General features: G+C 39.4%; 1 protein-coding gene and 1 pseudogene across 1 annotated transcript; both read right to left on the reverse strand.

Moving 5' to 3' along the window:
* Positions 1-25753: 25753 nt before the first annotated feature.
* On the reverse strand, positions 25754-57046 carry LOC149151099 (myosin-binding protein 7-like). The gene is made up of 2 exons (XM_089440113.1): positions 56434-57046; positions 25754-26186 (listed from the first exon to the last, which is right to left on the reverse strand). Exons 1-2 carry the CDS (start codon positions 56848-56850, stop codon positions 26160-26162), a joined length of 444 nt encoding a protein of 147 aa, XP_089296239.1. The 5' UTR covers positions 56851-57046; the 3' UTR covers positions 25754-26159.
* LOC149151100 (uncharacterized) lies at positions 44175-44998 on the reverse strand (annotated as a pseudogene).
* Positions 57047-72089: the final 15043 nt, after the last annotated feature.

Here is a 72089-nt window from a genome sequence, read left to right on the forward strand (position 1 = left end):
ATTTTGATCCTCCTTGATGTAAATGATTTAATTTTATGATACTTTGACACTTATTTATCTCTTCTAGAAGATTCATTCATGAAATAGGCAAAAATTTAATGAATGAATTGGTTTCCTAGCTTATAGAGGCAAGTTGTTTTGACTTCCTAGATTTTAGTGCTCAGTTTGGAATTGGTTGAAACAGCTCCTAGGATAGTGAGCTCGACCCCTAGAGGCAAGGAAATATGTTAGATTGCCTATATTATGTACTTTCTTGGTCATTTTCATGGTTGGACTCTTGAGGGAGAAAGCTTCTATTGTATTACTCATTGTATCCCTGCATTTTTGGCAAAGGAAGAAAGACCAGGGTTTTGCAGTCCTTTTTGGGATTCCTGTGGTTATTTGTGTTGATGGTGTGCTTCTCTCATGTACTTGTAAGTGTGTTATGTGTATCATTTTCCCACTTTTCTTTTCTGCACATTAAGTAAATGAAGTGTTAAGGTAGAATTCATAATTTATATGCTCTGCCTTTAAGTTTGCTTAATATCTATGTTTTCCTCTGTCTAAAGAGAACTCTCGAAAGTTTCTTGCTCTCTTTAGCTCCTCACCAGTCATTCCTATCCATTCACTTAAATCAAAGGCATCAAGACAATCTCCTACCTTGCCCCAAAAAGACCTCTGCAAAAGTTGTGTCCCATCCCCGCACCCAAAATTGCTCTCCTCCTGTTTTCCACCAAAACCCTAAAAATCTGAAATCAAACCTTCTCAATCAGTTTACTAGCCTAAAATCAGTGTTCTTTATTGGTCATCTCCGCCCTTTGAAGACCTTTTTCCGAGATAGACCCGGAGAGAGCCCTCTCCTGTCCCCGTAGAGCTAGCTACGAGGCTAAGTGGTTTGATGTTGCCTTGGATTTTGTCCTTTTCAGCCTGAGGCCAAATTCAAGCGTTAACATATTGGCGACCATACTGGGGAGAACAATTTGTTTGTGGGTTGATGTGTTTATTTCATAAGTCTTAGACGGAGCCTGAAGTTATGCCAGGTAGCCTTCAAAACGCTTTTGCTTTGCATTAGTGGAAGTAGATAAACGCTGCTTCAGTCCATCTCCGTGAGCTTGTGAAATATAGCACTTCATTTGCATTCTACCCCAGTACATTTGTAAACTCTGAAACTTTTGATGATAAGTTGAGAGTTTTCAAAGGCTGAAATCATTCACTGGCGACTCCTTCACTGAAAACTCCAGAGATCAATGCTTCATGGTGACTTCACTGCAGAGAGATCAGTAGCTGTGAGATTTTCAAGATGGACCGAATCACAAGAAGATATGCTCCCTTAAGCCGAGATCACATTCCAGGTTTTCCGAATAAAATTCCGAAGGTAGATTGGTCAAGGAATCTGCCTACATTTAAAGATGATGGTAAGAAGGATGCTGCTCTACATCTGGTTAGATTTCACATGCATATTCGCAAGTTGAAGGTTGATTTTCCTAAAGATTGCTTGATGAAGATATTCCTGGCCACTCTGGAAGGTGAAGCCCAATCCTGGTATGAAAGTTTGCCGCCTGCTTGTATTTACTGTCTAAAGGATTTTCATGCTATGTTCATTGAACGATATAAGGACTCTTATCCATCATTAAATTTAGTTCAAGACTATTGCAAGCATGCTTATAGTTTTATTGAAAGCCTTGAGAAATATTATGAAGATGATAATTTCATGGATGTTGAGATCATGGAGGCTCTGTATGAGAATCCATTTCAGCAACATGAAGAAAACCTAGAGGATTCCCATCAAGATGCTCAGGAAACTTTGCAACCGGATCAAGATCTTAGCACCATGGGAACTGATGAAAGGGAGAATGACATTTCAGATCTGCCCACAGAAGACAGCAACATGCAAGTAAGTCCAATGTTGATTGTAAATTGTGATAATGTCCAGTCAGCTACTCCAGGGTCTGTTGAAATCATTTGGAATGTAGAAGACACAATAATTTATACTGTTAGTCCATCATTAGAACACAACCTTCATGAAGAAGCAATCCAGTCAGTTCATGAACAGCAAGATGATCAACAATGTTTCCAAGTTTCAGAAGATCAGGACTGTCATTTAGATTTTTCATGTTTTGAAATGTTATTTCAAGAAGACAAGACTTGCTTAAGCAGAAGAAAACAAAAGGCATTGTCTCCTTTGTCTGAAGAGGAGATAGATCAGCTCTTGAAAGTTCTAGTTACAGCCCAAGCTACAGCAGATTTGCAGTGCACACATAGTCAGGAAAGTGTTGGGAAAACTTCTTCCTCTGTTGAAAAAGATGATTGTCTTGTAGATCAGCAAATAGATAATGTTTTCCTTCACAAAGATGATAATCCGGTTGTCATATCATTTGAAGATGACCTACCATATTGTCAGACTACAGAAGATCAGAGCATACAGGATTACCTTTCAGTTTCTTCATATGTTTCATGTGCTGAAATGCTTTTCCAAGAAGAGATCTGCCCATCCATTTGTTCAGAGTTTTTTGAAGCCCATGAGCATACGTTTACCGAAGCACATGATGAAGGCAGATCAGAATTTGAAGCAAAGGACACCTTGATCTTTCAGCAGGAGGTGGCAATGGCAAATCTTCATGTTTTTTACGATCCTCTAGCAAGTTTGTTGCAGCCAGCAGTGAAAGTGTTTATTACAGTGTTTTGTTGCAGCCATGGTCAACTATGTTTTTGGATGCCCAGTGATAGGTTTGTACTGTTGACCAGAAGATCTAATCAGGAGAATCAAACAAGAAGGCATCTGCTTGATTGGTTGCATTGGCATTTTGATATAGTTTGATGTATATTGTCTTGTAAGAAACACAGGTGGTTGTCATCATGATTTCAAATCTTGATGGACTGTTGCCCTTCAAAAAGCTCTGAAAAGTCTTGTTTTAAGTCAGTTATGAGTCATTTGTGTTTGGTCTGTTGAGTGAGTTTTTCAAGTTATTTCAGTTTGCCATCGAGTCGGTTTGAGTCAAGTTTCAGTTAAGTTTCAGTCAGTTTTCATTCAAGTTTTCATTCAATAAATGAGTCAAAGTCTTGTGTCATTTGCCGAAATAATGGACTCCATAGCCCAATGGACGAAGGCGCTGGTCTGCTCTCCCAGAGGTCTAAGGTTCTTGGCACCTCCAAGGAGCTACCATCCCCATTGGAGCCAATGTTAGAGTCGGTCTAGTAGCCCTCCATCAGCGATCAAAGCTCTTTGCATTTGCATAAGTAGGTGTCTCATCAGTATCATCTTATTGCATTCCATTGGGCATGCCATAACCCTGATGGAGGAGCTTGTGTCATTTATTCCCCTCTTGGCATTGCTGGATCAAGTTTGTTTCAGTTAATAAATTATTTACAGGGTCATTGGTCTTGTCTTGAAATCAAGGTCCTAGGTCTAGGGTTTAGTCCAATTTTGTCTTTTGAGGTCATGTCTTTTGAGGTCAATAAATGCCCATCAAGCCAGAGGGATGTTCATCAAAGCATCATTTCAAATGATTTCATATTGTATAGCTAATTTCTACCTTGAGTTCAAAAAACCCTGTTTTTGAAGGCAAGGTCATTTTCTCATTTTTGTAAAAATTTGTAAAAAATTCAAATTCTTCAGAAGTCGGCAAAAAATTCAAATTCTTCAGAAGTCGGCATGCGGCCTTGGTCTCCTTTGCCAAGACTCCTCAGAAGCTATTCCTGCAAAAAATTTCAAGAAAAAACATCATTTCAACCAATTTCATGACAAAAGGAAACCACAAGTCAGCAGCAATTAGTTTTAAAAAGTGTCATTGCATAAACATTATAAAGTGGGTTTGAGGGGAAATAAATTTAAATCAAGCTTATAAAAGCCCCTCTCTCCTCATTTTGTAATTCTTTTGCCTCCAAGACTCCAAGAGCAAGTGTGAAAGGCGATTTAGTGTGACACTGGGCGAATTTGGTCACTGCACCTGCGCGCTACGCATCAGGGCCTGCGCGCTACGCGTTGGGCGCGCACTACGCGTCAGGGCAGTCTCTGCAGTGCAAAAATTGGTCGGGCGCTACGCGTTGGGTGCGCGCTACGCTCCAGAGCCCGCGCGCTACGTGTTGGGTTTCCACCTTCAGAAATTTGCCAGTGAGCCACAAATCGACTTCTTCCTCCTCAATTTCTTCAGGTAGGCCTCAAATCATTGAAGTTCTTGCTTTGTAAAGATAACATGAGCGTGAAAATGTGTCAAATGCCATCAAGTTGAAATGGAAAATTCATATGTATTATGTTTTAAAAAAAATTGAATGCATGTGAGCTAGGGTTTTACATTTGCTGCCCAAGGTCATCCTTTTTCACTCCCTCATTTCCCCACATTCCCATTATCCCCTCCCTTGTCATTTTCACCTAATCTCCCTAACAAAAAAAAGAATATCAAAAGCCCTAAAACCCTACCCCTATCCCTAAAATTCAATAAAATCTCCCTAAATCCTACCTCCTATCAAACCCCTACAAATTATGATTATGTGATGATGTATGTGTCGTAATTCCTTCCCTAAATTCCCTTTTTTATATATTTTCCCTAAATCCCCTCAAAAGTCCCCCTCCCTAACATCTCCCTTGTGTTTTTTGTCCCCTTGGAGCAGCATTCAAACAGTCAAAACAGCAGGTCATTTGTGCAGAAGCAGCAGTACATTTCAACCATTTTTCTCTTGAAACCATGTCAGAAACCGAAACAGATTATGAGCAAAGTGATGACCGTGAGTCAACACCGGAGGTTGAGGTGCCAAGGAGGCCTCACAGGGGTGGTAAGGGTGGTCAGCATGTGAGAGAGGAGCCCACCTCTTTGGCCTATTTGCAAGCTTGTCCACTTGCAGTCACATGTTTCCGTCATCAATCATGCTATGGATATTGCGAGAGAATTTCCCAAATTCAACACCACAGGGAATTGGTCCGCTTGTTTGTTTTGCATTTGCACAACGGGCATGTGAATCTTGCAGGGGTGGATTTTACATTGTCACCTGAGGTTGTTGCTCAAGCAACAGGGATACCCAATGTTGGAGAAGAGTGGAACAAGCGCCAGCTGTTGGACAGATTCCAGTATGAGCCCTACATTAAACCTGTATATATGAGGCACCTAACTGGTGTGTTTCCTTTCAGATTCCTGAGGGATGAGTATGCGCCCTTGATGAGGCTCATCATTCGCTATTTCACCTGTGAGGGCAGATTTTCACGTTTGTATTCGTATCATATCCGCTTGTTGATGCATTTCACACGGGTACGGATGATGAACATTCCTTTCTTCATGTGCCGGAATATTGAGAGGATGGTGCCCTTGGTGCAGAGAAAGAGCCCAGCACAGTAACACAGGAGCATCTACCATTATGCTTTGATCAAGATTGTGGTCATGCATCAGTTGGCCCAGCAAGGTATTCCATGGGAGGATTTCATCTCTCGAGATTTCTTCACAGCCCCACCACCACCCCTTGAGGTTGTTCATGAGGAGGGAGGACCTTCACAGCAGTATGACATCCCTGAGCCCAGACATGTCAGCTCCCCTTCATTGATCACATATCAAAGAGGCCACGGGCCCTTATTTGCATCAGCACGGCGAGTATTTTCTCCACATCAGGTGGAAGGGGTCTCGCCTTCTTCATCAGCACCGCGAGTGTTATCTCCACACCAGGTGGAAGGGGCCTCGTTTCCGGCAGCAGCACAGGTATCAGAGAGGGGCAAGCAGCCCATGATTGAGGAGGGATTGTCAGGTGATCCAGATATTGACATCATTGATCTTGACACCCATTCTCCTAGCTCGGAGCTTAAGAAGATCATTCAGCAACGGGAGGCTGAAAATGACTTGTTGCAGCAAAAATTGGAGATGGCAAATTGGACAATCACATATTTAGAGCAGCGCAACAAGCAATTAGAGGATGAGCACACTCTCGATGAGTTGCGGAGGATCCATGAAGACCGCAACTTGGCTCGCAAGACACCCGGTGATTTGGTACCCATTGAGCGAGAGGCTATGCTTCTCCGGGTCAATGCTCATTTGGAGAGGTTGTTGGCCAAGGCTAACAAAGATAAGGACATGCTCCGGAACATGAAGAATCATCATTGGGCTCGGATGCACGTATGTAAAGCAAAAATGAAGGTGCTCAAAGGACGGTTGGCCAAGGCACTAAAACGAAGAAAAAGGCCCGATCCCCTCCACATTTTGGCTGAGGCTTCCTTGAAGGAGCATGGTGCTAAATGACTTACCTCCAGCACAAATTTCAAAAAAAATTGAGCATTTTTGGTCATTTGTGAATTTCTTGGGCAAAAAACAGGTTTTCTTCCCCAACGCGTAGCGCGCCGTGCGCTACCCTGAAGATGGGCAACTCTTTTTCATGAAAACTCAGCATTTTTGGATTTTTCATGTAAAAGCACATTTGCTCAGCAATTTCCAAGAAATTTCACCAAGTTTTGAGCCTCCAGAAGGTCAAAAAACATGCAAAAAATGACTTTCTGCCACTTTTTGACACACAGGAAGCAGTCTTGGGAGATTGCAATTTTGGAGTGGCAAATGGTCACCAAATTCAGAAATTCCACTTGGGTTGGAAAGTAGACATCCAGACCTTTCCAACAAGCCCACGTTTGCCTCATTTGGGCTCCGGGAAGTGCCTCAAAAGTAGGACCAAAGGCGCGACGCGTTGAGATTCAGGGCGCTACGCATCAGGCTATTTTCACAGAAATGCACCTACAGCTCAGCAAAACGCAGTTTTGATTAAGTTTGACTTTTTGGAGTGGATTTTGATCCTCCTTGATGTAAATGATGTAATTTTATGATACTTTGACACTTATTTATCTCTTCTAGAAGATTCATTCATGAAATAGGCAAAAATTTAATGAATGAATTGGTTCCCTAGCTTATAGAGGCAAGTTGTTTTGACTGCCTAGATTTTAGTGCTCAATTTGGAATTGGTTGAAACAGCTCCTAGGATAGTGAGCTCGACCCCTAGAGGAAAGGAAAGATGTTAGATTGCCTATATTATGTACTTTCTTGGTCATTTTCATGGTTGGACTCTTGAGGGAGAAAGCTTCTATTGTATTACTCATTGTATCCCTGCATTTTTGGCAAAGGAAGAAAGACCAGGGTTTTGCAGTCCTTTTTGGGATTCCTGTGGTTACATGTATTGATGGTGTGTTTCTCTTTGTACTTGTAAGTTTGTTATGTGAATCATCTTCTTACTTTTGCTTCTGCAAATTAGGCAAATGAAGTGTTAAAGTAGAATTTATGGTTGCTATGCTCTGCCTTTAAGTTTGCTTAATATCAATGTTTTCAGCTGTTTAAGGAGAATTCAAGGTGATTTCTTGCTCTCCTTAGCTCCTCACCAGTCATTCTCATCCATCCAAATCTTTCAAAGGAATCAATACAGTCTCCTACCTCGTCCCAAATAACCCCCTGCGAATACTGTGTCCAATCCCCGCACCCAAAATTGTCTTTCCCCGATTTTCCACCAAAATCCTAAAAATCTCAAATCAAACCTTTTATCAGTTTACTAGCCTAAAATCAGTGTTCTTTATTGGTTATCTCTGCCCTTTGAAGATCTTTGCCGAGATATACCGGAGAGAGCCCTCTCCTGCCCCGTAGGGCTAGCTACGAGGCTAAGTGGTTTTATGTTGCCTTGGAGTTTGCCTTTCTCAGCCTGAGGTGAAATTTCAAGCGCTAACAGTTTCCAAGCATCTCGGTCTGGTTATGCACTAAATGTATCTTCTTCTGCACATTCTCATGAGTGGCTCATTGATTCTGGAGCTTCTTATCACATGGCCAAAAACAAAGCCATGTTTTCATCTTTAAAATGATTGTAACACCAAACATATATATGTTGGTGATGATAGATCTCTTAATGTTGTAGGGACCGGAACTATTCATCTAGACAATGGTCAATTTAATGATGTATTGTGTTCCTACCTTATCCTGCAACCTTCTATCTGTATATCAGATAACTCATTCAAGTGAAGGTAAAACCGTTGAATTTTCACCTCATGATGTTGTAATTAAGGACCTAAGATATCCTAGACATATTTTAACTACTAGCATTGATGATGATTCTACAAGGTTGTATAAGTTTAACAAATTTGAGTCATCAAATATTCCCTCAGTGTTTGTTGCTCATAATGATGAAGTGAGTAAACTATGGCATGAGTGATTTGGTCACTTAAACTATCGCTCCCTTCAAAATCTATGTAAAGAAAATATGGTGACAGATCTTCGTATGGTATCTTGCAGAGATGGTGTTTGTTCTGGATGTGTACTTGGAAAACATCATCGGAATAGTTTTGAAAAACACGCCTCTTGGCATGTCTCAACCCCTTTACAGCTTGTGCATAGTGATTTATCAGGCCCAATTCCAGTGGTTCATTCTCTTGCTACAATATTTCTTAACTTTCATTAATGATTTCTCCAAACGAACTTGGGTATACCTCTTAAAACTCAATATTGAAGTATTTGACATGTTCTTGGTCTTTAAGGCCTTTGTTGAGAAACAATCTGGACATCAAATTCTTAAGCTAAGATCTGATAATGGCGGAAAATATGTTAACAACAAATTCATCAACTCTTGCACTGAGCATGGAATTCAATTGCAACATATTGTTGCATATACTCCATAGCAAAATGGTGTAGTTAAAAGGAAGAATCGCACCTTAAAGGAAATGGCTAATTATATGCTTCAATCTAAAGGAATTAGTCTTAATTTTTGGGCAGAAGCAATTAATTGTGCAAATTACACAGTAAATCGCACTCCCACTAAGGTTTTAAACAATATCACTCCAGAAGAAGCATGGAGCTCAACTAAACCAAATGTAAGTCACTTTCCTGTTTTTGGAAGTGAAGCATAGGCCCATATTCCAGATGAGAAACATAAAGCCTTAAAACCTAAGAGTGAAAAATGTATTTTTGTTGGATATTCTGAAGATGTCAAAGGATATAGACTTCTTCAACCTAAATCCAAAAATATTATCATTAGAAGAGATGTAAAGTTTGCTGAAAATATATCGACCTACGAGCCTAGTTTGGTGGATGTTCCACCTCTCTCTATGCCTTCTACTTCTGAAAATATTCCTTCTTCAGATGATGACAGTGAGGATGACAATCATCCCCCACCTTCTCGGGATCCTCCTTCAACTCCTCAGCTTCCAAAATGGGTCTGCACTACTCGGGATGCAGCGGGTGCTCTTGCAGGTGATCATATTGAGCAGTGTCGTACACGTTCTCAGTACGATAGAGCCTCCTCTTTACTGTCTCAAGCTTCATCAAATTATGATCCTGACACCTTTGCATAAGCTTTAGGCCATCCAGATTGGGACGCAACTATGAATGAAGAACATCGTTCATTATTTGCAAATGATACATGGGACCTTCTTCCTCTTCCGAAGGGTCAAAAACTTGTTAGAAGCAAATGGGTTCATACAACCAAGTTTGGACTAGATGGAAAAGTTGATAAACATAAAGCTTGTCTTGTTGCTAAGGGTTTTTCACAAGTTGAAGGCATTGACTATACTGAAACCTTCTCTCTTGTTGCCAAAATGAATTCTATCCACCTTGTTCTTTCCCTTGTTGCCTCTTTCAAATGGGAAGTCCATCAGACGGATGTTAAATCCACCTTCTTACATGGGGACTTGCATGAAAAAATCTATATGGAACAACCTCCTAATTTTATACAAACAAACTCCAGCCTTGTATGTCGTCTTAAGGAATCCCTTTATGGTCTCAAGCAAGCCCCTCGGGCTTGGTATACCAAAATGGAGAGCTTTCTTTTAGATACTAGCTTTTCTAGGTGTCATTCTGACAATATTGTCTACACCAAGAAAGTGGGTAAGTCTCTTAACATTATTGTCCTTTATGTTGATGATCTTATACTTACTGGTAGTAAAACCAACCTTATCAACCATGTGAAGTTTAGCCTTAAAAAGCAGTTTGAAATGACAAACTTAGGACACTTGCATTATTTTCTTGGTCTCCAAGTCTTGCAATCCAAAGAAGGTATTTCCCTTTCCCAGTCCACGTATGCTTGTGATCTTCTACGCCACTTTCACATGGAACACTGTAAGCCAACCCCTTCTCCCTTTTAGTCTGGAGCCAAACTTTCAGTCACTTGCACTTCCCCTGAATTTGATGCAACCTTATACAGTCAGCTTGTTGGAAAATTTTTGTATCTGACCCATACGCGTCCTAACCTTTCCTTTTTTATTGGCCTTGTTGTTCGGTTTATGAAAAACCCACATGAAAGTCATTAGAAAGCATCTAAAAGAATACTTTGTTATGTTCGAGGTACAGTTCAATTTGGGATTCATTACAGTGCAAAAGCATCTCCTCTACTGGTTGGTTTCATTGATTCTGATTGGGCTGGTGACCCTGATGATCAGAAGTCTACTGCAGGTTATGTCTTCACTCTTGGTTTTGGACCTATTACATGGGCTTGCAAGAAACGAAGTGTCATTTCTCTTTCTTCTACAGAAGTAGAGTATTGTGGAGTCGTTGAAGCTAGTAAGGAAGCCTTGTGGCTTCGTCAGATCCTGTCAGAGTTTGGTTTTCAGCAGCAACATCCTACTACACTTTGGTGTGATAATCAAAGTGCCATTCAACTATGCAAAGATCCAATGCAAAATCGGCGCAGAAAACACATTGAACTACATATGCACTTCATCAGAAAGCTCATTCATGACCATGTTCTTGAAGTGCAATATTGTTCAATCGATGATCAAGTTGCAGACATCTTTACAAAGGCTCTCACAGAGGCAAAGTTTACTAAACTCTGATTTATGGTCGGAGTTCAGGAAGATGTCACTAAAGGGGGATAGGCTCTAATGCCTCTTTCCTTCTCCTATTGTGTCATCTTTGTACACCCTTTAATCCTATCACAAGTTGTTATTAAGGGGGGATGGTAGGATATTCCGACACATAGGAAATAATTAAGTACAACTTGGTCTAGTGTATAGTTAGGTAAAGTGTGTTTCTTTAGTATGTATTTTTTATAACTTATAATCTGACAGTCACGATATGTTCTAGACATGAAATGATCTGACGATTCATTCTCTCCTCGGTATTATCGACACTTGATCTGTGGCTTAACACCCGATTGGTCCATGATCTCTATTTAAAGAGCATGGAGGGTCATTTGTTAAGTGACCGTTCATGAGAGAAGCTTATGTAAATTTTCTTTCTTTTACATTAATAAATTTTCTGAAGTGGCCGAGTTGGCTCAGGCCGTGGATTGTTTCCCTCTTTGAGGATTTTAACCATGTCAAGAATATTAGTGTACTGATCTGTGATTTGTTTGTGAGCAGTGTCCTTTGGTGTTCTATCTAAGGAACTTACCCTGTAAATTCCTACATTTCTAACCCTTGATTTTCATCTTCCAAGAGCTCACTTGGACTTCAATGAGTGATGGAATTCCTCCACACCAACCCTAACGGATTAGGTGCCCAGCATTCCCTCCCTTAGTCCGAAGGGGTGTATATGAATCTAAGAAGAGAGATTAAATACAAAATTGTGTGGCATCAAATTGTGAAAATTTGGAAACTTGATTCTTATTACAACAACTAGAAATAATTCTCCTAATTGTTAAATTAATTCTTAACAATTTATTTATTGTTTGCCACAGAAAATACTGAATCACTCACACTGCAACCTACACAAATAAATTGTGGAAGAAATAAATGCTAGAATAAATACTAGCACATACACATAAAATAACATAATTATTTTGGACAAAAGTCCCCGGAAAAACCCAACTTGGGAAAACCGGTGCAGCAGCTGAGGATTTTAATATTAAGCAGCAGTGAAATAATCTGAGTACAGCTGGATGTCGAAACTAGCAATCCTATGGATAAAATTGGCAAGAAAAATATAGTGAGGAATTTCCTCACTCCACAAGCAAATTCGAGCTTTGACCTCAACTCAAATTGAGTTGTCCAAACTGGCTCTGCATAGTCACTACGTCACCCTAGCGTGGTCACTTCTGCACTCAGTTCGAACCAACTTCTCCTCAAGCTGTTTGATTTGATGTTGCCTAGGAAAATGTATCTCTTGGCCTCCAGAACCTTTGTCCAACTTCTGGCACTGAAACCCTGCTTCTCCCCAACAAATTCGAAATTGCCTCTAAAGGCTACTGCGTTGCTCTACATCATCCTCACTGTGGCTCACTTTCCTCTCTACAAATGCACACACTGGATCTGGAATCCTTCCTTCGGCTTCACTGTCTCTACCCCTCTGTCACTGCTTCGATCTCACTGGCTCTCTCTCCAGAAACTGACTGCTGCTACTCTGAAAATCGATATGCTCATGAAATCGAACTGCACAAGTGATTTCTCCAATCCCCATCGACTTCTTCTTATAATCCCTTATTGATACTTCAACTGCCAAGATTAGATATTAATCGATGGCTAGGATTAACTTGAAGTTGATACTTGTGAGTTTCTAGAACATTCACACCTTAATTAATTTTTATTAATTAATCATATTCTCTAAGTTTAGACTCGGTAAATATTTAAAAACTAAATAATAATCTAATTAAGTCATTTCTAGGTGGAATTTCCATAAACGAATTATGGGTTTTCGAGATCTCATGCATTCTAGCCTCTCCACAAAATTTCAAGGCTAGAACACATCTGATGCTACAAACACCAACACTCCCTCTTAGCGAGGAATGTGTACTAGAGTTGTTTCCTCTTGTAGTAACACCATGTCTCTGCATCATCTCCTATCACGTTGTTGATGTTTAGCTACTACTGCCCACCAACTATTGTGCAACTCTGATATGTGCTACATCTATGTTGTTGTTGACACTATTGAATTGTTGCCAACATTGCATCTGCACTGCAACTCTCTCTTTATCTGTTGATGCTGCAACTACAACATCTGCAACTGAAAAAGAATCCTAAACACTGAATCAACTGTGATCAGTATGATGCATCTGTCTCTCGAGTCTCTAACCACTACTGGTATATGCGTTGTTATTGAGGCATTTGCGTTGCTACTGACTCTACATTGTGCCACCTGCACTGCTGCCAACTCTGCGGTGCACTCCCAACATCTTACTACAACTAGATTCTGCATTTGTTGCTCTAGCATCTGACTACATCTACTACCACTGAACCATGATACCACTGAATATTGTGGGCCCTTGTAGCAAGGTATTGATTCAAGAGGTGGACCTCCTCAAAAATCCTGCCCATTTGTAGCACTCTTTGGCTACAGCACCAAGTCACCCCATTTCACTCCTGGGGGTATGTCAGCAAACATGGTGAAGTCTTCCTCAAGCCTAGAGGAAATCCTATCGATCTCTGTTGATGTTTCATGTTGATCCTACTTCTCCTCCTTGTCCTTCTGCTTACCACATCTGAAGCACTTGACCTTCAACAAGTTATTCTTCTTCTTTTGTTGCTCCCCCTGTCCTTGACTGGGATCCTTCGATGCGAGGGCCACATTCTCCTCCTTCACCTGCTTCAATCCATTGTTGTTACCACTGATGGAGTTCTTCACTAGGTCTTGTCTCAACTCCTCCTCCTGCAAATTGGCCCACATCATGTCCCACCTTTGCAAGGTTTCTCTGCACAAAATGCTTTGGACGAATACATGTCACTCCTCGGAGACACTATTTAGTGCCAATCACACTAGCTCTTTGGGTTGAGGCGCTACCCCACAGCAGATAGCTAATCCCGGATCTCCTGAATCCTGGTGAGAAATGGGTCTATGCATTCCCCTTTCTGCATCCTGGTGCATCTCAACTTATCCTCTAAGTACATCTTTTGTTGCTCGGAAGTGCCCTGGTACAACGTGGAAAGTGTATCCCACATCTCTTTGGTCATTCCCTTAGCCACTATGTGTGATACAACATGATCCCGGACACCATCTAGGATCAACCTCTTTGCCCGCGCCATCTCCTTTCTATACTCTTTTAACTGATCTGCATCTATGGAGATAGCTACCACTGCATCTATAAATGGTTTCAAGCCATATTCATCTAGAAGGAAGGACATCATTGCCTTCCAGATGACATAGATGGAAGCACCATCCAACCTATCCTGATCTCTTAGTCCGGCAATGGCCATCTCAGACAATGTCAAAAATCTCCTCTTCACTTCTGCTTCGCTGCTGTTAGGCTATTCACACTCCCTTCTGAAGTGAGAAAAACTGCTCACAATGATTGTTAATCTGCAAGGGAAATCGAACTTCTTGAGGCTAGAAGTTCCTTGAGGAAAATGTTCCCTCATCGTGTGCTCTTCTTCCACCCGACGCTAGCTCTTCTCTAGCAAACTAGTGCAAAACTATTGCGTCCATCTAGAGATTTTCTCTACAAAAACACTGGCATACTCCCTCTGCCTCTAGAATCCCTCGATTGGAGAGATCTAATTTTTCTGCCTCACACTCAAAAAATTGAATCTCCTAAAGAAATTTGGTCCCCTGGCCAAGGTGACTGCGTTGCCTTTGGGGTCTCCATCCGCTGCCCACACTGAACAATGAAACTCCTTCCTTCGCTACTGCGCTCTTCGGCTGATCATTTGCGCTCTGATACCATGTGAAAAATAGGAAACTCGATTCCTATTGCAACAACTGGAAATAATTCTCATAATTGTTAAATTATTTTTTGACAATTTATTTACTGTTTGCTACAGCAAATATTGAATCACTCACACTACAACCTACACAAATAAACTGCAGAAGAAATAAACGATGGAAGATATACTAGCAAATACACATAAAATAACACAATTACTTTTGGACATAAGTCACCGAAAAATACCAACTTGGGAAAACTGGTGCAACAACTAAGGGTTTTGATATTAAACAACAGTGAAATAATATGAGTACAATTGGATGTCGAAACTAGAAATCCTACAGAGAAAATTGGCAAGAAAAATCTAGTGAGAAATTTCCTCACTCCATAGGCAAATCCAGGCTCTAAACTTAGCTCAAATTGAGTTGTCCAAGCTGGCTTTGCACAATCAGCACGTCACCCTAACAAAGTCACTTATGCACTCAATTCAAACTAGCTTCTCCTCAAGCCTTCTAATCTGTTGTTGTCAGGAGAAATGTCTCTCCTGGCCTCTGGAACCTCTATCTAGCTTATGGCACTAAAACTCTGTCTCCCCAGTGATTTCGAAATTGCCTCTAAAGGCTACTGTGTTGCTCTACATCAACTTCACTGTGGCTCACTTGCCTCTCTACAAATGCACTCACTGGATCTGGAATCCTTCCTCCAACTTCATTGTCTCTTCCCTTCTCTCACTGTTTCGATCTCACTGGTCTCTCTCCGGCAATTGACTGATGTTACTCTGGAAATCAATTTGCTCATGAAATCGAATTGCACAAGTGATTTCTCCAAGCCCCATCGACTTCTTCTTATAATCCTTTATTGAGACTTCAACGGCCAAGATTAGATCTTAATCGATGGTTAGGATTAACTTGAAGTCGGTCTGTGTGAATTTCTAGAACATTCACACCATAACTTAATTAATTCTGATTAATTCGTCATATTCCCTAAGTTTAGACTTAGGAAATATTTAAAAACTAACTAATAATATAATTAAGTCATTTTGATGCCAGCCTAAGCTGAATTTTCCCACAGTATGCATATGAAATGCATAATCTATTATGTCCCAGGAATTTCAATTTCCCTACCTAGTCAAACCTTCACAAGTTAAGGCTTTAGGCTTCTTCATTAACTTCACGCGGAAACGTTTCATGTGACTAACCCAAAGTCTAAAACTTCAATAACCGTTTAATTGGGACCTTATACGCCCTTCCTAAACTTTGGTTAGTTCTTAAACCTTATTACTTAACACTCTGGTTGATTTCATTACCTGCTCGTCTTAATCATACCATGGGTTAGACTTTTGTTAAACCCGACTTAACCCAAAATACATTTAACTCCGCTTTATTTCTATTATAACCCTCGAATAATAGAAATACACATAACCCACTTAAACCTTACCTTTCTGCCATTCAACGGCCTTGGCACATTTACCAATGTTCACCTTATCGCGTTCAGCCTCCACTGTTGATTTCACTCCATCAGATCAATGGTTGTCGCGCGATTTCCAGCTTTAATCCATTCCCCCGCCGGAACTCAAATAAACTTAACTCACGTTGATAAACACATCAGTTCCGCTCAGCATACTAACCTGCACGCACTTCTCCGTGCGATATCCGTCCGATCAGTTCACCAACGGACAAACCTGATCATCAGAACCCAACGAGGATTTAAATCTCTATGTATAAACTCTCATCGGGTCTGTTTTTCAAAGATTCCTTTGTGCTTGCTTAGCACGCGATATCCGTCCGATCACAGATTCAACGGACGGCTCGATCACCTCCAGACTTCAACTCAATTAAATCTCAGTTCATATCTTCATTGGGTCCGTTTTTCACTTACCACTTACGGTTTTGAGGTCGCGCAAAAACCACTTCTGCCTATGAAATCTGCTCCGTCCTGCTGCCAACACGTGGCTTAATCTCCGCCGCTCATCTTTTAGCTTTATGTTGCACAATTTAATCTTGGCCGCCCATCGCCTTCAACCTCGTCCGTTGATATTATAGATCCAACAACTCTTGTGCATCGTCACTTCATTTCTTCGTCATTTCCTTTACTTTGTTTTTATGCCATTTCTTAGTGTTCTTCTGTGGTTCAGGTTCATCCAAGGTTTCTTGTCTTTGGTTGTTCTGCAACAAAACTCCCTCTTGGACTTACTCCGCGTACTCTTAACCACTGTCACTCCTGAACTTCACATTGATCCTTCAATCGGATTTCAATAATCCAACACGATCCTTCATCCTCGCTTCTTCTCTGTGTTTTGCTCGAACTTCACCTGCATACATATACTATGCAGAAACTTTAATTCACACACAATTCATAACTCCATTAATCAATACACACCACACAATTCAGGGATCGAATTCTCTGTATTGATAAATAAATATTTACATAAGAGTCTCTCTCTCTCTGGCCTGATTTTCTAATCAGTGGCCTCTGTTTTCCTACCTGCCCATAGGCTTACAATCAAACCTCTCTAACTCTCGAACTAATTACTCACTAGCAAACCAACTACTCACTGACTAACCTCTTTCTATGCCTTTTAAGCTTACATTTATACAAAAGGTTTCTATAACCAATTCCTGATTTAGATCCATAACTTTCTCAACAAAATCCTAAAATCTCTTCTTTATTGCTAAGGCTCCTCCCTAGTTCCTCAAATCATGAAACCAACTCCTAATCTAAGATTTACAACTAATTCTCAAATCTTTCAACTATCCTAATCTCTCATATTCTCCAATCATTCAAAAACATTTACAAATATGTCTCCTTAATTAATTCTTATTCTCATTAAAATCGCTCAAAAGCCTAAATAATTACATTAATTTAACACTTACGAAACCAACTTCCTTAAAACACAAGACCCCCTATGTCTACTAAAATACAATGACTTTTTTGAGCTGAATGCTCCTACATCACATTTCTAGGCGGAATTTCTAGAAAAGATTTATGGATTTTGGAGACCTCATGCATTCTAGCCTCTCAACAAAATTTCAAGGCTAAAACACATCCAATGCTACAAAAACTAACACAAATGGTTTGATGTGCTCTCTAAAATGGTGGTTCAAGGATGACCACAAACGAAAAAAGGTAGAAGAACCTGAAGTTTTGAACAGTGGTAGTTTAAGGTTGACCACTAGCGCTATCTCTAGGCTTTGGAAGCTAGTTGTGCTTCAGGGTGTCGCTCAAGTTGCTTGATATTTCTCCGAAGTTGATAGTTGATCATCAATTCCCAACCTGTCAAATACAAGGTAAGATGAAGATATATCCACTACAAGACAAGTCAATATTGGACACTGAACTCTGAGGTATCACTGATATATCTTCTTGGATGTTGAATATCATTTCCAAGAAGCAATCCATCCAAGGTGAATCTTTGTTCATGCAAGGGTTTTGTTTTTGAAACATTCTTTTGAATGATGAGTATATTTACCACAATGCTCACAAGGATGAAAATCAAAACACTAATCTTTCACGTGACCAACTCAATCACAATGTTAGCATTTGAGAATGTGAAGTGGATATGGAAGAGGAACAACGAACCATCCTAAAGAAACCTAGCACTATGAAATTAGATTGGTTTATAATCGTCTAGAATGTGATAGGATGCATCCTTTTAATATCTGAGACCGAGTATATTCTTATCACTGATAAATTTTTCCCATGGTATGATGATGGGCTTGGGAAGTGAAAGTTGAATCTTTGCATCTTCATGCAAATCTATACCTGAAATGGGCCTCATTGATCTCATCAATCACTGGTTGTTGATTGGAATCAGTCTCAACCTCAAAAAGGGAGTTATTCCTAAACATACATCAATTTAGAATGTTGATTCTTTTGCTATAGTTCACCTTGTTGGAGTTGAGAATCAATTTGGAGAAACTCAATTTTCTTCTGTGCATTTTGTAAATGGGTTTTAATATCAATAAGAGTAGCTTTACCAATTTTGAGTGTGTTGTCAATAGCAGAATGTATCAGAGTATTCAGTAACTCTAATACCGTATTAATTCCAACAATTTTTCAACCATACAAATTCAACAAATGAAGAGTGTCAGATTCAACTGAAAATGCCACAGTGAACATACAAAAAAAAAAAAAAAAAACAAATAGCTCTCGATGCTAGATAGTTGTAGTTATGTTTTGAGACAGTAGTGGTTAACCCACTCTTGATCATAGGCACAAGAAACTTTCCTTATCCTATTTTAACATCAATTCTGGCCACAAGTTAAGCTCAACACTAGCAATAAAATAATCAATGAAGAGTGAATCACCAACAAAGTCGATGGGGTATTGCTTTGAAATTGATTTACAATGCTCTTCCCTCCAAATCACAAATGAAAAGAGGTTGCACATCACTCAGGCATAAAATTATGCTAGGAGTTGCTCATATAAAATTGCATGCATTTCACTGATGACCTCAATTTTATTAATAGGCTTAGCTTTCATGGGTAGTGAAAAATGTTTTCACACCAATTGAGTACAAGACATACACCATGTTATCACAACTCGTCCCTCAACAAGACAGCACAGATAAGTTTGATGGAACTCACTTATTTCCCAATTGATTAGAGCAAGTGTTGGATGAGCTTTGAAGTGTGACTTGAACTTATCAGTCCCTTCAACAAAATTTAGATAAACTCATGTGATTGCATTTTATTCACAAGATGTAAATATTAATACATAGTGTTATGGCCCTTGGTTTTCATATTCCAAGAGGTCGCTTGGACTTCAATGATTGTTGGAATTCCTTCATATCAACCCTAAAGAATTAGGTATCCAACAAAGACTATGATGACCATATGTGATGTTATTCCTTGAAAAATGAGGAAATATGGAAACTACAAGAGATAGAAGACTATGAATATTAGAATCCAGGGCTACGAATACTAGAATCTAATTATAGATTCAATAGTTTTTTTTCCAATGGTTTTGAAATAGGGATTCTATTTTAGAATATTAGCAAGCTCAATGGCATATGAAGAATGTAATATATATATATATATATGAAAAATGTCACAAGTGTGGTGGGCATTTCAATAAGACTTTGGGTATAGATATTATCAAGCATTATATCCATAGCATCTCTTTCGCAAATATTATGTTTAATCATCCACTAGTTCAACTTCTTTCAAATCACCATGCATTAAGTATAGATATTATCAAGCATTATATCTATATCATCTCTTTTGCAAAGATTATGCTTAATCATCGACTAGTTCAACTTATTTCAAATCACCATGCATAGATGAGTATAATGCACCATGTCTCCATGGTTTAATGTTTTATATACACATATCAATCTCCATTCATAATTGGTAACCTCTTGTTAAGGTGTTGATATATTGCAATTAGCATTGTCCATCATTAATATTCATATACTCTTCGCTACTATGATAAATTTTCGATGTTCAATTATTCATGACAGCATTGCCAAATTTACACATCAATTTACGATACATCTTTGATAGAAAAATACAAAGACTCGTAAAGTTTTCAATCAAAATTAAATGTCATATTTTAACTAGAACAATAACCATTGTCTATCATTATTGTTATCCTAGTTGTTTCCAACTATATGTATCTTGTCAGGTTAAATACTCATGTCAACATTTAGGAACATATATGACAAAACTATTTTATGCCTTAAGTCGCATGACACTCAAACACCAAGATGCAAACAAGAGTGTTCAAATGGCAACCCACAAACCTCATAATTGTGACACTCTATGACATGTACACGTGTGTCTACACACACGTGCATGCATTTGTGTGCATGTTTGTATGTGTGTGTGTGTGTGTATGCATGTGTGTGCGTGCACACATGCATGTGTTTGTGTGTGTGCATGCATGCATGTGTTTGTGTGTGTGTGGGCATGCATGTGCATGCCTGTGTGTGCGTGCACACATGCATGTGTTTGTGTGTGTGTGCGCACATGCATGTTTTTGTGTGTGTGGGCATGCATGTGCATACCTACATGTGCATAGACGCATATGTGCACACACATTTTTGTGCATGTGTTTGTGCGTGCACACGTGTGTGTGCACATTTGTGTGCATGTCCAACTATGTTTATGGATTAGCTCAACCTAAGGCGTCACCAACTAGCCTAAGGTGTTAGCTCACCTAGGGGGTGTCCAACATTGTTAGGAATTGGACTAGTTCTATGTTATTCAAATCTCTCTAGGTGGGATTCCCCCTCTCGCCCTGCATATCTAAATGGAGGATAGAAACCACCAACCACAATAACCATTTCTAACACTAAGGGACTTGACCAGATTTGAACATGTGAACTATGGCCTCCCCATCAACAACATGCCTTGAACAAATGGATCAACCAATCAAACCAACCCTTGAAACTACACACATAATTACATTTACAAAAATACATAGATAAAAGTTTTCAGAGCATTTAAAATACAATGATAAAATAATGACTAACTAGATTAATTATATAAGGAATCAAAAATACATATAGAAGTTTATACATAGAAGCAATGGAACACTAGTTAGAATAGAAGAACAACACCAATATAGATATTATTAATTTTTCTTAACCTTTAGGAGCAACCCTTGAAGATTGAGCCATGATACTTACCCTATGAATGAAAAGAACACTAATGTTGGAGAATTATGCACTGCAAGAAAAAAATTGAACACTTAGATGCATCAATCTCATGTAAACCTCGTGAAAATACAACTTTCTCCTTGCCTACAAAGCCTTCGAGGGAATAGAGCAATGAAATAACGAAGAGAGGAATAGGGCAAACTTGTTTTTAGAGTTTTTTAAACGCCAAAATCCACGTGTCTGACACACAAAATGCCCATGCATCCAACATGCTTGGTCATGCATCCATCACAACAAAAACGTGGTCATGCATCCATCACAACAAAAACGTGGTCATGCATCCATCACAACAAAAACGTGGTCATGCATCCATCACAACAAAAACATGTGGCAGCATCTCCAAATGCATGGCCATTTCATGTCCGTTTGTATGCATCCTCCATCTGGACATACGTCCTCTTGCCTTAGGTGTTACATGTCTACTATCATCGCTTATGCCATTTAACAATTACAGCAATCTAAAACAAAACGATCCACAATAATAAAACCATTTGTTAGTGGTAGCGGCTCAAATTGCAACATTATACACCTCTATGTATAAATATTCCAGTCAGACACCAATGTTAAGAGATTTGGCCTATACAGAGCATCGTGGCCATACCATGAAGCAAATATCCTCCAGTACCCATTTCCTGGTTGAACCTTGAATATGCACAATTAAACAAAGCCACATTCGGCAGCAAACAATGTAAGACCAGACTTTGAAAGTGTCAATAAGGCAGGGGTTGCAGACTAGTTTAATGCCATTAGATACTCTAAAGGTTATTTCAATAGAGGTTTTCTTGTTCTTTGATCAAGCGAAATAAAATGGGAAATGCATGCAGGAAGTTTATTGTTGTTGAGACATCCATTGTAATTGATGGGAGAAGCCTTATGCAAAGCAATGGACAGAAAAGCTCAGATCTAGAAAGGTCTTAGTAGATAGCCAAAGAAGGCAGAAAATCAAATCCACAAATCAAGACTTGCTAAGCAACTTCATGGATGTCTTTTGCACAACAGATGGTAGCGTAATTGTCTTTCAACATGACAGAGGTCTTTTTAGAGAATTGGTATCACTTCAATATGTTTCTGATGGTTGAAGCTCATGTCATTGACTGAAGTTTTTTTTGGTAGGTTTCTATGTTGCAAGAAGTGAATAATGTATGGATGTATGACAATGTAAACTGTCATATCTTTGTGTGTGTAAATTGTTCAAGCATGAGTATACACGTTTTCACCCCATATCTTTGGACCCATGATCAAAGGGCCACGCACATAAAGAGAGATCTATTTGAAGTTTGTAATATTTAAACGTCTCTTTCCTCCTAGATTCAAGCAGAAGTTCCTAAGGTTAGTGTTGAGATATATCTCAGCAGCTCGTTGGAAATTGGATCCCAAGAAGAAATTTTGTTTAGAAAATTGAAGGTTATCAAAATCATATACAGAACCTAGTTAGAGCGGTTACAAGCTCGTTATATTTTGTGAAGCATCTCTTTTCGATAGTTTTGACCACTATTTGCTCCTTTGCAATTGTTTCAAACTAAGATGTCTTCGGTAAGGCCTTGTCAAGATTGTTGCCTTGGGCTGCCTATGAGGCTTTTTATTTTCACTTGACTTGCTCTTATACTAGCCAAGGAGCAATGCACAGTAGAGATATCTAGCATCATTATTTGGCCGATTGCCCTCTATCTAAAATATGGGAAGGGCAAGGGGTGATGGGCGCAAGGGGGGTCCTCATTTACCCAAAAGGACAGTAAGAAGGTATCAATGCAGGGGACTAGGAATCACCTCAAACAATGAAGCTGAAACTGTTTATCAAGGCCTTCAAAAAGCAAAGATGCGTGGCATCAAAGAGATTACAGTCATAGGAGATTCATCAAGTATAGTGTGTCTTCTAAGTTTTACACTCTCTTAATAAGGAAGCAAACTGTCAAGCAAATATTAGCGCGCAATCGAAAAAATGAATCTTAATGTTCAAGGAAGGAACTTCATTCCCGCACCCATCCCTTGACATTTGTAGAATCAATCCATAGACGACAGATAATGTGGATGCATATGAAGGACAAAGGGGGTAGGGCATTTAAGCCACTTCCCACACCTTCATTTGTTTCCATCAACTTGACAGGGGATGAAGTAATAAGCAAGGATGGCGACAAGGATTTTGGGCCTAGTGTGGGATTGTTTCAACCTTCCGGAAGATCTGCAAGCCTTGCTTAACCATTAGCACTGGATTTGGAGTTGGTTTGAAGAAGACAGATGGGCTCGAGAGGATAGATCATGCTTCTCTGTGCATGTTTGCGGGTTCTTATCTACGGGTACTTTCCAAGTATCGGCAATGGCGCAGTGCAGGAGCAGGCACTACATTATGTGTAAGCTTGTAGATCTCCAACGGCCCATGAAGGGGTTTGAGAAGGGTCTCTTGGAAGTGTCGTTATTTTCAAATTTATGTACTTTGTTTAACTTGAATTATCTCTTCCCAAACCTGTCCTCCTCTTCCTTCCCCTTTTTGTTGAAGATTGAATCACCAGGGGGGTGAATATCATGAGTGCTGGTTTTTTCATCCTAAAATAGTATTTCTCTGACAGTTTTGGCCTCCTTAGATGTGCATGGTCACACTTTGCAGATTTCTAAAACCTCAAATTGGCTTTGAATCCTTTCTTTGTAATTGATGCCTTAAGGTCTGTGTCAACCATTTTATTTGTGGCCCACAGGTGCCATGCATGTAGTCTCATTAGTCACTATGTTTCCTTGTCTCTGGAATCTGAGCAGTCTAAGTCCCTAATCCTTGCATTAGAAGCTCACGGCCTTGTGTTCTTGATCAAGACACCTATTGGTGACCACTATGGGTGCATCTAGAACCCAGGAACCATATGTTATCTGGTTTCACAGGGCTTTTCAGTCTAAGACTTGAGGTGAAGTCGTCACAGTTGTGCACATACGAATAGAACATGTAAAACAACCAAAAAATATGGAATTATGCTGAAGTTAAGCATCAATAAAAATGAAACATGCAAAACTAATAATAAATTCTTAGTTGAAACTTTATAATGCTTTAGAGTCTTCTATATGTGCCACCAGTCACTGCCTAATACCTATATTAATTGACATGTGTATTTATATTGGCATTGTTTTGTTTGAAACATTTTCCTTCCAGATTGTCCTACTCTCCCTTTCCTTTAACTCCACCCAGACCGAGGCAAAATTTTCCCCTGTATTTCCTTTCCTGTCTTTTCCATTCATCTAGCAGCAAACTTAGCAAAGCAACATTTCCTTAACTTAGCATCTGCCATGAGAACATGCAACAAGAAAAATTGCAAGTCTATCACTACGAGCAACCTTTGTAAAGTTGAATCGTCATTTAATTGACGAGCACGTCATATATTCTCTATTAATGGATACCGTTAGGTCACTTTAAAAGTTCATAAAAGCATCAAAAATATGAAAAATTTATTGTTTGAGTTTATGCTTATAGATGTGACGGTCGTCATTTTTTAAGCCATCCTCCATTTTCAATTTTACTATTGCATTTTCCTGAATAAAAATCATGAATCAACCATTTCAATACAAGAAATAAGGACCCGCTAATCAGCATTAATTATTAGCAGTGTCTTGCAAGTTTCTATGTAAGGAAGAAATGAATCATTTATGCCTTGCATATTTCCATTATCCATATGTTCCTCTGCTTTTGGACTCTCCAGCAGCATTTAGTGCTGCATTCGTTGGTTTCGTGAAGACTAGTGTTGATAACACTATATCCTCCCCATTAGTTTTGACAAGCATGTTGCATCTCTAAGCTGCCACAAGTGCATTGCAACTTTCATTATCCCTAATGATCATGGACTGAATCATAAATTATCAATTATGCGGAGTCATCCATTGCACCCTCTCCAGTTGACCTTCAACTCGGCGGTGAATATTCTAACCCATCATTTACCTATGTGGCCTGCAACTTATCTTTCTCAGAATTTGCAGAGGGATGAGCTAATCTTGCATGACTGCTCACCTTACTAATATACAAAACGCTGACTGCCAGCGAACTTACTTTCCAATATCTAATGTCCTTGGCACTAGGTAATGATTTTGAGCTGCCTCTCTGTGCATGTGTTTGGCTTTACTTGCAGCAAATGATTTAGTGATGTGACCTAGACTTCTAGTTATTCCAAGTTTATTGCTATCTGCACTTGATGTACCTTATGTTTATGAATCATTTCAATTCTTGAATAGTGTTACCATAAACCCCAGGCCATTTTTCCATTAGTGGGAAATTTAAATTGTTTAGGCATTATCTGTCAATTAAATTCCAAACATTTTGTAATTTTTTTCAAATTAAAGTTCTATTTGTCAATGGGATCTTGATTAAATGGTAAAGCAAAGGTATTTCATATCCAAAATGTTGCATTACCTCTAATTAATTCCCAGGTAAAAAAAAATCCTTTACTAATAACTCTAGGGTAAGAGCTAGCTGATAAATCTAAATGTAGGCAGATTATCACATTAACACTCTTCTTAGGGTAGATATTCAACTAGAAACCAAATTAGCATATATTTGAATGGCACAAGAGCCTTGTCTCATTCTATTGTTTGATAATTGCATGTGTATTACGCAGGCTTTTTTATATGTGTACGCACACATACATGATAAATTTATATCAGCATAGATTCATCTTGAACAATAAGTAAAAAAATAGAGACTTAAATCTCTCAATGCTTAAAAGTTCCTTGGTATGGCTTCTGTTTGATATATGACTTCCGACAAAAAAATTGGTTTTAAACTCCTCTTCTCCCAAAGGTTAAGATGATTAACTTATAAATATAGTGATTTGAACTATAGAATCGATATATGGTGGGAAGGACAAATAAGATAAATGTTACAATCTCTTCAATAATAAACTGTAAAATACACCTTAATTTTCTCAATGCTATAAATCTAAGATACAAAATTTCAGAGGGCCTAATGAGTTATCAAGGCTGGAGTATTGCAGAAAGCAAATCTTCTGCGATCAAAACTCGGAATCGAAATTGAAGCATTTGGAGACTTTCAAAAGCCTTTTCTCTCATGATAGTCCTTCAAGTGAAAAAATAGGCCAAAACATTATATTAAAAAATAAGTCAACTTATCTGATTGTTTATTTAATGACAATCTAGTGAATCAAAGTTGAAGCATTTGGAGACTTTCAAAAGTTGTTTCTCTCATGATAGCCTTCAAATGAAAAGATACACCAAAACATATTGTTAAAAAATAAGTCAATTTATCTGATTGAGTCAATCTAGTAAGGAAACATCAACTATTATTGGCCTTGCAATAGACAATTTATATCTTAAAAAACTCTTCACATTGAAGGAAAATCCCACATTTCAAATTCGGTCCTTGTCTCAGCAATTCTCCAAATGAAAGTAAAATGATTATTCGGTAATAATAAGGAGCAGGGCCAGCTATCTGGCAGGTGGATTGATAGCCTTTTCTTCAGTTTGCTCATTTGACCACCAACCCAATTTGTGGAAATCAAGGCCTGAGACACATGGACGGTTTACAACATGGTAGACTATAGCCAGCAAAACCCACTAATACATGCATAACACGCAGGGCACAACGAATGAGCCTAGTACCAGTATGCTTCAAAAAAAGTCATTCTTATTAGCACCTACTTTAAAAAGCTCTTGCTGGTTGGAAAAAGGGCTACTTTGAAATTCAAATTGTGAAAATGCATGCCAACAGGATCTTCCTTCACTGGTGAGGTTGATGGAAATCATCAATTATGGTCCATTCCCACTGTGGTCAGCCCCACCCAAAATGGCATGAGTCTCAAAGGAATGAGGCCTGAAGAGGGATCTAAGCTCAGAAAAGACTGCTATGTACAGCCTTTGACCTCAGGGAAGTGCATCTGGGAGCTCTTCAGCAATAAAAAGAAAAATAGTAAAATGAGTAGTTGAGGAGAGCGAAAGTGGTTAGTTGGAAAGATGCTTCATTTGAGTATTGCTATGACTTTTAGTGATTGATACTTCATCTTGATTATAGACGCGGCTTTGATTTTTTAACCTATCTGAGAACCATTCCAGCAAATAGCAGATTCTCTCTCTCAATACCACTGACTTTTGTACTTGTCTCGAAATCATTTCAGTGAGTACTAGATTTCTAATTGATACTATAGTGTAAAGCCTGAGTTGACAAAAAAAGAGTACTTGGGGGGCCTGTTACCCACAACTTTGTAGATAATGTCCATAGGAGAAAAAATTTCTCCTAGATGGTCCTCAGCTTGCAGCCAGCAGCCCCATGCAGCGACCAGATAGCTCGATGTGCCATTTTCTCCACCACCTGAACCAGCGATTTGGTCCCTCGCCCATTTGTTATGATCGTATGTTTGAAGGTGGGCCTTCCAAACCCGAAGGTGTGGCTTATAATTGTGTGATTGAGTATTTTTGTTTACTTATCATGGACACTTTTTGGCATGGATTAGTGGGGGGATTCAGCAGAAAGAGTGGACTAGGTCTGTATTCTTGTCTCCTCTACCCTTTTGATGGTTAACCTTGTATTCTAGTCCCTTGGGATCTCCTTTATTGGCCACCAGGATTTAGGGATGGCACTACATGGAAAACACTGATTTCGATTGTGTAGTCCCACTTCCCAAAACCATATACATCACTCCCCTTCCACTCATTACAACCCCATTCATCATATTTCCCATCCGGGTCCACATTTGTCCATTGGGTCCACAAGGAGTTAGCCTCCCCCTCCCCTTGTCCACACCTTGGGTCGGGCCTAAAACGATGCCCCAAAGGTTGATGCAGCTAAAAAGAAAAGAAAAAACATATTTGGCCACTCTCAACAGGAAATTGTACCATAAAATGCAAAAGATGGTCGGGACATACAAATTTAGCACGTGGGCAAAAGCCAAACATGAGCTCTACCCATTATCCATGGCCATCACCCTGGTTCCTATGGGCCCTAGATGAGCCCCCTCCATCATTAAGGAACCCATGATTGTCCCAACCCCTGGTGGGCAATAAATTGCCCCACCTAAAGGGGGTATCTATTGTTATATCCTACACATCATACTCCCATCCCTCGGAGCCTCGAGCAGTTATAAGGAAAAATTAATATAAGGCAAAAGGCATATTAAGAAGGGTGGAAAAACAAAGGTCAGGGTAACTCATGTACCAAGATTGCTCCCTCCTACACTCATATACTCAAGTGTGGGCTTCCCCATATTAGCTACCCTTGTACCATGGCATGTGGCCCGGAGCTTCCCCTTCACCCCCATTCCATTCCATCACTATATCACATGCCACCTACCATTTGATAGATATACAATGGACATGTCACCCCCTTTAGAGGCCAAAACCACCTAATAGGGTCCTTGGTTAACCCCCTTTTGAGCTTGGAGACCCCTGTACATGCCAAAGCCCATTATGCAAGAGCATGCCATTATGAAGTGTCCACTTGTGTTTCATGATTTGTAAGGTTGTTTACTTGATTATTATAATGATTTGTTGTACTGGAAGGCGAGGAGACGCATTGGATCTTATGCAAGATTGCAAGTGGGTCTCCATTTGGGGTTTGGTCTCCCTATATGGGGTCCAAGCCCTCCAGAGGCTCACACTGGCACTTGTAAGGTGGGCATAGAGACTTGTGGGTCTCCACCATAGCAGAGAGCACTTCATGAATCCCGAACACCATTGAGTGATTACTCGTGTTCCACCTTTTGGGTGAGGTTGATGCACCTGGATCACCATGCCCAGTCGGCTTCACGCTTGTACCACACACTTTGCAGAGGTTCTAAGGTCCAAATGAGGATGTGTCTCACTGCATGAGAAAAAGGGAGGGCTTATGTCATTTTTCTAGCCCTTGCAGATGGTTTACAGACATTATCGATCTACTTGGAGACCCATGAGGATGTCATTGTGCCCCCACACCCACTTGGGGACACCAATGTTTTAAAAACTGGAACCGGTGACCGGACTGGTCCACCTAATGAACTGGGTTACCGACCGGAACCAGTCGAACTGGGACTGGTTAGGTCTAAACAAACCGGTTTTAGAAAAATACATTAAATAATTCATTTTTAATGAAACAAAACTATTTTTAAGATTTAAAACCATGATTCCAAGCCAATAGAGACAAAATATGCAAAGTTTGCTCATTTATATACCATGTAAAGGTGAATATATCAAAATGGCACCAAGTGCAATACATATCATCAACAAAATACATAAGCAATGAGGCTCTAAATGGCCTATAAAGTCCAAAAACAATGCTGCAAGCTATGAGGCCATTGGCCTACTACAAGTCTACATTGTATAGTGTACACATGATCAATCATCAAGTTCATCACCACTACTAGACACAGGATCATCATCAGAAGCTACATAGACATCATCTAGTTCAGTGTCTGAGGATGCCTCAGCTTAATCTGCAACCTCAGTAGCAATGCCACCAATAGCAATAGAAGTGGACCTAATGGAAGCACGAGTTCGTCGACCTGAACGACTAGTGCCTTCCATTGGTTCTTCGCCTTTCCTTGATGCCGCTACTGATCCTGGTTCTAATGTCGCCACAAAATTTGCTTCATCCCCCGCTAATGCCATGTCGATATCAAAATCAGCATCAAACACAGGATCTTCAGTCTCCTCCACCCATTCTGATGTTGGATCAATATCGTCCAACACAATGGGATCTAGATCAGGTGTTTTGTTCATTATTTGGTTCCTCCTTAGTCGAAGGTTGTATTGCGTGAAAACAAGATCATTTAATTATTTTTGTTCCAAACGGTTTCTCTTCTTCGTGTGTATGCGCTCAAAAACAAACCAATTGCGCTCACAACCTGAAGCACTACAAGTTTGATTGAGGACTCTAATTGCAAACCTTTGCAATTGAGGACACTGGCCACCAAATGAATCCCACCAATGTGCTGCAAAGAAAAAGACATTAATTAGTAACTTAGTTCATAATTTGAATTGTAAAGAACGTAAACAATTTTAACTTGAAAAGAAAAACAAATTGGAAATTGGAATTGCTTACCTGGTTGATCCACATCTCTTGCCATCTTTGCCAAGTTTTTTCCAAAGGTACCACCTGCCATATTGAAAACAGTAAGTTTTCTATGTATTTCCAACTGGTCTGCATGTGTAGGGACCATGTGCTCCAAGCAATCAATCAATTCAGCTCTGACCTCCCCATCCTGCAGATCTCCTAGTCGATCTTTATAATGATACTTTGGGCTCAAAAAATACCCAGCGGCACGTATAGGATGATGGAATTGATTGTTCCATCTGTTATCAATGATCTCCCATATACGGCCATATTTAGCTAACCTGTCCTTGTAAGCTGCCCATATCTGCTCCTTTGCCTGATCCATAGCCTCATAAATGTAGCCCATGGCCAATTTTTCCCCATCCACCATCCTTAGCACCTTAACAAGGGGCTCGGTAATTTTCACAAGCTCTGCAGACCTTTTCCAAAAATAATTGTCGAACACTTTCTTTTTGGTGTCTTTTCCATCTTGTCTACACGAGCCCACCGAGATTCAGTGCATTCATCAGAAGAAAACATTTTCTTCAAATTTTTATGTTGACCATTGAGACATCGCAACGTGAGGAAGTGAGTTGCAAATCTCGTAATTGCAGGCCTAACAAGCTCTTTGCCCCCAGTGTTTTTCCTCAATAGGTTCAATACCCATGAATGGTTGTAAATGTATTTTGTAATGCACTTGGAGTGCTCTATAATGTTTTTTACCCACTCCACTTTGCCTATGTCCTCAAGCATGAGGTTTATGCAATGTGTAGCACATGGGGTCCAAAATATGGTCCTATATTTGGACTCAAGCATCTTTCCAGCAAGAACATAGTTTGAGGCATTATCGGTGATGACCTGCACAACATTCTGCTCTCCAACTTCCTGAATAATGTCATCCAAAAGCTCAAAAAGAAGGGTTGCATCCTTCACCTTATCAGATGCATCAACTGATCTCAAAAACATGTTTCCTTGAGGGCAAGAAAAAAGGAAATTAATGATAGTGTGGTTCTTTCCATCGGTCCATCCATCTAACATGATGGAACAACCTGTTTGAGCCATGAATCTTTAAACTCAACCAAATACTCATCAATGGAAGATATCTCTTTTTGCAAAAGAGCTTCCCTCAAGTCATGCATACTAGGGCCTTTGAAGCCCTTTCCTGCAGCTATAACAGAGTCCCACATAGCTTGGTAATAAGGTGAGCGAGCAGCATTAAATGGGATATCTGAATCATACCACCATCTAGCAATGTATTGATGAGAAGTTTCTTTGCATTGTTTTTTCCAATGTTGATCCAAAGTGGGTTGACGACTTGGCTGGGAGGAAGTGGGATTAGAAGAGGCAATGTTGGCAGAAGATGAGAAATAACTTTGGATGTTTGTTCTCTTTGTTCCTTTTGATGGTTGGCCAAAAGAAGGATGAACATAGTGAAAGGGGTCATTGGTGGAAGGGATAGAAGAGGAGCCTTGAATCTCATAATCATCATACCCACTCTCTTTCATGGCTTCTAATAATTCTCTCTTCCTTGCAATGTCATCTTGGATGGCCTTCTCCCTAGCCTTATCCTTGTAAAACTTTTCGAGCTTGGAAATGTATTCTGCCCTAATAGGACCTAACACTGCATTTGGTGCATCACATGGCTTTACTTGGCCTCTTGCCCCAGCCAAGTGTTGTTTCAATCTAAGAATACCCCCACCTCCAATAGATTTATGGCATAATTTGCATATCATTTTTGGAGCCATGTTTGCTTGAAATAATTACAATTTGCAAAGTAATCTGCCATTTAAAAAAAAAATTGCAGCTAAGAAACATGGAAAACCAAAGCTAAATTTAGGAAAACAAATGGACATGTAGGCTACAAAATTTGATAGCATAGATGATAGAAGTTAGAAGTTTATAAATTTATAACACATAAAAAAATTTAATACATGGACAGTAGTCAAACGAGGAATTTTCAAGTGAAAATCCTTACTTGGAAATGCGAACTAGCTTCCTTAGCCTCCTCTTGAAGATGCCAACTCCACTGACAGCTACAAACTATCTCCAAAATAGCTCCAACTCCAACTCCAAGCCTCCAAGATGACTACTCCAGCAAAAACTCCACACTCTCCAAGCTCCCAAGCAACAAACTTACAAACACTCCAAATGAGATGTGTGAGACAAATGAAAGGGAGAAGGGCCTCTTAAAGGCTTGGAGACGGTGTTTTTAGAGGGAAGGACCCTTACTTTCCCTCCAAAAGACCCTAACCACCTTGGATAAGTCGCTGCGTGGGTCCTCTGCGGTCGTGGTAGTTAACTGGCAAGTTTAGGACGGAACGGGTCGATTTGTGGCCAGTTTAGGATAGAACTGGCCAGTTTGACCACAAATCAGTCGGTTTCGTCCTAAACCAGTCGGTTAGCACTGGTTAGGGCTCAAAATAGGCGAAATGAGGTGGCTGACCGGGTTTTTCAGCCGGTTTGGACTAGTGGTCTTGCTGACCGATCGGTTTGACCAGTTACCAGTTCCGACTGGCCGGTTCTAAAAACACTAGGGGACACCACATGTGACTTGCTTGGATATCAAGGGGACAACCCCTTATTCACTATGTTTGGAGCCTATTCTTAGACCCAGACACACTTTGGACTCCACTAAGCATTTTCAATGGCCAACAACTCAATATGTTTACTATTTTTCCCTCTTGAGAGGCTTATCTTTCTATTTTGGAGCTATCTTGGTGGGCTTGTCACCACGTCATATCATTATTGTACATTATTTTATTATTTGGGGCACTATTAGGCTATTCGAACCCCCTTATGGATTGTATAAATAGATGAGAGGCTCATTCATTCCTCTCATCATCACTTGGATTGGATTAGTATTTCTTAAGAGATTTTCGCACTTGTTGCTAGGATGAAATTTTTGGAGTTTTCTTGATGCACTATGATGTTTGGATTTTCGTGATTGCCTTTGGAGCTTTTTTCTAATGCAAAGTTGATGAATGGATATACTCTCTCTCTCATGTAAGTGAACTTTTAATGCTATTCTTATTATCTTAATTTTCAAATGCATGTATATTGTTATCATTATTCTTGTATGGGTTAATGTAATGTGAAATTCTTCTGGGACCTTGATTAAGTGATTTAATGCATGTGTTGCTCTTTCAGCGATTGGGTGAATGTTCCTAGAGGCACCTCTTAGGTTGAAAGACCTCGAAACTTTGTCTCCTTTGCAAATTTGAAGTACAAATATCTATTAACCTAGTTGTTGCCCTTGGAGAGGCTAGCGAAGGTCAATTAGGGCTCCTTAGCTCATGAAAATTCTTGATCTATGTGTACCTTGACTCCATTAAGCCCAAGAAGCAAGGCATTGATCCTCGCATGCCCTTGGTGATCAAATTTACCTTTCTTTTCTTCATTTTTTCTGATTCTAGGCCTAACCCTAGAGGGTCACCTATGGCATCCAGCGAAATTCCTTGTAGCCATCCAAAACCCTTGAATACCCTTGAATTTTGGTCCACTACTACGTTGGAGTTTGCTCAAGGGGTCCTCCAAGTTTAAGGCAAATCCAATGGTGGAATCCCGAGATATAGCAAGCCCTAGCCATAAGACCATCTCTTCCCCTAGGTTGATTTGGGTTAGTGTCCTCACTAGGATGATTGCATTCAAACCTCAAAAGCTAGTCCTTTGATCCTATTCTCTTCCCCAATTAGGTCAAGCCCCTCTCTGGTTGATCAACTCCACATCCTTGACTTAGTTTCAGTCCACTTTGTGTCTTTGTGGCCTCACAACTTTATAACTCAAATTCCACAAGAATTGCATAGAAGCCATTTCTCCACAAGGATTCTTGGGTCAAGGAAGCTTCTTGACAAGGGATATTTTCCAAACCTATGCTTAAGTATCCTCTTAGCCCTTCCTAGAGAGCCCATCACCTTGCTTCTTAAGCAAGTAAGCCATTTAATTGAGTCTCTCTTGTGAATAGGTTCTAGGAATCACTCTCCACCCATTTAATGATCTATTCATCCTTGTGATTCCTCTTATATCTAGTCTCCTCCCATCGATGAAAGTCTGTAAAGAGCAAGGAGCTACAGCTGAGGTGACAGTGGGCTATTGCTCCATTATTGCCCCTTGACCTAATAGTTGCTCTATAAGATCCCTTGCTAGGACCCCTACTAGCTTGAGCCACGCCTCTTGAAAATCTCTCCTCCATATGACGGTAAAATCAAAAAATCAACACCCTTATGACCAGCTAGTAGGAAGAGCGTTTCAAAGAGTAACCCTCTATGTGTGTTTGGCTTTATTGTTGGCAAATGATTTAATGTTGGGGATCTAATTATTTCCAAGTTTATTGCTATATGCACTTGATGTATTTTATACTTATGATCAGTGATTTCCATTCCAGAATTGTGTTACCATCATTATTTAAGAGGCCATTTTCAGCTCACAGGGGCAACTCAATTGGCAATCGCCATATTATGAAGTATTATGTAAATTGTGAGATTTAAGGTTTAAATCTCCCGTGAGTGTTTAACCCACCAAAAAAAATGCCATTTTCTCTAGTGAAAAATCTAAATTGTTTGGATATTTTCTATCAAATTAATTTTAATTTTTTCAAACTCATATGTTATTTGCTAATAGATCTTGGTTAAATATTAAGAAAAAGTGTTTCATATCCCCATTAAAGTGCTCCAAGTAGTCTTCATATCAGTTTTGAGAATTTCAATCTCTGTAACTATTCCCGTGCATCAATTTGTTCAAACTCATATGTTATTTGCTAATAAATCTTGGTTAAATATTAAGAAAAAGTGTTTCATATCTCCATTAAAGTGTTCAAGTAGTCTTCATATCAGTTTTGAGAATTTCAATCTCTGTAACTATTCCCGTGCATCAATTTACCAAATCCCAACGTTCTCGCTTCGCACCAAATCCTCAGTGGCCAAGGCCAACAATGTCAGAAGGAACCTTACTGGGTCCTGAGAGACAACCTAGTGGACTCAACTTTCAGTTCCCTTGTTTGTGGATGGGGGAAGAAGACAAAATCAACTTGGCCCACCTCAAAATTTGTGAAGAAAGTTGATAATGCACCTACAGTGGAGTTCCACCCAAAAAAATTGTGTTAGAACCCTTACTCTTGTTGATAGAGGCTTGATAGGGCAATTCACAGTATGTGGCCCTCTCCAAAAACTATTGAAGATTGGATAAAGAAAACATGGGCTAGGTTTGTCTCTGGCCCAATAGATGTTTTTGCCAGTGGCTAAGGATAGTTCATTTTCCTTTTCAGCGCCAAAGAAGGCGAGGACTTGATATTCATAAATGGTCCCTATTTTATGGCACTGAGAGGCCTCAATTTAAACAAGTGGACCCTTGATTTTGACCTGAAAGCAGACATCCCATCAATTGTTCATGTCTCGGTCCACCTTTCCCATCTTCCTCTTCCTTGTTGGGAGGTCGACAGTCTCATCTCCATAGGAAATTCTCATGGAAAATTCCTAGAAAGTTCCAAGCCTAAGGGTAAGCAATATGCTTGTGCCTGAATTTGTGTAGAAGTTGATCTAGAAAAAGGTCTACCATAGAAAATAATCTTTAAAATTTGGGACTAGATTCATGAGTATTTTGGATTATGAACAAATCCCTTGTAAGTGCAAACTTTGTCACAAATATGGACATTTTGCTAAGGATTGCAAGTCCAAATCCTCTTCTGCAGGCAACTCTCAACCTTGAGGAGAATGGCAAGCCCTTAAGAAAACAACTATAATTTATGTCAAAGTTGGCTTTGTCCAGGAAAGAGGTTGTGGCTACTCCATCCAATCCTTTCAAATTTTTGTCTATCCTACCTGAGCCTGGTATCCTTGCAGTGGATTATGTATGCCCTGAACCTGATGATCCTCCTATTGATTTAGCCAGCCTACATCCCCCTCCTGTCATACCTTCATCTCCATTAAAAAAGATGAAATCTTTTGTGGACAAAGAAGCACCCCCTCTTTGTGACCTTGTTAACACCTCTATCATTGACTGTGCTTCTCCTGCCCACATGCAAGTTGTTACCCTCCAACCTTCATAGCCTCTGCTCAAGGACACTGAGAATCTCTCTCTCTGGACCTCTTAATAAAGAAGGGCCTCCTGTTCCTCATTCTAATAAGAACAACAACCCTTCTTACAAGAAGGAAAAATCAGACTCTAGGCTGATGGAGAATATTTGGAGCAATTTGAAAGGGGGCACAAAAAAGCCGGAAGAAAACCTAACAAGGAGAAACAAAATGAAGCCACTACAATGGAGAAAATATTAGGCAAGCAGAAAACATTAGAACAACAATACACGAATCAACAAAATACAAGAAAAGAATCAAAGAAATATAAGGACAAAGCGGGGAAGGAAGCACCTTTACACACCTCTCAATGAAAATAATTTCTTGGAATACAAGAGGTTTGGGGAACCCCATCAAAACCATAGTTTTAAAAACCGGCCACAAAAACCGGTAACCGGTCTAACCGGCCGGTTAGAGGCCTGGCCGGTCCGAACCGGCCTAAAAAACCGGGTTAGATACCTCATGTGCCCAAAAAACGGCCCTAACCGGTAAAAACCGGCCGGTTTAGGGCGGAACCGGCCGGTTTGTAGCAAACCGGCCGGTTCCGTCCTAAACCGGCCGGTTTATGGACAGCCCACCGAATTATGACAAAAAGTGCAGCGGTTTTGTAGTTTAGGGGTTTTGGGGGTGAGGGAAAGGTATTTTCCCTCCAAAAACACCCTCACACTTGCTATAAGAGACCCCTCTCACTCTCATTTGTCTCACACAACTGATTTGGAGTGTTTGTGAGTGTTTGTGAGTTTGTTTGTGAGCTTGGAGAGTGGAGTTTTTGCTGAAGTAGTCATCTTGGAGTTGGAGTTGGAGCTATTTTGGAGATAGTGTGTAGCTGTCAGTGGAGTTGCCATCTTCAAGAGGAGGCTAAGGGAGCTAGTTTGCATTTCCAGGTAAGGATTTGCACTTGATAATTCCTCATTTGAGTCTGCTGTCCATGAATTTTTTTTTTGTGTTATAAACTTCTCACTTCTATGATCTACCATCTAGGGAGTCATCATGCCTCCAAAAGCCGAAGATACTGCATGGGCTCATTGTGATATGATTGATGGCAAAATGATCTGCAAATATTGCCAAAAATCCATTCAAGGAGGGGGTATTAACAGGTTCAAGCAACACTTGGCTGGGATAGGAGGCCATGTAAAGCCATGTGGAGCACCAAATGAAATAATAGGGCATATTAGGGCAGAATACCTTCAGAAGTTTGAGACTCAAGTCACTGAACCAATAGAGAAGTTTGTGGCTACACAGTTTGGGAGTCGAGACTCAACCAACTGAGTTTGATCATGATGACTGAGACTCATGAGAAGTTTCAACTTCAAGTGATAATGTTGATCACTATTATAGTATTACTATTATCATATATGTAGAGTCTAGACTGAAGTCTTGTAGTAGGCCACTGGCCCCATAGTTTGTAGGCTTTATTTTTGCACTCTAGTGGCCATTTAGAGCCTCATTGCTTATGTATTTTGTCGATGATATGTATTGCACTCGGTGCCATTTTGATATATTCACCTTTAAGGCTTTACATGGTATATCAATGAGCAATCTTTGCATATTTTGTCTCTATTGGCTTGGAATCATGGTTTTAAATCTTAAAAATAGTTTTTTTCATTAAAAAATAATTATTTAATGTATTTTTCTAAAACCGGTTCGTTTAGACCAAACCAGTCCCGGTTAGACCGGTTCCGATCGGTAAACCGGTTCATTAGGTGGACCGGTCCGGTCACCGGTTCCGGTTTTAAAAACACTGATCAAAACCCTAGTAGGAAAGGACATAAACAGGAGTGAGAAAGCAAACATTCTATTCCTTCATAAAACAAAAATGGATGCAAGCGAATTTGAAAAAGCCAACAACAAAAGTGTTGCTAGCGCAAGAGGGGCCTTGGGAGGGCTTGCCACCCTGTGGAATCCATACAAATAAAGGGCATATGGGTCCAATCCCCGTCAGATTCAACCCTCTATGGCTGGAAGATGAGAGAGCAGTGAAAGTAATACAAAGACAATGGGGAAATTATGTTGAAGGATCTTCATCCTTTGTGCAGGAAACAAAATAAAAAATCGTGAAAAAAGCGTTAAAAGATTGGGCGAAAGATCAATATGCAGAACCGAATCAAGAAAAACCATATTTGAAACAACAGCTAGAGGAGCTATACCAGCAAATGGAAAGTAAGCTTTCAACTAAAATCCAGAGCATTAATAGGAGAGAAGAAGAAAAATAGAGGTTAAAAACAAGAAGACTCTAGCTTAAAGCTAGAGACAAGAACACAAAATACTTTCACAAACAAGCCAAAGCAAGAGAAATGAAAAATAGGATAAGTTAATTCAGGATTATGGAGGGAAAACAGTCAAGGTATATGAGGAAATAAAGCAAGCAACCCATCTATACTACAAACAGCAGTACCAGAAGGAGCATAAGGACAGTAATCAAAGTGTAAACAAGATGCTCGGGCAAATTCCAGCCAACATAACTAATGAAGAAAATGAAGTGTTGTATATACTATAAGCCCATAGAGGAAAACAAGGCACCTAGGCCAGATGGGTTCACCATTGATTTCTTCAAAGTCTTCTGGCTTTTAATAAAACACAACTTATGTAAATTGTTGGAATGGACAAGAAAGAAGAGGAAAGTTGGGGGAGGAACCAATTCTACATTTCTGGCCTTGATCCCTAAGGATACCAATCTAATCTCCTTTGCCAGATTTAGACCAATAAGCCTATGTAATGCCTCCTATAAAATTCTCTCTAAAGTTATAACCACTAGACTGAAAATTCAAAAAAGTCATAAACAAACCTATATCAGAGAATCAAAGTGGTTTTATAGCCAGAAGACAGATAACAGACAACATAATTTTAGTCCAAGAAGCAATTCATACCAGCAACACCTCTAAAATCAAAGGCATGGCAATAAAACTTGATATGGCTTTAGCTTTTGACAGATTCAAACGCGACTTCTTTCTCAGAATTTTGGAAAAATTTGGCTTCAGCTCTCAATTTGTTGAATGGATAAAGGCTTGCATAATCTCAACATGGATAGCTACTTTGGCCAATGGAAGGCCTGCATGATTCTTTCAAGCTTGAAAGGGACTAAGGCAAGGTTGCCCCTTGTCTCCTCTTCTCTACATCATAATGGCAGACTCTCTAAGCAGAAGATTAGAAATTGCCTGCCTTAATGGAGATTTGATAGGTATGCAAATTGTTAGAGGAGTTAAATCGTTGCAGATGACACAATTCTGCTTGAGGGAGCATCTGCAATCATAGCCAAGAGATTTAAGCAAATTTTACAAGACTTCACATTGGCTTCAAGAGAACAAATTAATGTAGATAAAAGCAAGATCTAAGGGTGGAACACTCCTGGCAGCAAAATGCAGGAAAAAGCAAACATCCTGGGCTTCTTTGGGAGAAAGACTAGTCTGCTTTCAATTACTTGGGACTTCCCATTTCTCTCAAAGGACAAAAACCTCAGGACTAGATAGGTATCATTTCCAAAATTAAGAAGGAAATCAATTCTTGGGGTGCAAATTGGTAGAAAATCCTGGTAAAGTCCACCTTATGCACCCTTCAAATTTATCAAGCTTCCCCTCTTCTTGCACCTAAAAGTATTCTTGACACTATTAACAAAAGCATCAGAAAATTATATGGCAAGGAGGCAAAATCACTAGGCAAAATTATCACCTAGTGAGCGGGAAACAATCAAGATGGGTATAGAAGAAGGAGACCTCAAGGACTTTGTACTTTTGAATCATACACATTAGGAGCAAAATTAGGGTGAATACTGCTAAAAGAGCACAACCCATGGTGGGCTTAATCTCTAAGAAGGAAATACTTGCACAATAAAAACGTGGAAAGGCCAAAGCTCCTAAACTAGAATGAGACTGGATCTTGCACTTCAAACCTGTGCCAAAAAGGCATATAAATTTAATAATGAAACATATAAGCTAGACTTCAGGCAATCGAAAGAAAATCAACTTATGGGAGGACATTAAAAGTGTCAAAACACTCTCAGAAACAAGACAGGACTCCAAAACTCTAGAAATGTGGATGAAGGATCGTAATTTTGTGCATCTATGGGACATATCTAAGTGGGATGAAATCAGTGGTCCATGGAAAAACTAGATCAATATCAAATTTCTAGAGGAGTTAAGCTCTTCTTACCTCTCATTCCTGGGTGCGTTGAAAGGTCACATCGTTGTGGCAAGCACTTTAAAGATGAAAGAGGATGGACTGAGGAAAACAAAGCTTTTTCTATCAAAAAATGCTATGATCTAGCAAATACCAAATCTGGAAACACTCACGCAGGTACAATCTGGAAAACAATATGGCAAAGGGACGAAATCCCCAAGGTAAATGTCTTTTGTTAGTTATTGGTACATGGGAAAATCCTCACATCTGAAAATCTAAAAAAGAGGAATATAAATGGTCCTTCAAGATGTGCATTATGCTAGAGCTCAAGAGAGAACATCCCTCATTTGTTTATGGAATGAAACTACGCAAAAAATGCTTGGGAGTGTCAAACATATACATGGCAGACACATAGGATGAATGATAAGCACGAGAGTGTATCTATTATTGACATGATATACATTTATAATACATAGGAGTGACCCTTGGATTCATATTCCAAGTGGTCTCTTGGACTCACTTTGGTTGTTCAGCTTCCACACCAACCCTTAGAGGATTAGGTGTCCAACATTCCCCCCCTAAGAAGGAAATACTTGCACAATACAAACGTGGAAAGGCCAAAGCTCCTAAACAAGAATGAGACTGGATCTTGCACTTCGAACCTGTGCCAAAAAGGCATATAAATTTAATAATGAAACATATAAGCTAGACTTCAGGAAATGGAAAGAAAATCAACTTATGGGAGGACATTAAAAGTGTCAAAACACTCTCAGAAACAAGTCAGGACTCCAAAACTCTAGAAATGTGGATGAAATATCGTAATTTTGTGCATATATGGGACATATCTAAGTGGGATGAAATCAGTGGTCCATGGAAAAACTAGATCAATATCAAAGTTCTAGAGGAGTTAAGCTCTTCTTACCTCTCATTCCTGGGTGCGTTGAAAGGTCATACCCTTGTGGCAAGCACTTTGAAGATGAAAGAGGATGGACTAAGGAAAACAAAGCTTTTTCTGTCAAAAAATGCTATGATCTAGCAAATACCAAATCTAGAAACACTCATGCAGGTACAATCTGGAAAACAATATGGCAAAGGGACAAAATCCCCAAGGTAAATGTCTTTTGTTGGTTACTGGTACATGGGAAAATCCTCACATCTGAAAATCTAAAAAAGAGAAATATAAATGGTCCTTCAAGATGTGCATTATGCCAGGGCTCAAGAGAGAACATCCCTCATTTATTTATGGAATGCAACTATGCAAAAAATGCTTGGGAGTGTCAAACATATACATGGCAGACACATAGAATGAATGATAAGCATCACAGTATATCTATTATTGACATGATATACATTTATAATACATGGGAGCGACTCTTGGATTCATATTCCAAGTGGTCTCTTGGACTCACTTTGGTTGTTCAGCTTCCACACCAGCCCTTAGAGGATTAGGTGTCCAACATTCCCCCCCCCCTAATCTGAAGGGGTATGTATGAGTCCAAGAAGAGAGTTGTAATACAAAATATACAAAAATGCATGGCAACACTAGGCTGAATGTGCTCTCTGAAATGTGGTTTAAGGATGACCACCAACACTGGAACGCTTAGTGCAGCTCTTGGAACTCTTCCAAATCTGGCATGAAGCTGAGGTCTTCCGCTAGAGGAAGTGCTCCTCATTTTTTGAAGAGGGAAACCTTCAACCTTGAAAGGGAGGTTTCACCCTGCATAAAAAGGGAGAACCTCAACCTGAAAAGGGAGGTCTCAACCTGTGATGGTTTAAGGATGACCACCAACTCTGGAATGCTTAATGCAATTCCTGGAACTCTTCCAAAACTAGCAAGAAGATGAAGTCTTCTGCTAGACGAAGTGTCCCCAATTCTTTGAAGAGGCATCACCAACTGAAGGCATGCTCAGGGGCATCTTTCTTTCTGGCTAGAACTCTGAATCTGGTATCGCAGGTTGTGGCTCATGCTCACTTGATGTGGCTTTGAAGCTTGTAGATGACCATCACTTCCCCCCTGTTAGATACAAGGTGAGAAGATGAAGAGATCTCAACTGCAAGAATTTTCAATATTCGAGAACAAATCCTGTTGTATGAGCGAAATATCTTCTTGGTTGTTGAAGCCCATTGCCAAGAAGCGATCCATCCAAGATGAATCTTTGTTCTTGCAGGAGGTTTGTTTCTGAAGCATTTGTTTGGAGAATGATTGGTTTTTTTACAGTGCTTACATGGATGAAGATCAAAACAATGATCTTTCATATGGCCAACTCGGTCACAGTATTGGCATTTCACAATCTGTTGTTGTTGCTATGGAAGAGGAGTAGAATCTGGAACAACTGAAGGTGAACTATCATGAATGAATCCGGCACTTTGAAATTAGATGGGCTTTTAGTAATCTGGAATATGAAAGGACACGTCCTTGTCATATCCAAGACCAGTTCTGTGCTTGTTGTGGACAAGCTCTTCCCAAGGTCTGATGACCGACTTGGGAAGTGCAGACTGAATTTCTGCATCTTTATGCGAAACTACTCTTGAAATTGGCACTTGATGGGGATCAAACTCAACATTACTGACTTGATGACTTGTTGGTTGTTGATAGGATCCTGTTTCAAAGTCAAATAAGGGATTGTTTTGAACAAGTTCAGAAGGATGTCTTTTCTGTTGTAACTCCTCTTGTTGTAGCTTTGTCTCAAGCTGCAAAAACTCAATATTCTCTTGTGCATTTTGCAGACACATTTTAATATTGGAAAGAGAGGTTTTGTTGATCTTAACCATCTCATCAACAGTGGAATGTATCAGAGTATTTAACAACTCTAATGCATTATCAAGTCTGGTCATTTTCTTCATTATCAAACTTACACTTTAAAGAAACCGATCACAACTATTAACCAATGAGGAAGAAGCAACAGTCACTCACAATTCAATGTTACTGCAATATCCTCTGTTCTAGAAAGTCGCATAATAGTTCTGACTGCTTTTGTGCTCTTACATCAATAACCTACCTCTACCTTTGTTCAATTGGATGGCAGTCGGCTTTGTAATATCCTTCTTAGCCAAGGATCGAATCAACCTGGGGTCCAATCCCATATCTTACATCAGCAAATAATCTGGACAGAATATATAAAACTGCACTGTATTTGTTTCGATATGGTAAGGAAACAAATAGTACAAAGTAAAATATCAAGTCTTTGACAAATTTTCCTCCTCATCTTGAATGGTAACTTATATTCAACAGACCTACATTCAGATACATTGTTGTAACACATTCACCTCCAGTAATTACTCATAGTGGACAACTTTGCATACAGCTAAGAATACAGTTAAGATCATATCACAAGACGACAATCCTGGCTAAGAATAGTTTGATTGTCTGGATTCACAACTACTTCACAGGACACGACTTTCTTCATACCATATCTTCAAAGCTTAAATCATCATCAGCTTCATCAACCTCCACTATCCTTTTTGTGTCACCCATAGCTGTGACGTAATTTCCTCAAACTCTGGGATTCTGAACCCTCTGTTCTATCTAATGGCAACACTAAACTCCACGCAGCCTTCAGTACACCTCGAACAGGGATTTTGTTGCCTCAAGCCCAGATTTTGGGTCCCTGTAGTTCTGTTGCCAAATACCTTCAGGAATGCATTCATTGTTCTTCTCCAATGAGGGCTTTTGATGGCTCCTTCAGCTCCTATCCAGCGCTCAATTTTTGTTGCCAACTTCAACGATGGTGTTTGGACACTTCTGACACTTGGTAAGGCGTCACCTAATAGCACGAGTCTTCTTGGGACGAAGATCAAGAGGCAAGTACTTCTTTTTCTTCTCTTAATGCAAATCGTTAGTTCTGAGAAATCACAGTCAAAACTTGAACTATTGATAGCCTAACGACATCTTAGAGAGCTTGTGGAACAGCATCCAAATTTCATTTACTCTGTTCTTGAATTTGAATGGAGAATTGTATTGTGCCACGTTGAACAGGGACAGCTCCTTCCCTTCCCATTCTGCAATTCTTTGTTGGGATCTGGAAATGGCGTCCTCCCATGGGGTCCCTATGAGGCTCACTTGCAGCTTCGTTCCCTCCTCTCAGATGTTGGAATCAGTCACAAATCCTCTGAACCTTCTCACAGCAGCATACACAGCATCCCATTTCCTGGCCTGTAATGCCAAGCTTTCTTTTTTTTTTTTGCTTCCGATGGCTTTTTCTGGAATTTTTCTGGCATGTAGAAACTGCCGACAAAGGAAGACTTGCAGAAGGGGCCTCTCGACGGAAAGATTTTTGTCAACACCAGGGTCGTCATCAGCACCTTGGCTTGTTCCGCATTCTGCCCTTGAATGTAATCAAAGAGACTCAGGAATCCAGTCCCGATAGCTTCTACGAAGTAAATTTTTTTGATGGGAGGAACTGTGGATAGATGTATATGGATTCCCAAGTTAATACTGCAGACTTGGTGTGTGAGCACTCCGGAAGAGCAAGGGGGACACTCATTTGGCAATGTAGATCATTAGGATCCAAGCATCATTTCTTTCGACATTGCAGTCATTAGGATCATGAATTCAGGGTTCATGCTTCCATTATAAATTGATATTATATGCACATAGATAAATTTACCACGCACAAAGAATAACATATGAATGGTGATATGTGAAAGATCAACCAACGCTAATGACCCAACTTTATCTTCAACTCCTTGCATAGGCATCAGAAGAGACTTCAACACATATTCGTTGCAACTTTTCCATGTCAGGCCAACCTTCAACAGGAATCATCCAAGGGACATCGCAAAGAAGAGAGCATGGCTTTCAAAACATGCTTCATTCACCGATGTGGAATTCAATACAGCGCAAAATTGTTTTGTATTCCCATTTACCTACAAATCTGGGATACACTAGTATGGTCAAAACTTAATGGAGAGGTATTGTCATACCCGCGTTATGGAAAGGATTGTCAGACCTGCGTTATATACCATATAAATATAACATGCGAACTATCAGAGGGCTGGAGTATCATGGGGAAGCAAATCTTTTGCCAGATCAAGGATCAAATTTGAAGCACCTGGAGACTTTCAAAATCCTTTTTACTCATGATAGAATGCAGTTAGTCTTTTTCTTTCAAATGAAAATATAAACTAAAACATTCTGTTGAAAAATAAGTCAAATAAGTCAATTTATCTGTTTGTTTATTTAAGTCAATTTAATGAAAAAACATCACTATTACTGGTATAGACAATTTATATCCTCAACAATTCTCACGTTGAAGGAAAATCCCACATTTCAAATTTGATCCTTCTCTCAGCAATTTTCAAAATGAAAGTAGAATACTATTGTGATGACTCAGTGATAATGAGGAAATAGACCAGCTATCTCTCAAGTGCATTGATATCCCTCACTTTGTTTGTGTAATGACCCATTTACCAGTATAAACGAAATGTGAATTATTAGCATGCAGACGATGCATGCATATGATAGCTACACATGCATGCGTCGCCTACACTGCACAAGTAGTCATATTAAATTATAAAGACATTTTAAGCACAGGATAATTGATGTAATTGTTGAAGATATTAAATAAATATCTAACTCACAAAAAAATAACATACTGGAATATGTATTTTAGTATGTGTCGTTATTATAATAAGTAACCATAGAACATTATCCAAAGGTTCTAAATTTAAATTACTAAAGTTTTAAAAAGAGTTATATTGTTATAAAAGAAGTAACTTTATACTAAAGGTTAAACATTAAAAGGTATAATATAATAAAATATTAAATAAATATTAATAACAAAAGCACTACATAAGTGATGAGTGTCAATAGGGTGGAGGACGCAGGAGCTAAGCGGGAGCGACCAGGGTTTCAGGTTACGGAGGAAATTTTCCCCATGGATGGGCGCAGAGGAGGGAGCTCCACTCCCTCCTACAAGGAGGCGGTGGCCAACAAGAGCAAGATACCTCTGGATAAAGGCAGAGGTAATGCTGAGGAAGGAAGGAGAAACAGGGAAGAGGAAACAGAAGGTTCCAAATCGAAGGAGAATGATGGCACAAAAGACAAGGAGGAAAATGACAAAAAACAGGGAACAAAAGACAAAAATCAGAAGGGACCGTGTAAACCCAAGGCTGAAATCACTCCTAGAGTAGTATTAAATAATCCAGCACTGCAGGCGCATAGGGAGCACATGCAGACTTATGCAATCATATGCAAATTCATGGGGTTATGGCCCACTGAAAAAGCTTTACAAACTTGGATCAGATACCACTGGAAGCCCAAAGGGAGCATTGATCTTCATCTGGGGTCCAAGGGTTTCTTCACTGTGGTGTTCACCAACATTGAGGATAAAGACAGAGTGTTTGAAGGCGGGCCCTACTTCTATGCAGCAGCAGGGCTCTATATGAGGCCATGGATGATGAATTTCGTTCTAGACAGGGAAATTTTTACTTCAGTCCCGGTTTGGGTAAGACTTTATTCTCTACCTCTTGATTATTGGCAAACAGAATCGCTAGTTGCCATAGGCAATAAATTAGGAAGGTTTGTCAAAGCTTCTAAAGCCACAAGGAGGGGAAAATATACCTCCTTTGCAAGGATCTGTGTGGAGATGGATCTATCTGGAGCTCTTCCGAATGAAGTCATCTTGGAGGTTTTTGATGAGGAATGGGTGCAGACAGTAGACTACGAGCATATTCCATTTAGATGTCGTAGATGCCATGAACACGGGCACCTTCTAAGAGACTGCCCTCTCAGTAAAGCAGAAAACAAAAGCAAAACTAACACAATGAAAGACACAGACAGCTTTCACAAAGTAGTTCATAAAGGAAAAAGTAGCAAAAAAGGGCCAAAGCAACACCAAGCGGGAGGACAAAAGGCTAGTCAGAATCAGTTCCAAGTTCTCGAAGAGGATGAAGAAATAGCAGTAGAAGATCAAGTAATGAAGGAAGGTTATGAGAAGAGGGAGAAGGAAGAAGATAATGATCAGACACAGGAAAATGAAAAACAGAAAGGAAACATGATGAGTGATTCAGAACTGGAAATGGATCAGGAAATGAACCAGAGTGAGATGGAAATGGAGGACAATGAGCTACAGGAGATTCTTGACAGAGAAAACCTAGATCTAGAAGGGTTCTTGAATCAGGGAACTACGGGCAGGGTAGAATCACTACCACAAGAAGAGATCAATAGAATACAGCAGTTATTCCTATGGAAAACTCAAGCAAAGGGTTTGGAGGAAGTAAACAACATTGAAAGATAGAGTAATGAAGGAGTGAAAGCAGTAAAAACGACTCTGAGGCTAGCACCGAGAAATCCAGGAAAAAAAGAGGCAGGAAAAAGCAGAACGAGCTACTGATGGAATGTGGAAAGCTCATGGTAGACTCAGGTAAGATGAAAGATCTAACCAGTTACTCCTTTACCAATCTTTAATTATGAAGTTCACAACTTGGAATATTAGAGGTCTAGGCAGCAAGAGAAAACAGAGAATGTTGAATAACAGAATGAAGCAAGTAGCTCCGGATATAATTTTTGTCCAAGAAACAAAATGCTCTATTCAAAAGTTAAGGCAAATCCATAGTAAATGGCTCAGCAGATTTGAGTTTCTAGAAGTTAAAGCTGAAAACACAGCAGGGGGTATCCTCACTCTCTGGAATCCCCAAAAGATTGGAATAATTGATGCGGAGGCATCAAGGAATTATTTATCAGTGGTCATACAGCCTGTAGGAGACAGGGACACTTATCTAGTCACGAATGTTTATGGCCCTCAAAGGTTAGATGACAAAATCAGGTTTATAGACTCCTTGGTGGATCTCCGGGTCAGGCATGTAGGATTACCTTGGGTCATAGGAGGAGACTTCAATATGATCAGATCTCTCTCGGAGAAAAAAGGGGGTACAAGAGCTCTAAATAAAGATTCCTCAGCCTTCCAAAACTTTTCAGAAAACATGAAGCTTGTTGACATTGAGACAAACAATGGCCTCTGCACATGGAATAATAAAAGAGGAGGGGATTCCCAGGTAGCCTCCAAGTTAGATAGATTCATGATCTCTGAGGATCTCATGCTTTTAGACAAGGAAATAATTGCAGGAATTCTCCCTTTTGGAGGCTCAGATCACTGGCCGGTTCAAATGGAGATCAAGGGCATAGGCACCCCAAGAAATCGACCTTTCAGATTTGAAAATATTTGGCTTTCACACCCAAATTTCATCAGCAACATTGAAAAATGGTGGGTAGAAGATTTGCAGATTCAGGGATCAACAATGTTCCTGCTACACAAAAGATTAAAGCACATCAAGATGAAGCTAAAAGCTTGGAACAAGAATGAATTTGGAAATATTTTTGCAAGTAAGGAATTTGTTGAAAATAAAATTCTGGAGCTCAACTAAGCTTTTGATCAAAGAAGGATTTGATACGAACAAAAATGATCAAGTAGAGAAATATCATCAAGAATGGGAAAAGTTGTGCAAACAAGAGGAAATTTTTTGGGAACAAAAATCAAGAGTTCAATGGCTAAAGGAAGGAGAGCGCAATACCAAATTTTTCCATAAATCCACCATTGCTAATAGGACTCACAACAAGATCTCTTCAATCAAGGACAAGGACGGGCAAATCCATCAATCCCATGAGGAAATAGAAGCAATGTTAGTTAAACACTTCCGAGGTATTGCCCAGGAAAACATTTTAGTAAGGGAACCTTTCATCAAGGACTTCACTAAACACATCCCTAAGTTGGTATCCAGAGAGGACAACTGTAATCTCAACAGACCTGTAACTGAAAAGGAGGTCAGTGAGGTGCTCAAGGAAATGCAAAATGGCAAGGCCCCAGGTCCGGATGGATTCAATGTGGATTTCTTCAAAGTTTGTTGGAACATTGTCAAAAAGGATATTGTAAGGGTAGTGGAAGATTCCAGGCTGAACAGAACTATTTTGAAAGCTCTCAATACCTCCTTCATCGCCCTAATTCCAAAACAGGATAATGCTCAAACGCCAGAGAGGTATAGGCCCATTGCCTTATGCAATGTAGTTTACAAGATAATTTCCAAGGTAGTGGCCAACAAACTCAAACCTTTGCTGCCTACGCTTGTTTCGGGGGAACAATCTGGGTACGTGGAAGGCAGACAAATACTAGATAACATCATTCAAGCTCACGAGGTGGTTCACTCGTTAACTAGTAAAAGGAAAGCGGGTATGATAATGCAATTGGACATAGCCAAAGCATATGATAAAGTGAACTGGACATATATCAAGAAAGTGCTTACTGCGTTTGGTTTTGATCATAATTGGATCAGATGGGTCATGGCCCTAGTGACTTCCTCCAGCTTCTCAATTTTAGTTAATGGCTCTCCCTCTGAAATTTTTCTTCCTTCTAGAGGACTCAGACAGGGTGATCCGCTCTCTCCTTTTCTTTTCATCCTCATGATGGAAGGGCTGGGGCGGTCCATTAAGCATGCTAAAGTAACGGGCAAAATTCAAGGACTACAACTTTCGGAGAATGGTCAAGTTCTGACCCATCAACAATTTGTAGATGATACCATGTTATTACAGGGAATTCCCACAGTCAAGGAAGCGCTTGCATACAAACAAATTTTGAATGACTTTGCTATGGCAACAGGTATGGAGGTCAATCTTTCCAAATCAAAAATTTTTTTCTTTAACACCCACATTGCCATCCAGAGAAATGTCTCCAGAATTCTTGGCTTTCAAAGAGAATCCCTCCCCTCTAGGTATTTGGGGGTTCCTCTAACGGATAAACCTTTGCATAAGAGAGTTTGGGAACCGTTAATCAACAAGATGCAAGATAAGGTCAGAAAATGGACAATCAGGTCTTTAAATCTGGCTAGTAGACTGGTTCTTACAAAGGCTGTGCTCCAAGCTATCCCAGTCTTTATGCTATCAGCTCTCCCTGCTCCAAAAGGAGTCTTACAGCAATTTAGAAATATCCAAAGAGATTTTCTTTGGGGCAAGGAGGAAACAAGGAAAAAATGGGCTTTAGTTTCTTGGGAAAAGATCTGTAAACCTAAGAACCAAGGAGGCCTAGGATTGGATGATCTAGAGATTCTCAGTAAGGTTCTTGGGGCCAAACTTTGGTGGCGGTGGGTTAAGGATCCTAAGGCTCAATGGGCAAGCATCTGGAAGGAAAAATATGCCAGCTCCTGGCATTCTTCTGAGCTAATAAGAATGTCTGGAAACATGAAGGGCTCTCCCATATGGAACAAGGCCTGGGAGAACAAAGGGGTGGTTCAAAAAAACAGTTTCTGGGAAATCAGAGATGGAGATCAAGCACTATTCTGGGAGGATAAATGGCAACAAGAACCAACACTTTTGAAAGAGGAATTTTTGGGCCTCAAGCAAGAGACAGACAACCAAGGATTAGTAAAGGTAAAGGACTTTTGGGAACATGCTCACAATACAGAAAAATGGAGAACATGGAAAAAAATAGATGGCAGAGAGGATAGAACCCTCAATAGTAGAGCAGAGACCCTAAAGAGGATGTTGGATCAGAGGATGATTTTAGTCACTGAAGGGCAGGATCAACTAAGATGGGGTAACAACAAAGAGGGCAACTTTAATATTAAGGAAGCAAAAGGTATTCTCCTTGGGCTGGAATCCCAAGCTCCGGTCAGAATCTGGCAGAAGCTATGGAGGAACAAAGGCTGGATGAAGATCAAACTCTTTATGTGGCTGGTTCACCATAGGAAAATCTTAACCTGGGACAATATTAGAAAGAGGGGTATGCTGGGACCCTCCAGATGCCAGCTCTGTGAAGCACAAGAGGAGACAATGGAACATCTTCTCAATAGCTGCATTTTCACCTCAAGGTTATGGGATTTTTTTGCCACCATCTTCAATCAGTCTGATAGAGACAGAGATAGCATCACTAACACCATAAACAATTGGAGGAATAATTTTTCGGATTATGAGGTTCTTAACTCTGCCTGGGCTCTCTTGCCAAGTTTCATAATATGGAATGTGTGGAAAGAAAGAAACAAAAGAATTTTCAAAGAAGAGAAGAATTCCTCTCTCCGCCTGTTGGAGCAGATCTTGAAACAGCTAAAAGAGACAGTTGGCACAACAGTTAGGGATCTCCCCAAAAATCCTCCCTCAGAAACAGAGTTGAGAATACTCAGGCAATTAGACATGCAGGGGCTCATTCCACAAGGTCTAGACAGGAAAATAATCATGAGGGAATCGGTTAAAGAATTCTGGAATCCCCCCCCGGAAGGTTTTTTGAAGTATAACATCGATGGAGCTTCAAAAGATAACCCGGGAATGGCAGGCTTTGGAGGAGTTCTAAGGGATGAAACCGGAAGCATCATCTCCCTCTTCCATTGTCATTTAGGAAAAGCCACCAACAACATGGCGGAACTAATGGCATTGGAGCAATGCTTAGAATTTCTGAAACAGGACAACTACCAAAATGTGATAATAGAAGTTGATTCAGAGTTAGTCATCAACGCGGCCAAGAAAATTAGTCATGGAACAGGGCCGAAAAAAGTTACAAAACACTGGAGGTTAATAAGGGTGCTCCATAAAATACAGGTTCATCTTCAGGGACTACGCACACTTAGATTCATCCATGTGTGTAGAAAGGCCAACAAATTGGCGAACATTCTAGCCAACCAAGGTGTCACCTATAAGGATAGCAGAATTTCGATGAGTTGGCTTGTAATGCCGCAAAGCAACCTAAAAGAACTTTGCCATAACCAAGCGGAAGAGGATAAAAAAGTGTATCAGAACAAAACTAAGGAAGCCAATACGCAATGAGCAAATTTCTGCAGGATTCACAATTTTGGTTAGACAGGTCTACGAAGGATAGCTCGCCAGGGGCGGCCTCAGTAACTATGGTTATCACAATGTTGAAAATCCCCGGAGGCAGGCACTGGGCTTTCACAGTCAGGAGAAAGGTTGAGAACAATAACCGTTGGCCCTGTTCTAGCGGCAACACTTCCCATTTTTCCCAGTGTTGGGAGACAAAACCACTTCTCAAGTGGTTTTGGTGCGATCGCACCGCTTTCAAGCCGAAGGTGGTTTCGAAATCTTGGCAGCGATACCTTACAACGCTTGACACGTGGACGAGGACCGGGTCTGAAAACCACCCTCATCGCTCAATAAACTTCGATGATTTCAGGCATGCGTTTTTCAGCTCCGCCGTCCGATTTCTGCAAGGCCGATCAACGATCAGGATTGTGCGAGTGGTTCGGTGGGGTCGGGGGGTTAAACATCTTGCTTCTTTATGAAGCGATATGTATCTCCAGCGTAGGGTTTAAAATGAAAAATGGACGGCAGCGATTAAGAGGCAGATTAAGGGATTGCTGGCACGGGTATTTGTGGGGAGGGTTCATGTGCCCTGCGACTCCCGTAGCTTGTTTTTGTCGGTACTCAAAAGTGTTTGGCGAGCACTTTTTGGGGTTGGAGGGCTTAGATTCTATAGGACATCTTCCTATTTTGCCTTAAACCACACAATTTGGTGGAAATGTGTATATATTGTAAATTATGTTTGATTTAATGAAAAAGAAGGCACGACTCTTGCTTTAGCAAAAAAAAAAGATGAGTGTCAATATAAAACATGACTACCTCTTTAATTCATGGTAAGGAGCCACGTAATAAGACAGGGGGCACACAACCAAGGCAATGAAAGATGAATATGCGGTGGTTCTAAGAAATAAAAGGAGAAGAGAGTAGCACTGAAAGGGGATCTTTTGCTGCTTGGGAACACAGTAGTATTAAGGGGAGGAAGGAGAACAATTTTAACACAGAGGTACAGGCAGGAAGGAGTCCTGATTGTATTGGAGTTTTGGGGCACGGGGGATCAGATTGCTTCGATTGGAAATCATTCTGAGACTGAGTACCTAGGTTGTACCCAATTTGGCAGGGAGGTTTTGGCCGTTTTGGTAACGCAACCGGAACAAGATTTGCAGCAGCGCAAACAGATTTGCAGCAGAGCAGACAGGTTGGTATTCATTAGATAAATTGTTTAAATTCTGTATTTAAATTACATATTCTGATATTTATGAACAAATTATTGTTAAACCCTCTTAAGTTTCAAATTTAGGGCTCTTACAGTTTGACCAGCAACCTAATGTGAACATGATGGTAGGCTACGGTAGAATATTGCCAGCAAAACCCACTAATATATCTTATATACATAATACTAATATAAGTTTATAACAAATAAAAAAGAACCAAAGCAAGAGTCTGGAGGGCGCAAAGTATGAACCTAGTGCTGGTATGCTTAAAAAGAGACATTCCTATTAGCACCTACTAAAATATGGCCCTTGATAGTGAGAAAAAGGACTACTGTGAAACTCAAATTGTAAAACGGTTGCCAACACCACCGCCTTGTTTCACTGGTTTAGTTGATGGAACTTTAATCCATCAAAAAGGTTTCATTCTCACTATGGTCAGTCCATCCCAAATGGCGTGAATCACAGAGGGATGAAGCCAGGACCTGGCACCCAAGTTGAAAAATGGCTGTGCAAACTGGCACCCAGGTTGAAGAAAGGCTGTGCTTTGCAGTACAATTCATAGTTTTAAAAATCAGAACCAGGCTTTGAATAAGTCGGCCATTTAACTGAAACTGAAATTGGAACCGATTAAACCAGATCAAACTGAATTCAATAAACCGGATTTGAAAAAAAATATATAAAATAATTAATTTTTAATTGAGAAAAAAATACTATATATATATATGAATAAGATTCAAACCAGTAGAGTCAAATCATGCAAAATTTACTCATCTATATACACCATGTAAAGATAAATAAAATGGCACCAAGTGCAATACATATCAACAACAAAATATATAATCAACGAGGCTATAAATGGCCTCTAGAGTCCAAAAACCATGCCACAAGCTACTTGGCCACTAGTCTATTACAAATCACTAATGAACATCATCTGGCGCAAAGTCTTCAGACTCGTTGAATTCCTCAACCTTATAATATGGTAGAAAGAGCTTAACACGCCTAACCAATTATTTTGGCTTGTGTGGACGGTACATTTTTGTTGAGGCCATGGTAGAGGAGTTCAACAATCAATACTACCAACATCAAAAGATGATAGAATTCGATGAAATTGTTGCAATCCTACCAATCCTAAAATCCTGAAAACTGTTAAGTCTGCTGAATCTTTGAGTGGGATATGAAATTCTAGTTTCTCCATATGAAGTTTGATAAGGTCGATATCAATGTCAAACATCCTGAAACAATTAATGGTAATGTTAAAAATTTACGTAAAAAATTATTTTTATATTTATTAAAAATGAAAGATAAAGGAAATGTCAAATTAAAAAATTCTTTTTATATTTATTAAAAATGAAAGATAAACGAAATGTCAAATTTTACTTTAAGAATTTAACATTACCATTGATTGCCAACATTGCTAGGATTGAGTTAGGTTTTTGGTTGATTTTATGGCCGAGCGGAGCTGTTTTGGGAAGGAAACAGCCGTCCTCCAAAACCACTTCAGAAAATCATTGTGAATCCCATGAACCGCCATGTGGTTTGAGTAAGCTAATCAACTGGTTAGCATCAAAACCTGCCGATTAGTATCAAACCTGCCATATAAGAAACCAGCCCTCTGATCCCATTACCTGGCCAGTTATGTTCAAAGCCTGATCTGATCGGCCAGTTCGACCGATTCCAGTTCTTACTGGCCGGTTTTTAAAACTATGCAGCCCTTAACCTTGGGGAAGTGCTTCTTGCAGCTCTTCTAACAATAAAAGTAGAATCAGGAATTGTAAAATGGCTAGTTGAGAGAGAAAGAAGCTAGACAACAACGCTTAGGACTTCATTTGAATATTCCTATGACTTTTCCTGATTCATCCTAGTTATAGACTGTCTCTCAATACTGTTGATTTTTGAACTTGTCTGAAGATCAGTGAATACTAGACTCTCCCTCTCTCAGTACTGTTTATTTTTAAACTTGTCTGGGAATTATTTCAGAGAATGTTAGAATCCTTATTGACAGTGTACTGTAAATCTACAAAAAGAAGAGTATTTGAGGGGCCCACGCTGCCTGAGAAGCACTCCTCTTTATTGACACTGTACTGTAAAATCTACACAAGAAGAGTATTTGAGGGGCCCACGCTGCCTGAGAAGCACTCCTCAATGTGACAGTAAAATCAGAAATCAACACTCTTATGAGTCGTTGGTGGGGAGACCATTTCAATGCGCAACTCTCTGTACTGGTAGTAAATGACTTAATGTTGGGAATCTAGTTATTCCCAAGTTTATTGCAGATAGTGTTATATTTAAAAACAATAATTTTCATTCTTATATCCATCGTTACCATAATCTCCAATTCGCAGGTGATTTTCTGATTTTCTCATAAGCGGAAAATTTCTTAAATCCAATGTTACCATAATCTTCTATTAATAGATGATTCACCATAAGTGGGAAATTTAAATTGCTAATTTAAACTGCCAGGAAATTTTCTGTCAATTTAATTTCAACTTTTTTTCCTTTTTTCAAATTAATATAATTCTTCTCCATAGTCTTAGTTATATGAGAAATCAGAAGTGCGGTTCAAATCCCACACATCAAAATTCAAGCCCTCTGAAAACACATTTTCTGTTTCATAGGCTGTCATAGACAGTCCCACCTGTCCAAACGGGCATCTAATGCAGCAAGGTGCAAGCCTTGGGTGAATTGAAAACCCATGGCTTCTCAACCAAAGCTATAGTTTTGTAAGCCAGTCACATTCAACTGTGCTACTTCCAGATTGGAGAAAGGCAACACATTTACCATACAGTACAGGGTTTAAAAAAACTAATAATAAAAATGAAAATAATTACAAGATTTTGACAAAAATGACTAAATAAGTGTTTTAGTCACAGTGGCAAAATTGACTAAACAACAGATTTAGAACACAGATTCATTGAAATAGCACACGCATGTGACTCCATCGACATCTTCATAGGCATGATTATCGAAAAACATGCATCAAAGAAAAAACAAATCCAATGGAATTATCTCCAATAAAGGCCACACAAATTTTGGATAACCAATGTTTACAAAACGCCATTATATTACACTATAACTCCGATGGTGGATACATGGTGGATAGAAGTGTCTGACAAAACCCCATCTTAAGGGGTTTGAACTCGAAACCCTGCTGGCATCAAATGAGATTAAGCGCTGAGGCATACCTTGGCCAGCAGTCTCTGCTCTTCATCCTGAGCATTGGAGAGAGAGAAGGAGAGCTGCTGGTGAGAAAAATTATCCTTTTGGAGCTTGGTCACCATTTCTTTGAGGAAGCTAATGACCTGGAGATCGTAGAAATGCTTCTGCTCTGCGGTTATGCGGTACTGCCGTGCCTCCATTTGGAGGGACGCTTTCTCCTTCTGAAGGCGGGCGATCATGGCCATGGCCTCTTGCGCGGCGGTGGCCGCCGCGCTCCTCTCCTTGTCGAGTTCCTCCTCCAACTCCAATTCCCTGTGGTGGCACTCACAGCATTGGCAACGCTCAATCCTTGATGTTATGAATGATATCACGGCTCTTATCAGGAGGAGGAATGAGACCACCAATTGAAGCACAGCGGTGATTATGTCAGTCTCGCTGGCCATTGCCTACAGTCCACCGATAGCTCCTTTGTTCTTCTCCTTAAAGCAGGAGGGAATAACGGCATTCTTCCTCTGTAATCCTATGTGGAAACGGGACTTTGACAAACCCTCCTCGCTTGGATATGATTGCCTTTCTGTTTTGTCGAATCTTGTTTTAATTGCGGTGGATCCATATGTGTAACGGTCCAATCAATTCTCCATTATGTTCTCAGTATTTAATGGTAGGAAAGCGTGAAAGAATACTGTCAAGTAAAACAAAGTGCATTTTTTTATATTTGAATTAAAAGTTTGGCTTTTTGTGCGTGTAGTGTTTTTTTTTTTTTTCTTTTCATTAATATATGCATTCATGAGTGATTGTGTTTGAACAATTTTTCTACAGGTCTGGTGTTTTAGATTGTTTGGTATATATTTTCTTCAATTTTCTGGCCACTCCTGAACAACTTCTTCTTCTTTTTTTGGGTTTTTTTTTTATTTTTATTTATATTTTTATGGTCTATTTCGTCTTTGTCTCTTTTTAGATTCGTTAGGGCTTTAGTTCTAGTGGTGCGTAGGATGTGAAATTGGTATAGTCTATTTTTTCTTATTTTGGATTTCTTAATACTCTTTTTTCTTATATTTTGGGTAAAAGTTGGACCATATTTCTGGCCTTTTATTGGTCATTGTCTCCATCTCCATTGTTTATTTCCAATAGTCTCTAACTCCATCTAGCTGTTGAGATTTGTAGCTTGAGAGGTACTCCAAACCCTAGAGTATAGGGTTGTGGAGGAATTTGGCACCACAAAGTCTTTTGTGGGCTAAGTACCTAAGTTGTGGGCTTTGCACCCAAGCTTGTGGGTGTGAAACCAAGGAGAGTTTTGTTGATTTAACACTTGGAGATGGAAGCGCACCCTTAGAGGAGTAAGGTGTTGCTTCAAGCACCAAGACATGATTTATATTTTATGAAATATTGATTTTTATATGTTTGTGTGGGCTAATTTTCCCATAAAATCAAGTCGGCTTCACTTGAGGAGACCCTTTGGAAGGGTTGGACATTAGCCTAAGAGAAGGTATAAATAGAAGAGAGGAGAGACCTCATTCCTCACATCCAAGGAGAAACAAATCATAAGGAAGACATATGAAATAGGCCGCAGATTAGAAGGGGCTCAAGCGAAGGTGAGAAGGATTTGTTTTGTGACTTCTTGTGACTGTCTTGAGGGCCAAGTTGATAAGGAGCAAGACCGAGTAGGAGAAGATCATTTATGGGCATATTTTTGTGTGAAATTTTGTGTGGTACAAACCTCTAAAATAGGCCGCATTTTTTGTGATTGTTGGGAAGAGGATCGAGCCCTGCACCTCAGGTTTGAAGGGGGGCAAAAGGCCTAAACAAGGGCTAGAAGCAGCCCTAGGACCCAGTGAAGTAAGGGAGCTTGTAGATAGAGGAGGACCACAAGTTGAAGTGGTCTTTTGGCAACAGAAAGGAAGGGCCAACAAGGACTGTTAGAAGCTCTAACTAGGTCGAGATCTTACAACAATATGTAAAAACCCAGAAAGTGTGAAAAGGTATGTTGTTGATGTTTTCAAGTTGATTTGTTTGCTAGTGGATGGTTGTCCTAGTTTGGACAGAAGTTGTTTGGGCATCTTGTGATTGCTAGGAGGGAAGCAAATAGGTGTTCAGTGTGCCCTAAGTGCAGACCTTGAAGGACTATAAGTCTGCTAGGAGAGGCAGAGATTTAGAAGTCAAGAGTTGACTCTTTGAAGGACAAAAGAAGGCAGCGAAGTGGACCAGTCCTTGAACCCAAGTTTGTTGAAGAGAAGGACATCTTACAGTGATAGATGGCAACCCTCCATGCCCTAAGTTTGTTTTCATTGGAGCAGCACAGGAAGGCAATAGAGGGAAGAAGTCTCTAAGTGTTAAGGAGCAGTAGTGGGTAGTCTAGGAGTTGTGAACAACTCACAAGAAGACCCTATGAGTTGTTATGATCCGAATTGGATCATTATATTGTTTGTCATACATCTCGATGCATTCAGAGTGGAAAAATTGGAGGAATCAACTCATGGGACCGTTTTTATCGGCGGGACCTAGTTTGGCAAAACAGGGTCTGAAACCTTCCAAGAGAATTTTGAGGCATCAAACGACGTTTTTTGGAGGTAAAACTTTGTCACTTTAGCACCACACCAATTTATGTTGTTCTACACACAGAGATCTTTCCAATAGTGCAAGAAGCGTGTCATTCGGAGTCCGTATGCAAAAGTTATGCTAGTCAGAAGTTGACATCCTGTTTTCACACCTATAATTTGGGAGGATGTCGTGTCAACCCCCATTATTCATGGAAAATGGGCTAGCCATGTGTTTGTGATGTAAAAGACTCTAAAAGGGTCTATATTGTAACTCTAGTTAAGAGTTAATGTAGTCAAAATTAACCAGTAGTAGGCTACCGGGTTGTGTTATAATCGAGCCACTAGGAGGAAGATGTATTCCATTCTTTCGAGAGCATTTTGTTCCATCGCTGAGCAAATATAGCGAGGAGATATAGGAGGTAGAGCACACATAGAGGATATGTGCACTGTAGCAGCCCATGGGCCACAGACATTACTTCTTTATACCTGCAGCCATATTTCCAAACAGAGAAAGAGAGCAAAGCGGGCTCACCTTCAAGTTGGGTTTTTTCCCGAAAAGGTTCCCCAAAGAACATATCTTGTGTCTTATGTGTGTGTGTGTGAGCTTATTTTGTCGTTCTTTACTTTTCTACATAATTTCTATTTGCATGCATGCACTAATTACAATTAAGTTTACAAATCTTAAAGTTTAATAAAATTATAATAATGTAGAGGTTCATAATTTTAATCTATATTATTATTAGATTTGTTGTGAAGAAATGTCCAATGGAATATCCACGGCAGTTTATGGATCATGTTGGGTCCTTCACTTTTGGAAAATATGGAAAGCAATAGTTGCAGAGGATAAATGGATACAACCATCGAAAGCAGGTTACCAAAAATCTGAATGCAACAGAAAATTAAACATTGGGACCTGAGCAGCCAGAAAACAGGGAAGCGCGCCTACGGAAATAGGTAAGCAGGGTTAATTTTGAAAGAATCAACAGGAAAAGGGAAAAGGCACCAGGATTTTGTCAAAGAGGACCAAATCAAAGGCGGGATCAAGCAACCTCCACGAATACCAGATCAAGCGAGCGAGCCTATAAAAGAAGACATAGAGGGACAAATCAAGCAATCTTTTCATATACATAAACTTTGGTCTGTGTGCTTTCTATTGCTACTAGTAGTTTCTCGTAGGACTCTACATCTGTGCAGAAGTTTTAATCCATGTACTGTAAAATCTGGTGCAATCTTTGACTTGAGTGGATCCCGCAAGTTTGTTTGATCTGTGATGTAATGGTTGGGAAATCTTAATATAAAAGGAGTTCTCGAACAATCTGTGTTGTTCGATTCATGCATAACCTTCTTTAAAAAATTATTGTTTCCTTTAAATGAATGATGTCTCTATTTATTCTTTTATGAATGCATGTATTGGTTGTAACATAGTTGTGTGGGTAATAAAAGGGCCAATGGTGCAAATAATATCTTCATACTGATTTAGATCTCTTATCTATTCTAATGGTTTTGGCTCGCCTCGAGTGAGACGCTCCTTTACATAAAGGGAGTGAAAATGCCAGTGAAAAGCTAGACTATGACGGCCTCGTTTGTTGGCAACTCAGGCAAACCCTGGGTCTTCACCACTTTAAATTTTTCGCTAACATGAGTTGGATTCATTGATGGACTAATGAGTAGCTATATGGTAGATTGGAGAGTCGTGTTCAGTGACCTAAAGGAGCAGGTTACATTGATAGAGGTAGATTGGTGTCATTGCAGATAGAAGCAGAAGGACCAACAAATGTGTTCAGGGTACAAACAAGTGGAGTTGTGATGGTGCACTACATCATCCAGTAGGTTAGTTGTATCTTGTTCAATGTAGAATGGTTGTCATAGTTGTTGACGTCAAGCCCTAGTTTGTATTCTTGTATCAGTGATTGTATGAGGACCATGATCCATAGTACAAGATCCCTAGATAGTTATATTACAATTTGTTAATATAATGAAGTTGGGTTGTTGAAAAATTGTAAAATGTTGTCTAATTGTACATGTGTTGATTTTTGTTGAATTTATTTTGTTGTGGCATTTGAGTTGGTTGTGTCAAAGATTCTAAAACCCTAACCTAGATTCTTCAGTGCTGTGGAAAAACAACACTAGCTCCGTCAAGGCCCTAATGACAGTTAGGGACATGAGATTAAAGTATGCACTCTAGCTACACTCTAGTGCCCCTCAAACTTCAAACCTCTTTTTGGTTGGCACTCTCCCTCTGCTATCTTGCAGTGGGTCTTTCTCAGCGTAACATTTTGTAGATTTTTCTATTTAGCATTTGAATTCTAGTTTTGGTGTGTGATTTGGTACTAGTTCTAGTACGTGGTAGCTACATGTTTCTCACGTTGCCCACAAAATACAAACCTCCATGATCTAGGAGCATTAGCTCTCAAATTTGTTTTTCATAAGGATATTTATTTTTGAGAAAAAAAATGATTAATATTATAATTTAAATTGAGAGATTAGAAATTAATTTTATTAAGATAAGGGTTATTTCTATAAATATTGAGAGACTTCCTCGTCGACATATTTGGAGAAATTTTGTTGGAGGAAAATAATGGAGATATTCTCCGTAAATTGAGATATGTAAGTAATTAGTAAAGTATGAGAGGATTTTTAGTATATGTGGAGATTTTAGGAGATATTTTAGGATCTAAAACTAATTTTAGTTGAGATCCATTTGTATAAATTTATGGTAAGCCTACAACCATGGCAGAGGTGGGCAGGCAGAAATGCCTGTATTGTAAATCATGGAATTATTTTCCTTTTAATTAAAGTATGAGTTGGAGTGTATTTTTTTCTGTGTTTTTGTTTGGGTGCGGATTTTGTTTTAAGTGCAGGCAGGTACGCCCTGCATCATTTGGTATCAAAGTGTATGGTTTTCTCTTTGGGATTGAGAGAAGGAGAAGATTTGTTTGCAATTGTGTTGTCTAATATAGAGAAAACTAGTTGTGTGATAGAGTTGTCTTGTCCAAGCGAGAGAAATTATTACAGTAAGCGTATAAGGATACAAGTGTGTTGTAGTTTGCAGATTGTGGACGAGATATATGGATGTTGAAGGAGAAGATCGAGATCGAGGATGAGCCCACTTTCTTGCAAAGTTCATAGTTTGAGATTGGTGGAGCTCTCTATGATGAGTTACGAGCAGTTGTTGAAACCATAAATCCATACCAAGAGAAATCATAGACTAAGCGTTGTAATATTTGGATATTGTGGAGTGTGTATCATGATGCAAGACCTGTAATATATGTTGTGGGACAATCTCATAAACGGATTGTGGGGATCGTGCACCCTTCCAGTGCTTGGTTGGAGAAGCGAAGATGAGAGTTGGACTGGTTATCGAATCATGTGAGAACATATGTATCATGTTTGTAAACCTTGGTGAGAAGTGTGAGAGCTATGGAATAGCTAGCCGCCATCGTGGATCTGTAAAGCTATGTAGAGTTAGTTGAACCTGTGAAATTTGTCAAGCATGGAGCTACTTTGATGAATTATTGTGTTGGATAGAGTAAGTAAGTGGGGTGTGCAGTGTTCACTGTGTTTGCAAAAAGGGATGTTGCGTGGTTGATTCACATTTGTCAATTTTCTACTCTCTTGGACACTAGTCATTATTTTTCCTTTAGCTTTTGTGGAACATTGATTGTTGTGGAAATTTTCGATTGGTCATTTGATTGTGATATTATGATTTTTATACATATTTTTGGAGGTCATTTTTGGTCTTGGTGATTGTAGTACTATATTCTGGTGGAAAATTGAAGTATACATATGCTAGAGATTATTCCATGTTGCTGCTCATGTACGTAGAATTGCCATCGGCATGGAAAACCTTATCGTGCAACAGACTTATAATGAAAATAAAGTGTTGAAGAGACTCGTGGAGTGTTTGGATGAACAAGCCATGTGGAGGAGCTTGCGAGGAATCAACTGAGTGTGGATCAGATTAATGTGAAGCCTGCGTGAAAGAGCTTGCATTGTGCATAAAAGAATCAACTTCGAGTCATGGAAAACTAGTTTTTATTAAATTAAAGTGGAACCCAGTGTTATGAAGTGACAAGAATTGGAGGTTGCAACATTTGAGGTTATAAGTGTTGGAACAAAAATTATTTAGATGTCGTAGAAGCAATTGAGAAGGAGGACGTGGCGAGAATTCTGACAGCTAGCGTAGTTGTGTCGGAGGAAAAAGAGTGACTGTAGAAACCTAGAAGAGAAAGGAGTGCTCAAAATGGGTTGCAAAGGAGGGGACCAAGAATGCCAACAATCTAAGCTAAGAGGAGGAGCTTGGTGAGGCGTGTGTAGCAGGAAAGAGGTCTACTATTGTAGAGGTAATTTGTAAGTCACAGTGGGCAGTGAGAAGCTCACAAAAAGGGAAGATGAAGATGACTATGGGAAGTCATTTGAAGAAATTTGATGGGAGCCATAGAGATGCCAAAGCAGTTGGCATAGGGAAACAATGTGATGAGGAAATTGAGAAAGAGATGACTAAGATGAAGGCACAATTGAATGTTCTTAAGGAGTTGCTACAACAGGATGAGGAGAACCAAAGGTATGGGTGGAACCTGAGGAAAAAGGTTAAGTGGCATGTTGAAATATTATGGGCCAAGAAGCAAAGATAGAAGCTGAGACACAGATTGAAGGAAGAACTCAAAGTAGTTGAGTACGAGGAAGCAATTCAGAAAGGTGAACCTGAGTAGGTGTTGTGTTATACAACAACCCCCCATTTCATAAAATTTTTTCTTTAAAATCATAATATGAAATGGGTCCCTTTTAAACTTAGATGTGTGAATAAATTGGTATTAACCCATCATCAGAAAAATCCTCATCAAAAGGTCCAATGGAAATGATATATTTTAAAATAAACCTTTTGAACAATAATAAAATAGGTCTTTTAAATAATTATAAAGCTCTTTGTTATTACGATAAAGCGATCGCAAGATCGCATATCGCAATAATAAGAAAAACATATATAAAAGACCCATTGACTCACTCCGATCCGAAAAAGGAAATCACTATCGGATATCGGGGAAAGGAAAAAACACATAGTATAGAGAAATGCCTCCCTCATTTCCCCGATGCGATAAAAGGTATCGCCATCGGCAGTCGGCCGTAACAACCCAATACATGAATTGTGACACCTTCAAATCCTCCGATGCGATAAGGCGTATCGCCATCGGTGATCGGCGATTTTGCAATGGCATAAGTAATATGACCCGAACCCATCCCCGATTGCGATGCATTAAATCAAGGCGCGTGTTTCGAAACATATTTAAAAGGCTTGCATGCATTGTATCACCTTTTGGTGATCGAAGGATATTTTGGACTATTATTAAAACCTTCCCGTTCACGTTACCAATCACCGATTGCGATTTACTTCTGATTATCCGCCAAAAAATCTAAGCCACGCTTGAATGGATCATTCATCATATAAACGATATGATGGGTATTTAAAAACTCCTTTACCATGATTGACAGGTTAAACGACCAATTAATGAAGCAGTTATGCCGAGATTTTCCCTTAGATTGTATCTGCGGCAGTTTCACTATAATCCTTTATTATTCGCTAATTGATATAATTCTTTCATATTGGCTCATACTACCTATTCTCTGTATCACGTTGGTTTCATTCCTTGTGCAGAACTCTACTGAAATAACAAATTTGAAACAAATGGGAAAGAAATCCAAGAGATCCGTGGCAGCAGCGGCTCCTACAGCAACAGTGTAGCCAACCAGTGATCCAGGACCAAGTAAAAAAGGTTTAATCTCAGACACTACATGTCTCGGCCTTGGAAATACAAGTTGGCAAAGTATCTACAATTTAATTGAAGCAGAGGAGCCCGAGGAAGTGTCGAAAGAAGCTACTGCAGACTCAACTAATAAATCAGAAGCTTCCCTGAAAGATTTAGCCGACTCATATTTGCACAGGATAGCAGCATGGGAGAAAATTCTTCCATACACTGATGTAGTCAGATGGGTGGTTGAAGAAATTCCAGTTTCAAATAGAACGTTTTGCACAGTTGACGGAAGAATTTTTGGTTCATTTCAGCCTGATGACTTAAGGAAGATGTATCACTTGCCCGAACCTGAAAAGAAATACAACAAAGCCTTTCTGGAGAAATTCGTAGCAGAGAACGAGACTGAATCGACCCCAATTAAGCAATGGAGACAGAATCCTGCAAAGCACAAACATGAATCATCGGGTAAGTACTCCGTGGATTCATTGTCATCTCCTTACTGTTATGCTGGGGCAATGATGTGTAGAATGTGGGGAATGCATGATTTTGCAAAGTTTACTATTGAAATGGTTCCTTTAATGGAAGCGGCGGTTAATAGTTATGTGATGGATTGGGCAAACATATTGTCCGATAAATTAGCCACTACAATTCTTGACTTCAGATCAAATGCACATAAAACCACCAGAACCATTCCCCCTTTTTATTATAGTGCTTATATTATGGATATTCTTTGTTTTAATTCTGAATATCCTGTACTCGGGTGGAGATGGACTGCACAAGACCCTAAGCCAATCCACATTTATCATCAGATGTTATGGAAGGCACACTATAAAGACCACTTGTACCAAATCTGTAATGGTTTCATGTTACCTATCTATTATGCCATTTTTGATAAGCCTGCCCCAAGGATTTCCGAGGAAGCAGCGATTGACTTGACTGCTGTAGGGAATTGGTTTGGGGAAGACAAGTTCACATATATAAGGGTTTATGGCAGCTTTTCAAAACCCCGTGTCCTTCCTTTGTATGCACCTGATAAGTTGTTGACTCGAGAATTGGCCTACCAAATAACAGCAGTAGGAACATCCAAAACTCTTAGGAATTCTAAAAAGCAGGCGTGGCCTACATTTCCTTTAAGGTGCGGTGTTTACACCCTACATGATTACAAACATGCGGAGAAGGAGGCAGGAAAAATAAACATGCTCAATCTTACAACCATCCCTAACAGGCAATATGACCCAAGGAAAATTGCCTATAACGTGCTTGAACAAGCCAAACTTACAAAGTTTGATCATGAAAAAGATGAATTTGACGACTTGTTTTCTTCATCAGAATCATTATTTCAGGTAAAAACATTGGCTAAAATGAAATATAAAGATGAAGGACTGGTAGAATTCAATAGGCTCAAAGAACAGAGGTTGCAAACTCTGCCTCTGGACTTATTAGCTACTACCCCAACAACTCAGTCAAGCGAGCTTGAACAACAAATTATTGACAAACCTCCTGCTACAGAGAAAATTCCCGAGAAGGGAAAAGAGCCAGAACAGGAGACAGAGCAGGAGAAAGAGAAGAAACAGGGCAGTGAATATATTGATATAGATACTCAGATTGATCCCAAACTCCTAAAAGAATGGCAACAATTTGACTCTATTATAAGCAATCCCGAGACTTCACAAGGTTTCAACACACCTCAAGTAACAGTCGGTCAAGAGACAACGACAACTACGGTTCCAATTGAAGGGACCAGCAGCCTACCCACCAGAAAAGATGTAGAAATAATTCCTAAGGATCCATCCGATCAAATTGTTTTGCAGGTAGAAGACATACCACCATTAGATGTCTTTTACAGTCCCAAACACAGGGCTGTAGTGAAAAGACAAAGGAAAAGGAGAAGACTTGATCAATCTTCCCTTTTACCAGCACAAACAGAGATGGCTAATGTGGTGTGGAAGGAGGAATTTAACCCTTCCGATGACCTTACAAAACTTTCTCAGTATGCCGAAGCCTATTCGACAGCCACTATGGATAAAGCCTCGAAAGCAAGCAACCTACTTAAGGAAAGAGACCAAACAATTGTTTCATTACAGTCACAGGTGTTCGAAAGACAATAAAAAATAGAACAGTTAAAACAGCAACTATCAACACTGCAGTAGATAAACAATCAATTAAATGAGCAATTGCTCAAGGAGAAGCAGAGGATAGACTTAAGCGCAGTACAGAAACAAAAGGAATTATCTGAAGCATTGGCCAGGTTGAAGACAATGAATGAACAAATGAGTAAGACAAAAGATGAGCAAATCGCTCAACGGTCACACCAAGTAGAAAAGTTCAAGAGTCTTCCACAACCAACAGATTTCAGGTCCGAAGCTCTCCAAATCAATAAAGCATTGATTACATAGCTAAAACTGCTATGTCATAACATTTCTTTGGTTGAGCCCCTTTGTGAGATTACTGCATCAATAGTTGACAAATCAATCACTGCCAGGCAGGATTTGGAACAGGTCAATGAGACTTTAACCAAATTTCTTGCTTGGCAAGACACGAGTGAAGGGCAAGCCGCAAATCTGCCTAAAATTCTAGAATCACACAAAGAAATCATTTTCCTAGAATGGCAGTCACAACTGATGAAGGCAGAAAGAGAAACCTCAAGATGCAGATTATCAACCAATAATTTAATTGAGTTAATCAATGACACTCTTTATCTGTCTAACTTGATTTCACAATGCACTCCAGGTAAGCTGCCGTCAGCCAAAGCATTGGAACAAACATGCAATCAAGAATTGGAGAAGAATGGAAGATTAATCGTCGGCATCCAAAGTTTAACTTGGGATACCTTTTGGTTTTTCTTAATTAAACCATACAGTCAAAGGGCTGCACTCAAATGTTTAACCGATATGATCAGTTACATGATTCTCGAAATCCATGATGCCACATACTCAGCCCAACTACATTCTCGTCTGAGTCGCCCTCCAGAATTGCAACCGATGCTTGCTATCTGCCAGCTCAAGCCAAAGGGAGATCATCCGAAACAATGAATCATGTTGCCGACTGCAAACAAGCCTTTTTGAGGAGATACTCATGATATAGTTGTACCAATAAATAACATTTTTATTTTGTAATTAGTTAGCCTAATTAGTATTTATAGGCCCTTTCATGCATTTAGAAAGGGTTCTCAGCTTTTGTATGAACTCAAATCAGTAAGTCACACTATTGTGCTTCTGATATATTTTTTATGAAGACTGGGCCAGTATTTTGAATTTTAACGAAGAAAGCTTTGATGAGATGTGCACTATTGCCTTGTTGTGGAAGTGTTTCTAAGTTATAAGAAGGAATTTGAATGCGATTGATATCGGGAGTGATCCAAATAACATATGGTACTATTATTTATGCTCTTGCTTCATTCTTGCATGTGAATCAATATTTATTTAATCTTGATATCATTGGATATATGTATGTGTTTTAACAACAGTCCTTATACTTATCACTATTGAATGTTTAAGGAGCGCTATTCTTTCAATCATATTTATGTCTATGATATATATGAAGAATAGTGTAATAATGTTTTCCTGATTACTTTGTTCAACTACTTGAACAAAGTAATTATCATATGAATAAATGTCTTTGTTTACCAATAGAGTCATCTGCATACCTGTTTGTGGATAAAGACCATCAAAAGTTACACCAAAGCAGAAATTTCCCAGGATAGGATAGTTGTTCATAATTTTACTTTTTAGATTAAATCATTCATCCATTATCACTATATATTAGAGAATCAACCGCTTATCCATCCTATTTATCCATCATTGAGAAACTGGTCCCATTATTTCCAGTCGGAGCCACCACACCAAACGGAAAAGGAGCTGCCTTTAAGGTCCGGACTGGGTGGTTTTCCCCGATGTTGTTGCAGTGATTTTCGAAGTAACAACATTTTTGGCGCTAGAAGGAGGGCATGAACTGTGAATGGCAAGCAAACCCAAACCTATAACCCATTTTGAGAGTAAATATCCCTCCACCTCACCTCGGACCTCCCATTTGCATGCTGGAACACCAGTATTCAAACAAGAAGAAGAGGAGTCAACCACAACTGCTCAAACCCATCATACTTCAGAACGATTAAGTCCTGAGTCCCCTGAAGTACAGTCTCTTATCCAGAAACTTCAAGGCTTTTCGATATCACCACAGAAATTTGAGGTATCTCAAGGCAGTGAGACTTCGTAATTCAATCTACCTCACCCTCTCACCAGACTTCAAAGAGGAAGGCTCAGTATTGAACCTACTGAGTTGCCTTTACCCAAAAGGAAAAGGGAAAAAAATACTACTGAAGGATCTGATAGTGAGACTTTCTCATCATCATCCTCCATTTCATCTTCTCCAGTGCGAAGTCAACCATCCACTCCTCCATTACACATTGTTGTACAACAGGGAACAGGAACTTCACCACCTCAAACCTCTATATCAACTCCTTCCCAAACATCTGGAATTTCATCGGCAATATCATCTATTATTAATCTTACAATGGCTCAGAATCCATGGAACAATCATGGTGCGGTTACTATGCCTGCACCATTGCATCCGTTGCCAGCACATCCTGAAAAATGGTTGCCAAAATTTAATCCAGATGCAGGAATACAAGCTGACGAACATATCAACAATTTCATGTTATCAGTTAATTTGAAAGGAGTGATAGAGGAAGACGTTGTTGTTAGGCTTTTCCCTTATACCTTACAAGGATCAACCGGGTCTTGGTATTTCTCCCTGTCCTCTGGATCCATTACTAGCTGGAACATTTTCCAAGAACAGTTTCTGACTAAGTATGGTGATGATAGATCTTTAGCAACGTTAATTAATGATCTCTCGAATCTTAGGATAGAATCTAAAGAACCTATAAAGGAGTTCAACTCACGATTTAATAAACTCTTGAATAAGATTCCAACCGCCTCTAAACCAAGTGAGCAAATCAGAAGCGAATGGTATATAACAGCCCTACCTTCAAATATAGCTATTTTTGTAGATAGAGCTACAAAACCAACTTTAGCTGAAAACATGAAAGAGGCGCTTGTTGTAGAGAAACGCATTATTGCTTTAGAAAAGAAAGTTGCTCTTGAAGATAGAAAATCCAAAAAAGTTTCTTTTAAGGATGATTCAAAGAAGAAAACCCCTAAAGATCCATATGATATGGAGGGTCTACAAAAAGTCCTCAAGACTATGTCAAATGAAATGGTTGAAATCAAAAAGCAAGTAGCTGAAACTTCAACAAAAAGGCCATTTAGAAATTTTAAGAAACCTGAATCAAAACCACCAAATACTATATCCAATGCAGACTCAGATCCTGAAGAGGAAAAAGAGGATGAAACAGTCTTGCCATCTGAGGAACCAGAAGAAGAGGAGGTTGTTGAATGCCATGGGATGTGGGACTTTATTTTACCCAAATTCGATACAGAAAATGAACAAGAGGCTTTTCCTGTGACTACCAGAAGTAAGGGTACTTCTGAACCTGTTTAGGCAACTTCAAAGAAAAGGAATGCAAGTACCACTATTACCAAAGAAAAGGTTCCCACAAAGAAAGCTCCAGTAATACCATCCCAAAATCAGCCATCATCTTCAAACTCACCTTCAACATCTAAGACATTAGTAGTTACAGATTCTATGGACTATAATATTATCGAAGATATGAAGAAGACAAATGCAAATATTACTATGTTTGAACTTAGAAAACTCAAACATCAACAAAAATTACTTCTTAAGGAGCTAAATGTTGTACCTTCTTCACCTCTCCCTAATGTTGTATTGTCCAAAGCTGCTAATGATTCAGGCCAACCACCTCCTGGTAGAGTGGAAGCTACTGATGCAGTTTTAATTGGGGATAGATCAAATTCTCATACTCCTCCTTTCCTCTTGACCTATGAGATCTATAATAGAAATCTACACAATTGTTTGATTGACTCAGGGGCTTCCTTTAATATAATGCCAGCTTCAGTTTGTTCCAAACTGAACATTGAACCCCAAAAGTCTGAAATTCATATTGTACAGTTGGATAGAACTAAGGTCCAGGTTTTAGGGGAAATCAACTCAGTGACTATCAGGTTATCAGCTGATCCAAGAGTGGTTCAGAGAATTGATATTTTAATCGCTGATATACTTGAATTCTATGGGTTGATTTTAAGTAGAGATTGGTATGAGAAACTCCATGGTTATATTTCCACCGATTGGTCCCATATGTGGTTACCTTATAAAGGAAAGCCAAATCAGATCAAGATCGATCGGGAGAAACACATGACCCATACTGTTATCGAATTCGAATAGGAAAATCAACCAATAGCATTCAATAACAATATTTTGGGGAATTACTCATCTGAATAATTCTTTGGCAATTTCATTGCCCAACCATCTCCTTTCTCAGTTAAAAATTTCACATCTCAAATCGAAAATTTCTCACAAACAGATAGGTCAAGATGTGTTAATATCGTTGAGGAAACTGTAAATAAAATTGTTGATAATTCTTTATTTTGGTCACTATACTTTGATGGGTCCAAATCTAGTGAAGGTGCAGGAGCAGGATGTATTTTAGTTAGTCCCGAGGGAGAAAAAACTATGTTATCATGCAGATTGGAATTTGAATGCACAAACAATACAGTCGAATATGAGGCCTTAGTTCAAGGACTTTACAAAGCAATTGGTCTTAAAGTTCAATATTTTAAGGTGTTTGGTAATTCAAAAATTGTTATTAAACAAGTTAGAAATTCAATTCATTGCCTTTCTAGTCATCTCAAACACTATCAGTCTTTGGTGCAGGAACTCATATCTCAATTTTTAGCATTCAATATTTCTCCCATCGCTAGATCCCAGAATCCAGCAGCCGACTCGCTAGCTAACGTTGCCTCCAAACTCCTACCATCCGAAGATTACAGCCCAGACAGATTTTCAGTAGAATTAATTTTTAGACCATCAATTCCCGATAATGTCACCAATTGGCGAGTGTTCAATCATGATGAAGACATTTTAAATTTCTTGACTTCTGATAAGTCCTACGATGATCAAATCATTGATGAAAGTGATCATGACCTTCAAATGAAGGAAAAACAAGAAGAAAACTCAATACCAAAACCAGTGGTCAAGCTTGAAGATCTTTATGATATTAAAGACAGGTTTAAACAGGTGACCAATTCAAAGCTCCAAAGTTCTACTTTAAGATTTGAATTGATAAACCTAGGTACTGAGGAAAACCTTCAAAACATCAATTTGGGATTAGGAATTTCTTTAGAAGAAAGAACAACATTCATTAGATTGTTGCGGAAAAACAAAAATGTCTTCGCTTGGAAATATGATGATTTGAAAACATATGATGCATCAATCATTCAGCATACTATTCCAATGCTTTCTGAACAAAAATCAATGCAA

The sequence above is a fragment of the Pinus tabuliformis genome, chromosome 9, assembly GCF_031772625.1.
Source record: "Pinus tabuliformis cultivar Carrire ecotype Pingquan chromosome 9, CPIR1, whole genome shotgun sequence".
Taxonomy (NCBI): domain Eukaryota; kingdom Viridiplantae; phylum Streptophyta; class Pinopsida; order Pinales; family Pinaceae; genus Pinus; species Pinus tabuliformis.

Excerpts from the sequence above, each read along its gene's own strand:
- LOC149151099 (XM_089440113.1), bottom strand. The coding sequence starts at position 56,850 with ATGGCCAGCGAGACTGACATAATCACCGCTGTGCTTCAATTGGTGGTC. Across the intron at positions 26,187-56,433 it reads AGCAGAGACTGCTGGCCAAG|GACTATCATGAGAGAAAAGG; the intron begins GTATGCCTCAGC and ends TTTCACTTGAAG.